This window comes from Cnephaeus nilssonii (genome assembly GCF_951640355.1).
Source record: "Cnephaeus nilssonii genome assembly, chromosome: 21".
NCBI classification, from domain to species: domain Eukaryota; kingdom Metazoa; phylum Chordata; class Mammalia; order Chiroptera; family Vespertilionidae; genus Cnephaeus; species Cnephaeus nilssonii.
The window spans coordinates 6,360,602-6,431,219 of record NC_137092.1 but is presented as its reverse complement, the minus strand read 5'-3'; the positions used below and the strand labels follow the sequence as shown (position 1 = coordinate 6,431,219).

The window sequence follows — 70,618 nt, the reverse complement described above, 5'->3', positions numbered from 1 at the left end:
TTGGCTTTGCCGTTGTTGACAGACACCTGCTCTTCCTCTACTTTCTTCTCCTTCACTCCACGCCATCACTTCTCCAGCTCCTTCCCCTCCTCGGTCTCCTCCAGGGACCCCCTGCCCCTCTCCATCCCTTAAACGAGGCCATTCCCCAGGGTTACACATCCAGTCGTCTCCTATCCCACCACACGCACCCAAATGAACCCCAGGCCACCTAAATGCTGATGACCCCAGATCTGTGCACCCCAGGCTCCCACAGGCTGATCCCCGCTGGCCCCTGCCATGCACATGCCCCTCCTCTACCCTCTTCTCTCCCTCCCCCTTAAACCCACTCAGACTGCCCTGGGTTCTTAGTTGCAAAACAGCAGAATCCAGTCTGGCCGGCCTACGCAGGAGAGGGACGAATGAAGACGATGACGCAGCTCGCTGAATTGTGTGGAGTCTTGAGAAACGGGATGGAGCGAAGGGCCCAACCACAGTGCCCGGAGCCTCACCGCGGAATTGCCCCACGAGGAGAGGGCTCCCCCGGCCGGATCTGAGGCTGCCGTCCAGGCCCCACGGGGAGCCCCTTTCTCCGTGCTGCTTCATCGCTGCGGAAGGCACACGCGGGCTGTCTGGTCGCAGGCCCGCCACGTCACACCTGCACCTGTCTGCGTGTCACACCTGCACCCACCTGCAAGGGCACTGGGTGAAGCTGACTCCAGCTGAATCCGGGAAGAGGCTCAGGTTTCTCAGGCAGCTACGGCGCGTGGGGTAGTGGCACTCAGGAGCCGAGCCTGGGAGCTTCCTGGATCCCTGAATGGCCTGCTTTCATTCGTCATTGAATCCTGTCACTTGGACACCCTCCTCCCCCGGGGCTCAGATTCACCCCCTTCCGTCTTCACCACCACGGCCGATCAGCATCTTCCTGGGTGGAAGATTGACAGGGCAATTTCCTATGCCACCTGCCCCCCACCAGCCCCCAGGTCCCACCTTGGGGACCCCTCAACCAGGGAGAAGGGAGCCAGTGCATGAATGCTGCAACCTGGAGGCCCGAGAGACCCGCTCCCTATTGGCATTCCCACCCCCTCTCCCCGCGCCCCCCTCCTGTTTGCGGGAATCGCCTCCCAAGTAGACCACCAGCGACCGAGACGTTGCCTCGGGCTGAGCTTCCGGAGACACCCAAGCCAAGATGTCACTCAGCGTCTTGGGGCTCCATCTCCCTCCTCTACAAAGTCAGAGCTTCCTGGCGCTGTGCCCCTGGGACTGACCTGCCGGAAGGGGACCTCCAGGGCCAGTGAGGCCCAGCCGAGGGCGCCGCACCTGTCTCGCCAGCAGAGGGCGCTGCACCTGTCCCACGGACAAGCCTGCCTCAGCTGTCACAGGCTGGCCTCACGGAGGTCACCTTTTCAGGACTTGTGCTGTGACTGGTTCCCGAAAGGAGAGCCAGTCCCCCGGGCTCACCTGCTCAGGGAGGGAGGCGGTGTGACGAGGCCTCCCCTTCAGGGACGCACAAGGAGCCTCCGTCCATCCGGTTATGGGATCGCGACGTAGAGAAGCCCAGGGTGCGTGCGTGCCCTTGGCTGGATATTCCCAGTGCATCTCGGGACCTTCCTGTCTGGGATGGATTCTTGTTTCCATAAGAGGATTCCCAGGCACCAGAAATCCCTCTGGTTCATTAACTCGCTGGTTCCCCGTGCATGTCAAAGCCGTCCCCTCCATGGGAGCCCAGCGATGTCTCTGAAGTGGCCGAGGCCATAACCGGGGCGGGCAGGGAGCTCCCAGACCAGAGGGAGTTTAAGGAGTCCGGGCTGAGCCGGAAGGCGTCAGGGTAGGAGGGCAAGGAGGCCCATTCGAATGGAGGTAGCGCATGGAGGGTTTCTTCACAAAGGTGTGGCATGGCGAAGGGTGGGCATGGCGAAGGGTGGGCATGGTGGCCCGCCGGTGCCATCCCTTAGGCAGCCTCCTGGGCACAGCGGGGCAGAGAGAGGGCGGGCCTGAGGGCACGGAGCAGCTGTGGAGGGTGCAGCAGCGCCAGAGACCCTCCTCTGCTGCTCCTTGCTGTGTGGCCTTGGCCAAGTCACTCCACCTCTCTGAGCCTCCGAGGGCGGTTGGCCTGAAGACGTAGGGGTCACAGCGGAAAGGAAGACACTGTGAGGGGGCTCCGTCGTTACTGTGACCTGCTTCTTCCCGGGCAGCTGGCCAACTTGCAAACAGGACCCAGACCCAGCGTGCCAAGTCGTGGGGCTAACCCAGGTCGCTGGGGGCAGGTCCCTCGGTCAGCTCACCCCCTGAGAGCCAGCCCAGCCCGGCATCTCAGGAAACGCAGCCGCTGTCTTCTCACCCGAGGAGCCTATCCTCGCGCCCTACACCCCCCACCCCCCCCCACCCCCCTACCCCCGGGAAAAGCTGTGTAAGCACGAGGCCTGGGCCGCCCTCCCGCGCCCTCGGGGCCCTGCTGTTACAAACCCCAGGATTTCCCCGGGGTCTGGCCTGTGAGCAGCCACCAGGAAGCAGGCGGTTGTTGGCGGGTCCCTGAGCCGCTGAGCTCCACAGTCCCTCGCGCAGGACGAACCTGGGGGACACGTGGGAAGAAATTTCAGGGTGGTCAGAGGGAAGGAGCTGCGGGAGCCGCCCCCACAGTCAGGCCCCCGAGCCAGGGCTCCCGCACGGGAAGGGGCGTATTCCCGGGGTGTGGGCTGAACCAGGCGATAATGGGAAGCCGCAGTGGGGATGCTCACAGCTGAGGACAACTCTGCAGCCCGGTTCCCACGGAATCCGGCGCTGCCTCCCGCCGGCCCGGAGCCCCGGCCTCCATCAGCGGCCCATCTCTCTGCTCATTAAGGGGCAATCCTTCCATTTCCGAGGCTGCAGAGGACGCGGTGGTGGCTTTAATGGGGTTCTTTAATCCGTGCACGTCTGTGCATTTGAAATATTTCATTAAAATAAATAAAAGCAACTAAATTAAAAACCAATAATTCTCTTGGTGGCAGATTGGCTAACTCAGTGAGCTAACCCGCCGGGCGTTGATGTCTCCAGCCTCGGGACACTTACTACTTCCTTCTCCACACCACCCCCCCCTCCCGGCCCCCCACGCAGGATTTAACGACTAAGCGGGTCTTTTCTTGGGGAACGAGGCCAGCAGGTTTGGAGCGGCAGCTGGATGCTGTAAGGCAGGGGGCCCCTGGGAAGCAGGGGGGCCAGGGGACACATGGCCGAGGGCACGGGCCAGCTGTGCGGCACAGCGACAGGGCTCTGCCCTCGCCCGCCCTCGGGAGGAAGGGCGCCCCAGGCCCCCTCCCAGCTGCCCGGCCGGAGGGGGAAGACCCAGGCCGGGTTCGGAACTGGCAGGAGTGGGGCTGCCTGTGACCGTGTGAGAGAGACACATCGAGTCTTAAACCAAAAACTGGCGGGGCCAGACAAAGACCCCTTGGCTCTCTCAGCCCACCTGCCTCCATCCGCCCCACCGGCCCAGCACACGTTCCACGCGGCGCCCAGTCCCTCCCGGTGATGCTGAGCTAACCCAGGGAAGACGAGGGCTTTCCTCCCCCAGGCCTCTGGGACCGACCGGCAGGGCCGCCCAGAGACCTGTGCTGCGTCTGAAAAGCCATCTCTGGGCTCCGTGGGAAAGGGCGCCAATGCTGACCGGAGTCTGCCACAGCCCAGGTGGGACGGGGTGGCCCTGGAGCCGTGTGTGTTGTAACCATCCGCTCCCACAGGAAACGTCAAGGAGACAATCACAGGCTCGGACCGGGGGAGTTCCACCTCCGGGGGAGGCCCCGGGCTGTTCCTGCCTCCACCACAGAAGTGAGCTGCCGGAAGCCGGTTCCAGCATGTCATAATTGCAAGAGTTTCATCGAAAGGTGGATGGAACTTGGGGACTCAACAAGGGCTGAGTCACCTATGTTATCGCCTGTTGGGAATGGCTAAAGGCATTTTCCCAAACCTGAAAGGGATGCATAAATGGATGGTTTACTACCAGACAGCTCAGGGCATCTTAATCTACATGGTATTGCCTCCTCCTGGCCAAGCACCTGAACAGCCAGTAGGTAATTCTTACATTCTGACAATGGATTCTGTACAGGAGCCCTACCCTTGGATGTGTGTATCTACCTCGCCTTAGGACAAATTGTGTTAATAAAAAGCAAGGGGTCCGGAGACGAGGAGAACTTAGTTCCTTTAGCCAAGTCTTCTCTGACTCCCTATAATGCCTTCCAAAATTATGTTTCGTCTCTGGACTCTTATTTAATTGACCCACAGCCCTTCTCCAGATTTCTGAACCCTTCTAGATGCTGGGTCAAGACCACCAGCGTTAGTGAACTCTAGCGATGACTCCTGCCTCGGGCCAGGCGGCCGGGTCACCCAGAGTCCTCCCTGCGAGAGCTCTGGTCGTGGGTGATGGGAACAGGGTCACAACCCGCCATGCTTCTCCATCCCTACTGTTCATGGAATTACCTGCTTTTTTTAAAAACCTTTTGGCAAAGAAGCCAGGGCTGAACCCCGGAGACCCTGCCTCCTGGGGTGCCATTCCTTTCTAGGGGGAGGAGGGGTCCCCGCGCCCGGCATCCTGGGCAGAGGCTGTGACACATCCACAGGCCGAGCACCTGAGGCCTCAAGGTCGCAAGGTCACTGGCTCCCACGAAACATCGCTTTGAAAATTGTTCCGCAAAGGCCACTCTGCCTTGGGGAGCATCCTCCTGGGGAGCATCTATCCTGGGTGAGCAGCCTCAACCCCTCCTTCCCCGTCCCTCTCTCTCGGGGATGAGCTGTGACCGAGCTAACAGGCCCGCCCTGAATAGCCTTCGGCACATTCACAGACAAAGGGGGTATGTGCCACGTACAAAGCCAGTCACTTGGGAACAAACCAGCTCCGTCCGTGGGCTGGAAAGGACGTCAGGGTCCCCAGAACGGAGGCCTGTGACTGACTCAAAAGAGAACAGAGCTGGGCAGAACCCACGGGGATGGGAGCGTGAAGGCGCCTGGGACTGGAGCTCGCGTTCTGCTGTGGGGAGATGTTAACATTCACTGCCAAGTGGGGGAAAGCTGGGAACAGAAGAGAATGGACAATGTGATTCCATTTCTCCATTCCGCACATGTGTGCGCACCCACTCAGAGAGAAAGGGATTGAAAAGAAAGGAGCTCAGACGCTCCCGTTTCATCCCGGCCAGGAGGAATTGCTCGTGGCCGTGGGTTTGGTGCTGTTTGTTTTGGTGGTTCATTTGTCTTCATACGTTGGTGCATTTTCGAAGCTTTCTCTTTGAGCCTGCATTCTTTTTGTCATAGGAAACGAAATAAATGTAACTTTTAAATACTTATAAAAAGGGTGGAGAAGGAAAAATCAGCAAAGAACTTGAGTCTGGGGATTACTTAGAATCATGCCCAGCCAGACCCTCCTCTCCTCTGACTGGTGCCCCTGGACAAGCGACTCCTCTCCCCCGGGCACCTGTCTCCTCTCCCTCCATCGCCGGGACATGCGTAGGCAAAAGCCAGGCCTTTGCTTGTGTGGTGGTTAGAGCATTTTCGGAGCGAGGGCGCTTAGCAGCCAGCAGCAGATGGTTGTGGTGCTAGGAAGAGGTTCTGCTGAAACTGGGGATGGAGAGGGGACATGAGATGGCACAGCTGGGAGGCGCCCACACTCGCCGCCCAAGTGCCCAGAAGCGCCTCCCACCCGGGCGCAAGGAGTGGGGGACACCCAGCACCTCCAGTACCTCCGGGACGCCAGTCAGCAAGATGCGCCCCACTGGTGGCCGGGACTAACATGGGAGGGGGCGGGGAGGTGGGTTCGCCTACAAGGTGGTGAGACCCACAGTGGAGGGACACAGAGGGACGCTGGGATGGGACTGAGCATGGATGGCTCCAAAGGCTTTGGGGGACATTGCACCCCGTGGGGAAAATAGTGGCAACATGCAGCGCCTGCAAAAGGGGCCACCCTGGCCCGGTCCTGCCGTGTAGATCTCGCTCCAAAGCACTGAGCTGATTCCAGCCACAGCTCCCAACAGGGAGCATCTGCCACCTTCCCCCGGGTCACCCGGAGCCTCCCCTCCGTCCTCAGGAACAGGAGAGGAGGGGCAGAGCTGTCAGGAAATTAATTGAAAGCAGCAACAAGAGCCTCGTGAAAGCATGAAAGCGTAATAAGACAGTGACTGGCTCCTCTCTCCAGGGCAGACTTGGCGTCTGCGAGCTTTCCCTCTGGGGCCGGCTGACCGCCCCCTCCCACCCGGTCCCGTCCCGGGAGGAGATGCTCTCGCCACCAGCGGACAACAGCTGTTCCCTCTCCAGTAAAGCTACAGTCAGTCCGTCCTCAGCCCCGAGCCGGGCCCACAGGGGTCACAAGGCATCGAGAGCGGCTCTTCCGAGAAAAGCCAGCAGCACGCTGCTTCTCTCTGTGCAATGGGCCTGCAAGAGGTTCTGCATTTCTTCGTCATGTGTCTGCACCAGTGAGTCTGAGGAACGCCTCTCTTGGGTGGCTGGTTAGACCAAACGGGAAGCCAAGCATTTGGAGCCGGAAGGAACCCCGATTAGACAGCACCCCCAGTGCCCAGCACAGAGCCCAGGGCCTGGGGGCAGGGTCCCCGTCGGAGGGGTGAGAACATTGGGAAATCCCAGGACTGGTCGTGGTCACAGGCACCATGGGAGCCTGGTCCGCTGCTCCTCCCTGGCCCTACCGCCTCGCCCTTCCTGCCCGTTCTATTCAACACACCAGACAAAGAGAGGCGGCAAAGACCAGCGAGACAGAGCCCCTGCCCACAAGGGACCAGTTGGAGAAAAAAGGACCTAAATGACTGTGATGTTAAAAAAGAATACCAACCATCCCAATCCTGGAAATAAGGCCAGGCGAGGGCTTTGACGTCAGTTGACCATTGTTTCCCAAGCCCACCCAAGGATCGCTTAGGGACCTGGGGGAGTGTGTACCATTCATTCAGACTCTGTGAAGTTACAGAGTGACATGGATAGGGATCAAGTCCCGTAAAGACACACACAATGTAAATCCAATAGACAAGGTAACACCGAAGATTGATTAGTTCATTGCCCTGTAGAACAATAACCAGTTTTGTTTCATTTTTCAATTGTGGTGAAATACACATACTATAACATTTTACTGCCGTAACCACTTCTAAGTGTCCAGTCCAGTGGCGTTAAGCACATTCACGCTGTTGTGCAACCGTCACCACACCCATCTTCGGAACGCTTTTCATCTCTACAATCCCTGTCCTCACCACCACGAACTCCCGTCCCTCCTGCCCCAGCCCCGGCCACCACCATTCCACTTCCTGTCCCTGAGAGCCTGGCTCTCCAGGTACCTCGTGTACATGGAATCACGCAGCCTTTGTCTTCGTGACTGATTCATTTCACTGAGCATGATGTCCTTACAGTTCATCCATGATGTAGCATGTGTCCGAATTCCTTCCCTTTTTTAAGGCTGAATAATATTCTGATGTGTGCATGTACCACATCTGGCTTAGCCATTCATCTACTGATGGACACTAGAGTTGCTGCCACCTCTTGGCTATTGGGAACAATGTCGCTATACATACAGGTGTACAAGTATCTCTGGAGACACTGATTTCCTTTCTTTTGGATGCATACCCGCAGGTGGAATTGCTGGGTTATATAATTCTGTTTAAGTTTTTGAGGAGTCACCATACCGTCTTCCACAGCAGCCTAACCATTTTACATCCCCACAATAGTGCACAAGGGTTCCAATTCCTCCATATCCTCTCTAACACTTGTTATTTTTTACTGTATTGATCATAACAGGGGGTGAGGTGGTATCTCATTGTGGTTTTCATTTGCATTTCTCTAAGACTAGTGACATTGAGCATCTTTTCATACGCTTACTGGCCATTTATATATCTTCTTTGGAGAAATGTATATTCAAGTTCTTTGCCCATTTTTTTTAAATCAGGTCGTTCAACATTTTTGTTGTTGACTTGTAGGAGTTATTTATATATTCTGAACATTAACCCTTTACCAGATACATGATTTGCAAAGGTTTTCTTCCATTTCGTGGGTTGTCTTTTCACTCTGTTGATAGTGTCCTGTGATTAAAGTTTTTAATTTTGATGTAGCCCAATGTATCTATTGTGCTTTTGGTGTCAAATGTAAGAAATCATTGCCAAAGCCTATGTGTGAAGATGTTTCTTTGTTTTCTTCTTAGAGTTCTATAGTTGTAGCTCTTACCTTTAGGTCTTTGATCCACTTGGAGTTAATTTTTTATATGGTCTAAGGTAGAGCCCAACTTCATTCTAATTCTAATTGAAAACGCTGTCTTTTCCTCATTAAATGATCTTGGCCCTCTTGTCAAAAATCATTTGCCCATACATATGAGGGCAACCAGTGCCAATGTTGTTTTTTAACCTAGAAATTTTACTCACACATTTCCCTTTAAATGTTTATCAATATCCAGTTCCTCAAAATGCTCCTGAACCAGCGTTACCCTCTTACCGGTTCTCTCATCCAGGAGTTACTAAATCGTTGACACCTGTCCAATCCACATGTTACGAAAGCCGTGTTTTGAAATGTTTGGACATCGTGCTTTCACAGTAACGTACAAAGTGCTGTAGGTGTCAGGGTGAAGACCACGTCCAGTTGGGGGATTCAAAAGCCTTTTCACCTTTGAGATCCGCCTTATGGCCAACGGGTGGACTTCTGGTAGGCAGAAAAGGTTTGGGGCACACATTTCGAACCCCAGAAATGGCAAGAAGAATGCTTGCTGGCTTTATTTGCTTCTTTCCCGTGTGTCTTAGTAAACCCTCAGTACACCGGGTGATGCTTTTACATGACGAAGCCCAGGGAGAAAACCTCCTGCCTCTCATCTGCTATTTCTCTTCTCTATTTCTCTTCTCGGCCCTTCACACGGGTCCCCCTGCAGCTCCAGGGAAGGCCAGCACCTCCATGCCCCCACCGGCCCCACACCCCCTCCTCTACCTCACGAGAGGCTAAGCAAACCCGGGCCTTTCCTTCAACACGCGCTTCATCTGATTCTGCCTTAACGAGGGAATCACACTTCCTGGCGGACTCCCTCCCGTCACGGGGGCCCCATGAGCTACCTCCCCGACAGGCTCGAGATGTTACCAGCATCCATCACCGGACACACCGCCCACAAGCCTGAGACGGAGCAGCCTCGGGCGGATCCAGCGTGGGACTCATTGGGAACATATTCCTGGCCACACCACACAGGGCGAAGCTGCAGCCTTCTGGCCACAAGGCCAGGGGCGAGCCTTCCCGTGGGGCTCGTGACTCCGGGGGGTGCTTCCGTCCCGGTTGAAGCAAAGAATCCGCACGCAACGCTGAGATGCGCTCTGAGGACCTCAGGCACGCACAGTCCTCCTGCGTGTTTGAAATCACGTTGCTGTGGTCTCCAGGCTTCCCCAATCTGAACTTCCTGACCCGTGGACATGACCTTTCTGGGGCTCTCCGTGGCCACAGCAGCCTGCACCACAGCTGGACAGTCCAGATGCCCCAGTTCTGACTGGCTGAGACTCGCTGCCCTCGCCGCTCCTCGGCGGGCCATCCAAGCACAGGAAGGAGTAACCAAGGGAGCCTCAGGGAGCCTGAGCCCTGGGCGCTGAGCCCCACCGCGCCCGCTGCCCACGCCTCCATCCCTCCTCCCGCCTCAGCGGCCCAGACGCCCCGGCTGAGGCTGCCTGGCGGTCCAGCCCCTCGGCCTGGCTCAGCCTCTACCATGTAGAGGCCACATCTCCTGGGGGCCAGCAGGGCTCCCTAAGAGCGACCGAGGAAGGAGTGAGCGGAGTGGAGACAGGCGCAGGGGTCTCAGAGCAGAGCCACCTGCTGCTTCTCAGGCTCGATGTGCACATACTGGGTGCGGTCGAGGGCAGGCAGGCTCAGGGTCAGCCAGGCCGCATCTCACTTCACCTGCAGAGCTGAGCAGCCCTGCGCAAGCCACTCAACACCTCTGAGCCCCAATTTGCACATCTGTAAAATGGTGCTAATAAGAACACCTCAGAAAGCTGCTGGATCCTATATAATAAAAGGCTAATATGCAAATCGACTGAACGGCAGAACGACCGGTCGCTATGATGTGCGCTGACCACCAGGGGGCAGACGCTCAACGCAGGAGCTGGCCCCTGGTGGTCAGTGTGCTCCCATCGGGGGAGTGCCGCTCAGCCAGAAGCCCGGCTCACGGCTGGCAAGTGCAGCGGCAGTGGCGGGAGCCTCTCCTGCCCCTGTGGCAGCGCTAAGGACCCCTCGGGGTCCCAGACTGCAAGAGGGCACCGAATGTCGTGCACCGGGCCTCTGGTATAACCATAAAACACTTAGTACAGCCCCTGGCCATCATCAATCCTCAGCAAATGTTTCTTGCTTGTGGGTGGAGGTGGACTTTGTCCTGTTTGTGTGGATGTGTGTCTCTATGAAAACAAAGTATTAGGGAAAGGACGGTAGCAAAGAAGCCGGAGAACTTGCTCGTTTCCCTAGATATTCTCTTTGCTGATGGATGTTTCTATCAACTCGGAGCGGAGGTTAGTCCCAATTTCATCTTCGCTTGTCCAGAGAGTGATAAACCGTTATCTGCTTAACGTCATCTGTGCTGCCTTCAGATCGCCCTTCCCTGTGACAGATGGGATTGGATTCCTCTTCCTACCCCTTTGGCAATTGAGAAGATCAATGAGACATTAGTCTCCGTGCCTGTGCCTCAGACTGTCTCCGGGTGGAGGGGGGCGGGGCAGGGGATGCTGAGGGTCCAGAATGAGTGTGGCAGTTGATTTACTAGTGCTGGTGTCTACAGGCAGGAGGCCCGGTCCTCCCACTGCTGGGAGGGGAGAGGAGAAGGCAGCCCTTGGGACCCTCATGGGGCCGACTCACAGGCCCGTGCTGCCAACCTGGGGGAGAGGCCAGCTGCAGCGGGGCTGGCTCATCCGGGACCTGCGCCCTGGAGACTGGCTCGCCTTGGTCTTGAAAGTCCCAAGACCATGGACACTTTCAAGTTCTGTGACCTTGACCAGAGAGTTGACCTCTCCAGACCTCAGTTACTGCATCCACAACGTGGGACAGAGATTCCTCAAAGGATGACTGTGCGATTCAAATGAGATGATTTGGCCCGGCCGGCGTGGCTCAGTGGTTGAGCCATGACCTATGAACCAGGAGGTCACCGTTTGATTCCCAGTCAGGGCACATGCCTGGGTTTGCAGGCTCCATCCCCAGGAGGGGACAGGAGGCAGCCGGTCAATAATTCTCTCTCATCATTGATGTTCCTATCTCTCTCCCTCTCTCCCTTCCTCTCTGAAATCAATAAAAAAAATTTTTTTTGTTGTTTAAAGAGATGATTTGTGTGAATGGATACAATTGGTAAAATTTTCATCTTTAAACTCAAGAGTAAGTCAATGGCCAAGTTTGCAGATATGAAAACGCAGGCCTACGGAGGTGACACCCTTAGCCCCCGCCCCGCTGCTGTTGACACGCGTGACGGCCCGATTCTCCCGGTTCCTTGGGAGCTGGAACGCCCGTAGAGGATGGGTGCAGAGGGTCAGTTTCCTGGCGGGTCCCACAGGGGCCTCCTCTAATAGGACAGCCCGGGAGAGAGCCCGTCGGGGAGCCAGAGGCCTTTCTGGGCGCCTTGCGGGGTACAGACAACACACTCACATTCTGAAGAGGCCTGGACCCCGAGGGTTTGGTGCTTCTCTTTTTATTCTCCTGCCCCTCCCTCTAGTCTCTCCCCAGAAGCAGCTCCCTCCCTAAAGGGCGTGGGGAGGGACCCTGCCAACCCAGCCCCTCCCCCACCCCACCGCCCCTCGTTAAAACCTGGGGCCGGAAAAGGCAGCGGCGCAGGCCCAGGCTGTGGGAGCGCCAAACAGACAGGCTGCTCCCGGCCAGGCCCTTCTCTGATCCAAAACAAACCTGGGTTTTTTCCATGACCTCTAGCTTAGTCACCTTTAAAACTCAGCGCTGGGACTGGGGGGGTCTGCCCCATTTACGGTGGCTCCTCGCCTAGGATCTGGGGAACCGGGAGGGAGAAGGAGGAAATGGCCCCGCGGAGCCAGCGAGGCCACCGCTCGAAGCTGGCGGACAAGCGGGCTCTGAGCAGCTCTCAAATGCCATATCTACCCTCGGGCAGAAAGAGGGCACTCCCCTCCCTCTGCCAGGGCGGGGCCGGTGTCCAGCGGCTCTAGGGCGGGGAAGGGGCTGGGGTACCGACCTCAGAGCATCTCCTCGAGCAAAGCCAAGCGAGCGAGAAGCTCCACCGAAGGCCTCTGCCACGTTCGGGGCGCTTTCCCAACAAACACACAGAAGCAGCGCCCGTCCTCCCGGGCTTGCTTGGCGACTAAAGCCTGGCACGTGACCCAGGCCCACTGCTGGCCCTTACCCGCGGGGCTCTGGGGAAATGCCACCTGCTGGCTCAGGCGCCGCCCAGCAGCGGGCAGGGTGGCAGGACTGGGTTCCTCTGCAGTAGCCACGCGGGCTGCAAGCTGTGTGGGCGCGCTCCAGCTGGTGGGAGCGGGGGCAGGGGTGTTTTCCTACCGGGGCTGGGGGATTTGTCACTGGAAACTTAGACTGAGTTCTCCAGACCCCCCTCCTGTGCCCCCCAACAATCTGGGTAACCACGAGCTCCCCAGTGTCTTTTTAAAACCCCCTTTCCTAGTCTATGGCAGAGGTGGCTTCCATTGTGTGCATTAAAAACCCTCAATGATAGTCTCGTTCAAGTTTGCCTGAGGGGTCATCTCTTGGAGTCCTGGCAGCAGCAACAACAGCTGCCCTTTGTCCGGGGCCCAGGGACAGGGAGGGTGCCAGGGGCCCAGGGACAGGGACGGTGCCAGGGGCGCTGTGTACAGTCTCATGGAATCCTCACCCCTCATTCACCGTAGGGAAAATGGAGCCATTAAGGGATTGGGGGACTTGTGGCTCAGTTGGCGACCTATGAGCCCAGGAGGGGGCGTGCAGGAGGCAGCCGATCAGTGATTCTCTCTCTTCACTGATGTTTCTCTCTCTCTCCCTTCCTCTCTGAAATCAATAAAAACATATTTTTAAAGATAATAAAATAAGCCCTAGCCGGTTTGGCTCAGTGGATAGAGCGTGGGCCTGCGGACTGAAGGGTCCCAGGTTCGATTCCGGTCAAGGGCATGTACCTTGGTTGCAGGCACATCCCCAGTAGGGGGTGTGCAGGAAGCAGCTGATGGGTGTTTCTCTATCGTCGATGTTCTAACTCTCTCTTCCTCTCCCTTCCTCTCTGTAAAAAATCAAAAAAAAATATTTTAAAAAAAAGATAATAAAATAAAATGAAAAGAGGGTAACTCAGTGTTGTGTGTAGACGCGCTCTTGAAGCTCAACCTGATTCCAAGAGAGACGGAGGCAGCAGGGGACAGGCCGGGCTGTGGGAGCCACCGTGAGGCATCTGTGGCAGGATGGGCAACCTGTGGCGGGTCCTGAGGGCCAGCGACGCCCTACCAGGTTCATAGCTGGTGAAGGAACAGAGAGATCTGACTGTCCGAGGGCTCCCCGGGACAATGGCGGAGGTGACTGACAGAGGAGGCACTGTCACTCCACAAGCGTCTTCTCTGGAGCCACCAGGCTGAGGGGACGGGCAGAGGCACACGGCACGGCACACGGCGCAGCAAGCACCTCAGGGCGCAGGCCTGCCTCGCCCACACATGCTAACACAGGAAATCCCTCTGCCTGCATTTCAAGCACTTATTTGATTTGCATAATTCCGAGGCCAATGGATCTTCGCATTAAGGCTGATGTGACGTGGGCTGCAGACAGCCTCATTAAGAATGAGGCATCTTATCAGCTCCTCTAAATTTTCTTGTCTCTGGGCTACAGTTTTCTCTGCTGGGTTGATCATTTTTTTTTTTATTCATAAGGGCTTCGTTCCGATTTGTCAAGGCTGCATTAACCGGGCAGCTAATGGAGACGTAGACATGGAAGTCTGATCGCATTTATCCTCGGCAGCAAAGTGAACGAAGCAGCAGGAAAAGGCCTCTCGCGCCGGAACCTCTCTAGCCAACCCTGCGCCGCCTCAGATACGCTTGGCTTGTGTCTCCCAGAACCAGGCCTGGCTGTAAGCTCTCGGAGACAGTGCCAACCTCGCTGCCATCGACGGACAGCCCAGCTCACGGCTTAGAGCGGCTCGGGTCAGAGAGGCCAGGGGTGTATTCCCCACTCACTCCCTCTCCACACACTCAGTGAGCACCTTACAGGCCAGGCTCCGGGGTATAAAACAGACTCAAGTCACAGTCACATGGATCATGCCACCACTGCTGGCCAATGCAAGAAACATAGCTTAGCCACGTGTCAAGGGTGGGAGCCTGCTGGAAAGATGATCTGCTCTATTCTCTTGCCTCTGGGAGGTTTTTCTATCACATAGGGGCTGCCAAATGCTGGGGGCATCTCAGACAGTGACTCTGACTGAAAGGATTTGTTAATATTCGTGTATATTGGCTTCTCAGGGCATTCATAACAACATACCATAAAGCGAGTGGCTTAAACAACAGAAATGTACTGCCTCACCGTTCTGGAGGCGGGAAGTCCACAATCACGGTGTTGGGGGGGGGGGGGGGTTTCCTTCTGTGGCTGTCAGGGACTCTCTCCTTGGCTTGTAGATGACCGGCTTCGTCCTCTGTTTTTTGGAGGAGGAGAGGAAGAAGATAAAGGCGGTTAAAGTTTGGTATTTAAAGGCTCTTTACCTTACACAGAGGCCACTCCCAAAAGACCCATCAAGATTCTTCAGTAAATATGGGCTGGGCTCCTACTGTGTCCCCCAATGCTCACATGAGGAAAGGGAGAAGATGCTCTTCCTGTCTTTGAAAAGAAAACATAAAAAATTACAGTGCGGTACCCTGGCCGGTGGGGCTCAGGGTTTGGGCGCCATCCCGTGCACTGGAAGCTTGCAGGTTCCATTCCCAGTCAGGGCACATACCCAGGTTTTGGGCTTGATTCCAGGGGGGCGGGGGGAGGGAGGGTGTTCAGGAGGCAGCCAATCAAGGGTTCACTCTCACATCGATGTTTCTCTTTCTCCCTCTCCCTTCCTCTCTCCCTAAAAATCAATAAAAATATATATATATTTTTAATTACAATGCAATGAGGTAAGACCTCCAATATGGCCGTCATGGGACTTTGCCTGTCATCCCAGAAACGGTTATCAGCACTCAAAATCGAGACTCAAGAATCATCAAATAGCCCTAGCTGGTTTGGCTCAGTGGTTAGAGCATCGGCCTGCAGATTGAAGGGTCCCAGGTTTGATTCCGGCCAAGGGCACATGCTCAGGTTGCAGGCTCGATCCCCAGTAGGGGGTGTGCAGGAGGCATCCAATTGATGATTCTCTCTCATCACTGATGTTTCTCTCTCCCTCTCCCTTCCTCTCTGAAATAAAAAATATATATATTTTAAAAACATAAAATCAAATCATAAAAGTGACTCACATATTTTTATTGGACGTCACTGCCCTGGAGGTTAAAAAGCCAATTGGGAAGCACTAGCCCAGCAAAGCGTTACCTGGGACCACAAGGGGGCAGTACTGCAGCGCTGAGCTGCCTGGAGCAGGAGGTTAGCAGGGAAACGGTCTGGCTCCTAACATTTATTCTACTGCTTTTAAGGGTAGTTTAAATTGCTTTTTCTAAAGTTTAAATGGTCCATATTATGTTTTCCCTGAGTTAAATAATAAAAATAAGAAGCATAAATAGTAATTTCTCTAGGAGTTCCTGAATTACAATATTCAAGACTGGAATTTTAAGGAAGCTGCAAGTTTCACTATCACAGCTAGGGAGGAACTACAGGCACAAACTATAAGCGACCCAACTGCACATTAAGGGGCTGGTGAAATGAATTAAGGTACAGCTATAATATGGAATATTTTCTAAGTATTACAAAGGATGTAAGTGAATTATTATTAACACGGAAATACATTTATGCAAAATTCTGTGAAAAAAGCCCAGCTACAGAATTGTATGCCCAGTATGTATGTCAATTGTAAAACTGAAAAGAAAAAAAAAACATAAAAAGCATGCATTGGCAGAGGATGGGCTGAAAGGACACTGTCCAAGACATTAACAATCATCCCTGGACAGACTACGGGTGGCCTTCCTTCCTTATTTTTGCAACTGCTTTATAATTAATTTTTAAAAGTTATTTTTAAGTTGTCCTACCCATTCTTCTTTTCTAATGCCACTGTCTTTCCCAATCTGTCCTGAGCCTTTGCTAAAGAAAGAACCAGTGTCTTCGTTAACATCCCGGCACTTCCCAACACCCAGCTGGGGTTTGCACCTTGGCACGCCTCGTCCTCTAGCGCCGTGTGCATGTCGTCTCCCCTCCAGGCCAGTGGAGCTCTGCACGGGGTCCTGCGTCTCCTCTGGGTCCTGACCCACTGCCTGGAGCTGACCTGCCTGACCACCGCGTTACGGTAAAACGAACACAGGTCTGGCCGACGTTCCGCAGTCGGCTGAATCAAAATCCCAAGGTTCCATCCCTGACACTAAGTGACCGGCCAGGAATCGACGCCCTGAGGACAGGCTCCGGACCTCTCTCCCGCGGGACAGCCGCGCCGCCCGCTGCCGAAGCACCTGCCACCGCTGCGGCGTCAGCAACTGGGCGGGGTGAGCGCTCCCTGTACGCAACGCGGAGGCGCCGCCGCGAAGTTTGTCCCTCCGGAGACGCCGTCCACGCCGCTCGTGTCACGTGACCCAGGAGCCTCCTGGAGGCGGAAGCGGCGCGCTGCGGGGCTTGGGTCGGGGTGGGCGGCCGGGCCAGCGGGATGGAGGCGACTTTGGAGCAGCACTTGGAGGACACGTGAGTGGCGCGGGCCCTCGATCGGGACACACTGCGCGAGCTGCGAGGGCCGGCCGCGTGGCTCGGGGACGCCGCGCGACCCCCGGGCGCGGGTCAGGCGGTGAGCTGGTCCCGGGCCCGCAGGCGGCCGGTGACCCGAATGAAAGTTCCCGCCCGCGGGGCCCCGCACACTCCCGAACGTTCTCCGCGGCCCGAGCCCTGAACCGCCCGTCCTGCCGAAATGGTCTCTGGACAGGGGCCGCCTTTTCGAGTTTCAGGAACTGGGTTAATTTGGGGGAAGGGCGTGCCACCATGTAGACGAGTCCTGCTATGTAAGACGCACACCCCCCACCCCCACCAGTTACTTGGTGATTAAAATGAAAGTCATCCCTTCGGTTTTCCAACGAGGAATATCTACGTAGAGTCCGAAGTAAGTGGACGGGGAAGCGCCTCCTTCGCACCGATGCCCCTCAGCTTCCCAGTTCCCCGCCGTCCCCTCCCCACCACCACCACCAGGAGGCGCCCGTGTTACTTGAGTTGTCAGTTTTAAGTTAGAACACTAAAGCACGCGTTTTTAACGAGGGACACAGAATCCTAGGTACTGCAATGTCTGTGGCCTTCCTAAGCTCCTGGACACAATCTTTTCGGTCATCAGAGAAACTCATCTATTGTTTTTATCGTGGGGGGGGGTGTGATAAAAAAAAAGTTGAGAAACAGTAATTTAAAGCACTTGCAACAGTGCCTGCCTGGTACGCATAATGCCTCTGTGTGGTGTTGTAATGTTTTAAGTTCCTCTTCTCACATCATCTGTTCCTGGAAATAGAATGAAGAATCCATCCATTGTTGGAGTCCTGTGCACAGACTCACAAGGACTTAACCTGGGCTGTAAGTACCTCCCACACCCCTTGGGTGGGTTGCACAGCATTTGAAGTTGACTGCGAGTCAGTGTGCTGTTACGATGCCACTTTCTAGCTACTTCCGTAAGCAGAGATTATCTCCCAATGAGATTAGAAGATTGAATTTTTCACTTGGTATTTATGACGGTAGAAACGTTCTTTGCACTACAGTTATTTCTACTGAAATAGTATTTGCCCCATTTTAAAAAGTGGATTGAGGAAAGCCTTCAGTTAACATTGAATGGGTGCCGTCTGCTTGGACTGCTAGGCTTCGCATACGGATCTTCTAATTTTCACATTATTCCTGCAAGATGCTATTTTTTAGTCTACACTTAACAGTGAGGAGGCAGTAACAATGAGGCTTCAGAGTTGGACACACCTGGGTTCAACTGCCTGCTCTTCTGTTTGCTTGGATCAAAAAGAACCTTTCTGAGCCTCTTTCTTTACTGGGTTGTTTAATAATTATTATTGAATTACATTTATTGAGTTTTTACTGTGTCCCAGGCACCATTCTAAGTGTTCTACATATACTAAGTCATTTAGTCCTCAAAACATTAGATAAAGAAATTAAGTGGTAGCCCTGGCCGGTGTGGCTCAGTTGGTGGGAGTGTTGTCCTGTGCACTGAAGGTTGGAGGTTTGATTCCCAGTTGGAGAGCTATGGGAGGCAACCAATCAGTGTTTCTCTCTCACATCGATGTTTCTCATCCTCCCTCTCCCTCCAAAATCAATAAAAACATATCCTCGGGTGAGGATTAAAGAATTAAGTGGTCTAGCTGGGATTTGAGTCTGGCTCCAAAGTCTCTTAATCACAATACTATAAGATGATATGTGCAAAACACAACACAAAACCCAGACATAATGCTCAATAAATGGTAACAATTACAGATGAAGAAATAAGTAACTGAAACATTTGGCTGATTAACATCAGCACCAATAAGCCCAGGACTCTTTACTGTGGGGCCTTTTAAAGCTCTGAACTTTTGCTGGGAAGTTACACACAAAGTGAATTGGAAGAGAAAAGGCCAAGGGAATGGGGACACTTGCCAGGCTCACTAATGGAAATTCAAGGAAATATAAAACAAAATGAGTTCCTAAACCTTCAAGGCCCACAAGACGGCACTGTCTGTGCAGTTAGTGTTCTGTATAACAATAGTCAACCCAACAGCTCTGTTGCAGTAGCATGTCTGTTACCTGATTTAGCAGATATGCTTGCATTGTCCTTACATGTGCAAAAATATTGTAAACTTAGTAATTACTTTTTTGCTTGCCACCCAAGATTTAATTATCTACAGGCCAAAACAAAAGCCAATTCTGTTGGTATTGGGAAACAGCCAGCTTATTGGAACGGGGTGAATTGCGCACAGAATGTCCACATATGCTGTCAAGGTGGACTTACAGCTGAGCTCCCGAAAAAACTTCCATACGCTTTGAGGTGGAGCTCAGTGAAGGAAATCAGATTTCCTCTGAGGAATAAGTTTCAGCAGGTCTCTTGTCCTTCCTGTCGATCTCACCTCCAAATTTCTTGTTGCTTTCAGCAAGGTTCCTGTGGAATGGATTTATGACTTTCAGAGTGACTTGAAATTACAGCTTCCTTGTATGCTTGAGCTGGTGTTTAAAGATGGTGATGGGAATGACTGAAAACTGAGTGTCTGTTATGGATTTATTGATTCAGGAACTGGTGTGTGGCGTTCTCACTGAGGCACCCAGCTGAGTACAGCAGAGCAAAACCATTTCATGTCAGTAACTAACCTAAGAGACCAGGAACTGAACTCTCATGAATAATTCATGAGGTACTACTACAGCTCTCCGCTCCTTTTTAAGACAGTCGGGCAACATGATATCATCTGTGTCTTCCAGGCCGTGGGACCCTGTCAGATGAGCACGCCGGCGTGATCTCTGTTCTGGCCCAGCAAGCGGCTAAGCTAACCTCAGACCCCACTGATACTCCTGTGGTGTGTCTGGAGTCAGATAATGGGTGAGTCGAAGGCAGCAGGTCCCTTCCTTCCCTTTTTATTTAGAAAGATTTAGGAGTGACTGGGGCCTGCCCTGTGTTCCTTGGTGGTTCTTCATTCAAAGGGCTTTAAGGGGGTTCTTCGCCCTTTGGACCGAAGTCGCAGAGACTGACCTCAAGCTCACGGGCTTTCAGACCACAGTGGCATTTAAACGAAGAGGAAGCATTGTCATGAACTATCAGTCTGTCAGGAAAAAGAAAGTCAAGTAGAGGAAGACCAATCAGAGAACAGAAACTGCTTCTGTAATAGAAGTACTAAAGGTCTTCCAAGGAGTGTCCTCAGAATAACGGACACAAGCAGAGGACAAACTACAGTATCATCACAGCGTGTAGAGAGGTGTCACAGGAGACCTGCACATAAAACCAGGGAAATAGTAACTGGTTGTCTGAGTGCTAGGGGGATAGGAGTCCTCTCATTTTTATAGTTAATACTTCTCTGTATTTCCCAGATGTTCTGTTGTGTTCATATATTGCTTATATATACATAGAAAAATGTTTTTTTCATTGTGTCCTAAACCATTAACGTCACACTGCCTCGCACGTGGAACGTTTTACTGAAGGTCTTCCGCTTTGCCTTCCAGGAACATTATGATCCAGAAACACGACAGCATCACAGTGGCCGTGCACAAGATGGCCTCCTGATGGCGCCCATGTTCTCCGGCAGCGTCTGCTCCTGGCCTTACACTGTTAGTGTCAGTGGCCAGGCCTTCATCCAGTGTGCTTTGGGCACTTTTGTATTAATTTAGGCTAAGCTGCTTTTGGACACTCTGTGGACTGACTTACCAAAATATTAGTAAGAAAGGACCTTGCTTTGCAGCAGCAGGTCTAGGTGACTTTGTATATAGAATTCTGTTGGGTTCAATAAATCTGGTTGGAGGAAAGTTTGATCTTTTCTGGATTCTTTAAACTCATCAGTCTATGGCCATCCCACCCTGGACACGCCCGACCTCATCCTAACTCTTACCAAATGTTCCTTTTTTCAATTACCAAACTGAAAATTGTTTCAAAGGTCTTTGTTCCAAATTATTCTCTTCTCTTTCAGAAGCTTCCTCAAATACATATATCCTCACAGAAGTATCCATGGGTATTAAATCAAGCATATTCCTACCCCATAATAAAAATATAATGGCTAATATCATTAAGCACTTACTAGTACTATATGCCAGGAACTCGTTTAATTCTCATTCATTGGAAAGTAGGGACATTCGTGTCTAGTCTTTACCACATACTCAGTGGAGTGGGGGTAATAGTGACTTAGGAGATACCAAGCTGCAATTCATTTCCCTCTACACCCCACAGCGCCCTCTATGAAGGCTGTGCCAGGGGTTCATCTCAGGCCTCTGCAGCCTCCCAGCCTGACGCTGCTGCCACACTGCAAGTCTGCCCCGGCCGAGGCCTCCGTCAGAGCTCTCCATCAGCATGAAGCCTGGCCTCGTCTCATCCTGCGATCAGAATCACAGGTCGCCCTGCTAAGAGCGACACGCTCCCACCAAAAACCAGTCCTATAGATGTTTACTAGACAACGCTTTCCGGGTATTTCATAAGGACAAACACTGAAGAGTACTCACCTTCTCTCTGGGAGGTTTGCCTTCTGCTGGAGGTTTGTTCGGTCCTTAGCACCAGCATCACGTAACTATTATCCTATCGCTACTCATAAGGCGTTTCCCAAACCACTGGGATCCTGCTAGCACGTTCATCTCAAAGTATTAGTTTGGTTTTTAAGAGCCTGAGAAGCCACTTACTTTTTAAAAAGGAACATGCGTAAATATGTGCAGATTTTCCAGCTAAAACAAGAAAAACACACATTAGCCTAACATACATTCTGGTTTGAAACCTGGGATGTTGGGGAGATGAAAGGCCATTTCCTGTTGACTGGGGGGTTTTTTTGAGGTGGAGGATGGAACAGAAAGGAAATGGAATAAGAAAGCTGGATCATCCCAGTAATTTTCTAGGAGATTCAGCCTTAACCATTTCCAAAATGCAAGAAGAAAAAAGTTGCATTAAAATTCAAGTGTACACCTTCTCTGGGAGGTGTTTGGTGGTAAGGTAATCAAGTATGAAAAACAGCAATTAAAATGGCGTCTGGAACCCCACGTTACTGCCCAGATTTAGTCAATACATGTAAGGTCACACACATGGGCTGAACTTCCTGAGCTTTGCCATCTGTAGCCCAGGAAATGGACCTCCCAACCCTGGGAGAGGGGGGTGTCTTCTGTAAAATAAGTCCCGAGGACCCCTGGAAGGAATGGCCGGGGCACGGCTCCCAGAGTCCTGGGGCCTCATTCTTTGCCTTGAGCATAGCGTTAAACGGGAAGCTGAGGCATATTAAAACAGTAAGATTTGAGCAAAAATCCATTTCAATCAGGCAGCACCGAACCCGAAGTAGGTAGGAGTGTTCCACCAACAGCAGCTTGGAGAGAGACTGGTAGAGAAAAGGCAAAAGCAAAGCAGGGAAACGGCTGGCTATCACTGAAGGCCTGATGGGCTGTTGGGGATGGTTGTCCTTGGGATTTCATTTCTTCACCCTGAGGCGTCCGCAGGCCTTGACTTGGGTTTGCTCATGTAGCCGCTGCAGCCCCAGAGCCACGTCTGGACTGACCTTGTTTAACTAATTCAGCGGCAGTTACCAAGAGGATTTTCTACTTGGTTTACTCAGATGCTTGCTGTTGCGCCTACGGTGAAACTCTCCCTTCAGAGCCAGGATGGGTGGTGTCAGATCATAGTCTGCCTCCGCTCCTCAGGAGGTAAAGTCCACTGGCCGGGAGCCCACATCGGCTCTGAGGTCCTCACTCTCACATGCTCACTTGTTCTCACAGCACAACGTTACAAACTCCCTTGGTAAAAGAGTAATATTCTAGAAAACTAGAGTTTATTTCTCTTCCCGGAGCACCTCATCTGTGGAGGATTCCTTTGCTGCACACCACGTCCAAGGTAAGACGAGAATAGGATTGTGCATCGGGGTTGGTTTCCTATAATGTTTTGAATGACCCACGGGCTTCTCTCCCAGCCCAGCTGCTCACCACCCGGCCATTGCGCATGCTTGGCCGTGGATTCTCCGTCCCAGTAAGGAACAGTCTGCCTGCAGACCCGACAGTGGGAAGTGAAGCATGCTGGATCCCTTCCCCGGGACACAGCCATTCTCTTTCTTGCTATTTCTCTTTGTACCATTTGGGAGGCGGTAGCAGTTATGACACTTCACTCCTGAATGCCATTCAGCGTGTTCTGCAGAATCACAAGACCACCGTCACACCCAAGAGGCATGACTTTGCTCACAGCCCACAATCCAGCTCCTCCAGCTGACCTCCCCAGCTCTTCACCGTTCCTGGCCCGGGGTCCACTCAAGGAACAGTTACTGCATTTCGTTGTCACGGATACTTAGCCCAGGGGTGGGGAGCATCAGGTCCTGCCAGGGCATTAGGGGTGAGTTTGACCAAATATAGCAGGCTCATTTTTAAGCTGATATTTTTGTGCGGCCTGCAAATGGTGTTATAAATATCCAAATGGCTTACGGCAGTTTTAAAAAGGTTCCCCAACCCCGATTAGCCCCTTAGAATATTCTCATTTTAGCGATGGCTTTGTAAATGGAATTCCTAGCCCAAGGCAACCCGCCCTTTTTTAAAATTTCTCTAAAGTCGAAAGCTCACCCAGGGGACCCGATGGCGGTGCACAGCTTCCCCTAGGATCTGGTGTGCAGAGCTGGGGGAAGACACGGAGGACAGTGCTAGGACCCGCCACCCCACAATCAGTAAGGTCGAGCTTTGCAGTTAACTCCTTCGAAATTCCTGCCTGAAATAAACTGAGTGGTCATCTTAGTGCCATTCAGACTGGTGACAAGAGATCTCTCTGCATTGCCTTCGAAATCCCTCAAATCACAGCCTGTCATTAGCTTTTCTTCCTTCTCCCATGATTCTGCCTGGATCGTGACTATAGGAAAAACAGGGACGGGGCATTAAAGTCAGGCAGCCTTTACACGTGACTCGGACACGCTTCAGGAGCTGTCTGGCCCTGTGAGCGGCCAGCGGGAGCCGGAAGCAGCCTGCAGGCCAGTCCCAAAGTTGTACGAAGTCCTGCTTGCGTTTGGAGGTGAAAATCAGTCTATAAACAGCTTCAGAAACAAGAGGAAATCATCCATTTTTAAAGAGTTGGGCTAAAAAAAAAAATTACAAGTGGTTTTACACCGCAGAGAAAAGTTTAAAAGTTTAGATCTGGCCCTAACCGGTTTGGCTCAGTGGATAGAGCATCAGCCTGCGGATTGAAAGGTCCCAGGTTCGATTCCGGTCAAGGGCATGTACCTTGGTCGAGGGCACATCCCCAGTAGGGGGTGTGCTGGAGGAGCTGGTCGATGTTCCTCTCTCATTGATGTTTCTAACTCTCTATCCCTCTCCCTTCCTCTCTGTAAAAAAAATCAACAAAATATATTTTTTAGAAAAGTTTAGATCTGTTTCTTGTCAATGTAATAAACTATGTCTTGGGTTTGTGCCAGGGACCTGCACCATGCGGAGGGCGGGGAAGGCCCCACCCTACACCCAGGCCCTGGATGGAGGCTGGGGATGGATGATTGTGCTTCACTTCTTCCTGGTAAGGATTTCCTTTCCCTCCTCCCGCCTGAGAGGCAGCCTCTGGAGGCCGAGATCCCTTATGAAACCCTTGGCATTAGAATGGGAAGGGGGCAGAGCCAGGCCAGAAACTGCCAGTGGTTGCTCAAGTCAGCGGCCCACAATGGACCCAGGTTGAAACCGTCCACCTTGAGCAAAAGCCAAAGCATTCCCCTCTGGTCTCGTCCTCCTCCTCCCTCCCATCCCTGCACCACAGAACACTCCAGTCACCATTAATAGTCCTGCCCTGGCTACACGACAGTTAGTTTGGGGGACAATCACACAATTAACCACCCCGGAAGTAGCACTGGTAAGGGCTAGAGCGTTTCTGGGTGGGGTCTGCACTCAGCCCAGCGTAGACATAATTGCTGGCAGCGACCTCCTTCACTCACAGGGGATGGGGACATTTCCTCCGTCCTGCCTGCTGCTGATTTCCAAGCCTTCCGCACCAGCCACACGTGAGCTAGAATCGGGCCCGTGTGTATTTCTGATGTCTGGAGAGGGGAGCCCGTTTTTTCTCCTTCATCCATAAGCAACTGGACTGGGCACTTCTTAATGATCTTCTCTCTCCCTCACCCTGATCTGAATGTCAGCATAGTCATTCTAGAATATCGGTGCATCCTATCACAGCTAAGCCCCAAACACCCCTACACATGGGCACTAGCTCCAAAGCTCCTCGTGTCCCCAGATCAGTTTACTCACAGACACCCCTTCCCTCTGACCCTCCCTCCTCCCACAGCCCGACAGCGCAGGCCTCCTCCCTGGTGGGAGAGAAGGGAAAGTAGGAGCAGAGGTCCTCGGCCAGGACTTGTGTAATACAAACTCCCCAACAGACAACCACTTGTGAAACATGGGCCTCGTTACCAAAGAACGTGGGATCTGTGTTCCTAGAAGTCACGCTAAGGTCTGAGAGCCCTTCCTGTGGCTGGGCCACCTCCCCAAACGCAGGCTTTGCAGGATGGCACTGTTGATGATCTGTCTGGTTCTCCCCCCTTTACCCCCAACAACCACCCTGCTTTGCCTACAGTATCCTCAGGATAGGAAGTTACTTAACCAATGTAGTTGCTGGTAAGAAAAACTGCCTCATAACCAGGTTAATAAACAATGTCCTGCCTTTGAGGGCAAGGGGCCGGGGGGGGGGGGGTGATGCTGCTTACAAAAGCGTAAGATATACTAGGTCCCAAAATGTTACCAAGGAACTCCGGCTCATCGCCTGCAGTGATGAGGCCAGTTAGAGCCTGCTTTGTGACTGCACGGGTCCAAGTGCTTTTCTACAACAGACGAGCCCCGGAAGAGGCGAGGGAAAAAGCCGCCCCGACATGTTCTCCGGGGGCTCCTGGCTTTTAAAAGGACTCATTCTAAGCTGCCACACTTTACATAGTGGCATGACTGCCAACATTCAGTCTGCCTCACGGGGCTGGTGTTCCATGAGGACAGAGACCATGTGTTTGCTCACTGCTGTAAGCCCAGACCCTAGAAACAGCCTGGAACATAGCAGGCATGTAAGAAATACCTGTTGGTGGGTGGATGTACCTACCGATGGGCAGATTTCTGACCAAACAAGAAGGTGGTAAATGCTGAAATTGTAGAGATGGGCAGGGGACTTGTATGACATGTTAAGAATCTTGGTTTTTATCTCGAGGCTCTGAGAGCTAGTTAAAAACAAAAACAAAAAGAAATGAAGCAGGAGTGATGGGATCAGAACTGCATGCCAGGAAAATAGCTCCGGCTGCAGGGTGGAGATGGATTGCTGGGGGCTAGGCCTGCACAGGGGCATCCATTGGAGGGATGTTGCAATGACCCAGGTGAAAACACAGTAAGGCCCTAAGTTCTGGCGCAGCAATGGGGATGGAGAGAATACAGATGTGAGCTATACTGAGGAGGTAGACCTGTAAGACTGGGAGAGTAACTGCAGTTCAGGGAGAGAGTCTGAGTCCTGGGTTGCCTCGGGCCACTTGGAGGCTGATATATGCCCCTCAGTGAGCTGGGGGACGAGGGAAGGGGGGAATCTGCGGATGGCTTGGATGGTTTGACTTTGGACAGTCTGAGGGGCGTGCGGCATAACCAATGTGGTCAGCAGCCTATGTGCATGTGGAGCACGGGGTCTGCACCCCGAAATTTCTGAGTCACCAGCATCCGCGGCGGTGGGAACAATGGGACGGGTGGGTCAAAACGCCAGGGAGAGGGAGGAGCAGCCAAGAGCAATTAGTCCTGGGGGAATGGAGACCTAGGGAGCGGGTGGAATTGCCCGCAGGGGCAACAGTCAGAGGTCAGTGGTCCAGACATGCAGCGCCCCCTAAGCGAAGGCAGACACGTCCAGGAGCACGTGAGGAGCAGAAGCTGCTGAGAAGTCAGATGTCACAGAAATGACATGGGCTGCTGGTGTAGCAACAGGGAGTCTCTGATAAGCTCGATACGAGCCTGTACAGCGGGTGCTGAGACAGAGGAAGTGCAGATAACCCAACAGACTCTTCTTTCTTTTGTCTGTGAAGGTCAGGAAGAGCAAGGGGATGCTGGAGGGGTATCTAAGGTAGAGGAAACTTGCTATTAAACAGTAATTTCTAACAAAGCCTGATGCTCTTTATTCAAAAGGGGCCACGGTGGCTGAACCAGCCCCAAGACAATGTTCTAATTAAAAGGATCTGGATGAGGAAGTTCTTATGGGGTAGGGTTGTGCCCTTAAAAGATAAAAAGGAAATGACGGTGCTGGATCAGCCACGGGAAGATTTCAAAGGCTTTTGTTTTGGGGTGAGCCCACTGACAATGTCTGAGGTGGACCCAGACAGGACTAAAACCCAGCCACCTTGGTCCAAAGCAGGGGATGAAATCCATTTGTCTAGTCCGCTTAACGAAGCGGAAATCAGGCTTGGGGAAAAGACTTCTAATATCTGAGTCCCAAGAAAAGCAGGCGTGCTCCCCCTCCAGGGAGCACACCCTCACCATTCCCTTCCTCTTCTTCCCCCACAGGCGTGCACCTCCTAAACTCCAAAGGGCCCCACGGGACTTGCCCAGCGAGCAGTGGGCAGCGGCAGCTCGTCCTGGGCAAACCCTCTGAACCTGTCCACAAGGCCCCTCTCCTCTGACCCCTTAGTGAGCCAAAGCAGCCCGGCAAGGCCCATTTCCCCGCCTAATCTCTCCTGGTGCTGCTGCTATCCTAGGCCCGTTGTTTCACTGTTCCCAGCTGTAATAAACATTCTCTGAGGGAGGGGGGGGGGGAGGAACAGAAACAAAGTTGGACGGTTACAAGTTAAGGAAGGGAGGCACAGTAGACGCAAAGGCTGGCCTTGGCCTTGTTGATATCCACAGGGGAAGACGCAAACTCAGTGATTAAATACAAGTCATAGTTACTCACTACTGCTTCTCCCAGACGTCAAAGACGGACCAGAGAGGCCAGGTTCCGAACTGGGAGACCAGTAGCTAGCCAAATTCAGGAGACAGAGGTCAGCATCCTTTAGATGCCAGCACAGGACCCACGTCCTTTAGATGCCAGCACAGAAAACATGGTTTAAGAGGAAGGATGTTTTCCAGTTTGATGCCTCCCTGTGTCCTTGCTCACGACAGGGCGCAATCACCACTCTGTATATTGAACCAAGAGAAACAAGTGTGGGTCGTTGGAGGTTCTTGCATGTTCTGTAGCCCCACTTCCTGATAAACCACCTCTGGGTACATTCTGATGGCAAATGAGGGCCTGATAAAATAGTTTTCACTTTTAAGTATAGAGCCATGGCGTCCATAGTATTGTTCACTGTAAATAATGAAAAATCAGTAGCTTCTATCAAGTCAAAATGGGAAAAACCTATTAAGGGACCTCCTCACCACCCCCAACTTTTGCAACCTCGGAGCACCACCACTGGTTTAGTCCCTTTCTCCAGACAGGAGAGACTTCTGAAATACGAGTCTAGCTTGATTCTCTAGCAGGTGGGGGCTAAGGGAACGAGGAGGCAGGCTCTGACTAGGCTGAGTGGGTAGATGGTAGCAATAAAAGGGAAATGAGAAGGAAAAGTGGGCATTGGACAAGGGAAAGACTTCCGTTTTGGATGAGTTGACGTGAGTTAGATATGGTAGACAGTTATATAAACAAGTTTGAAACTCTTATATCAACGGTTAAAGATAACAAAATCATATTTAATAATTTGAGTATTAAATGCTACTTAATGGCCCCTGAATTGATGGTTTGACTTAACGATTGTTCAACTTTTCAATGGTGCAAAAGTGATAAATTACATGAGATATTCAATGCTTTATTGTAAAATCATCTGTTGGATGACTCTGCACAACTTAGAAGGCTATTGTAAGTGTTCTGAGCATCTTTGAGGTAGGCTATGCAATAATGTTCAGTAGGTTAGGTGTATTAAATGCATTTTCAACTAAGAATATTTTCAACTCATGATGGGTTTATCGAGGTGTAACCCCAGCACAAGTTGAGAAACATCTGTATTAAGTACTTTACCAGAACTTTCTCAATCTTCACAGTCCTGTGAGCTAGCTAACATTGACTTCATCTCACTTTACAAAAGAGGAAGCTTAACTTCTGTGAAATATAAAATGTACAAAGCTTAACTCCACCCCCAGCTGGATTATTTCAGAAATAGTTTGCCCAAGCTCACACCCCTAGTAGGAAGCTGAGCCCGGACTCAGGCCAAGGAGGCTGACTGTGCAGACAGGCACTTAACTACTCACCATGAGTACGTGGGTGGCAACTAAAACTGGGAGAGTGACTATGGGCATACTAATATACACTAGCCACCACAGAAAGAAAACCTGACCTCAAAGGAGAGCGCCTCCTAGTGGCCATGTGACCCAACCAGGTGACCTGGCTTACTCTTGTCCTGGCACAATTAACAGTGCTCCCTTTTGCTCTCAAAAGTGTTTCAATTTGGATAAATTACTATATGGCCATCCTACTTATATATCAGGTGATGAATGGTACTCAGCTCAAGAGCAGAGTTAAAGCAAAGCTAACCCAGGAACTGATAGGAACAATTCATCTTTTGGACCAACGCGCATCTCTCACAAAGGTAACTGGACTCGGCTGTGCTTAACGGATGCTCATGTCATAGAACAGTAGAGTAGGGGTTGATCTGGGTTCAAATCTCAGCCCCAGCTCCCCCATCTTCAGCAACTTCTTTAAACCCCCATCTCCTGATCACTAGCACCATCGTGACACCTACTCCCCAGCCTTGTGATTCAAGGGGACACTCATGTCAAGTGCTTAGAGCAGCCCTTCAGGGATGACCACCCCATGAAACACAAAATGTATGAACGTAAGTGCTGGCGAGCTGGGGAACTGAACCCCGAGCAGCTGTAACCCCTTTGTTGCACCCTGACTTGGACTCTCTGCTTTCATTTAGGTCAACATGTTTGTGCTGGGGATGACCAAGACGTTTGCAATTTTCTTTGTGGTTTTTCAAGAAGAATTTGAAGGCACCTCAGAGCAAACTGGCTGGATTGGCTCCATCATGTCCTCCCTCAGCTTCTCCGCAGGTATGAAGCCCGGGATAAGCTCGCTGGCTGGCCACGGAGAAGGCCCAGAGGGCAACTAGGAAGAGCACAAAGCGCGGCCACCCTCAGGCCGTTTATCAATACAGGCAGCCTAGAGGAGGAAAAGCCTGCGGTGTAGCCTCCACCTGACTTGGTAAAACTGGAAAAACCACCCAGTTCAAACAGAGAGAGGGGGTCCAACACCTAACTGCGTGGCTCCGCGTGCCGTGCTTCCTTCCAGTACCTTTCCCTGGGTTCGGTGAGCCACCCTGGCCACTGGGAAGTCAGACCTCGGGGTTCTGACCTGGTCACCTAAGCACTCGCAGAACACGCTGGGAACCAATTCCTCTTCCCGCAGTTCTGGCTGGGGCCTAGCATGGTGCAGAGGTTAAGGAGCAAACTTGTTCTAGTCACAGGCCACCAGACGCACTCTCACTGTGTGGAGGTTTTGCAATGCTTTTTCAGTAAGCTTCACCTCCAAACCTTATTTAGAATTTTCTCCTTAAAAAACAAAGCAAATAGTGCGGACTGGGACTAGTAAAACCCAACACAGGTACCTTTGTGAAGGACACACAACACTCCCAAGTGTCTTCCTAAAGCCGCTCATTTCAACGGACGCCAGGATAAGGGACGCTGAGCACTCACCTAGCACCAGCTTTTCTTTCTCCCCAAGGGCCCCTGGTTGCCGTTATCTGTGACACATACGGAGAGAAGGCTGCCTCCGTGCTTGGGGCCTTCCTCGTTTCTGGTGGATATGTGATCAGCAGCTGGGCCACGAGCATCCCCTTTCTGTGTGTGACGATGGGAGTTTTACCTGGTGAGTCCACTGTAAAAAGGTTAGAAAATGGGAACTAGGCACCTTCCCTCTTATTGGCCACGTGTCCAAAAGGCCCAGTTTCATGATCTCGGTCCGGGAGAATATCTGGTCTGGTACAGGGCACCTCATGTAAGTGACTCCAACCTATTCTGGTTTTCTTTTTAGGTTTGGGTTCCGCTTTCTTGTACCAAGGAGCAATGGTGGTAATGAGCAAATACTTCAAAAAACGATTAGCACTTTCTACAGCTATTGCCCGGTCAGGGATGGGAATGACATTTCTCTTGGCACCTTTTGCAAAAGTCCTGATAGATCTATATGACTGGACAGGTGAGTCATTCTAAGTGTCTGACCTATCAACTCTGCAAGACTTCAAGAACTACTTGCAGGCTCTGCCAGCCACACCAGCAGCTCCGCGTTCAGCCCAGGGTCCTGTCTGGGGCAGAGCGCCTCTGTGGGCTGGAGACACCCTGCAGGGACAGCAATACCGCTCGGGAGACAAGGGCACCCTCTCCTTCCACCACCAAAGCATTCTTTCCAAATTCTCCCTTTAAGAAAAAAATCTGCATTAAAACATGCCTCCTCCATTACACTCACTAAACCAGAACCAAAAAAAGAAAAGAAAAAAAAAAACAGGTAAAAAGATTATGTTCCTTAATATTTTTACACAAATGAATGAAAATCATTCACTTCACCATTTTCTTTGTGCCTTACAGAAAATATCTGGATTAAATCATCTTACATTCCTGGGAACATGATATGCACATATGTATATATATGTCTACTTCTAGAGAAAAAAAACATAAATTCACAGAGCAGTTGTGCAGGAGTCTCACGAACAGGCCCAGCTGACAAATCCAGGACAGGATGGTGTGACCTGCGGCCAGCCTGTCTCTCTGAGCAACACACACCCCTCAGCTTAGTCAGGCCACGCAGAAATCAAGACCTACCTACTCGGCTTCAGAGGCGAAACTGGCACCTGCCTTCTTTCAAAATTTACACCCACTTCAGAACATCTCACGTCCCTCTTCAAAACACCATGGAATGTTCTAACATTTGAAATAGCTCCCCCGGCTCCTACAAGGAAATCCTTGTTCTCTTTTCCTTTAGCACAAATAACTCCCCTTCCAGGCCAGCTTTCTGGTATCCTATCTGCAAAAGGCCACCATTCCACAAGGCTATGGCAGTGTGTACGGCTCACATGGTGAAGTCATCAGATTCCAATACTTCCTGTTAAAATCAGGGGACAAAGTAGTATCTCAAGGAATTACCGCGCTATGAGTATTTAGCAACACTGTGAATGTTCTGAGCCCGAGAACAGAGCCCTGTGAAACAAGAGGGGTAATTTTTAACAACTTGGCGATTTCTCTCTCTGTAGGTGCCCTTATGTTATTTGGAGCGATCATCCTGAACTTGGTGCCTTCGAGTATGCTCTTGAGAGCCATCCACAGCACAGGCGGGAGCAACTCTGGCAGGAAAGATAAAAGTAGCCGTCTGTCTGCCAGTGGTCCAGAGGCAGGGCGCGGGACGGACACGTCACACTGCAGCGAGACACCAGAGCTCCCCACCAGGGACAGGACTATGCAGAAGGTTGGACAAGCCGGTGCAAGTTTCACAGACTCGCAACACCAAAACGAAGAGGTCAATGGGCCACGCGGGAACAGACTGTTCCTAACACCTAAAGACACACGTTTCCAGCAGAAGGACAATTCGTGGAGCTGTAAACAAAACCTCTGTGATATCTCTCTCTTAAAGAACCCTTTCTTCTGCATATTTACCTGGTCTCTTCTCTTCAGTCAGCTGGCATATTTGATCCCTACCTTCCACCTGGTAGCCAGAGCCAGAACACTGGGGATCGACATGATGGATGCCTCCTACCTCGTTTCTGTAGCTGGTAAGAAAGCCTACTGCAACCTCACACTCAGACAAGCAAACAGAAAGGTCTGGTTAGTTTTTCATTGGTGTCTGACACAGCAGACATTAGGTATTTGTTGGAAAATACAGTGTTTTTAAAAGCTGGTGCTTAGTGGCAACCACCACCCGAGGAGCAGAAGAAATCCCAGGTAGGCAGCATAGTGCACTGGTTGAAAGGTTTGATTCTAGAGCTAGACTTTCCGGGTTCAAGTTTGTGCTCTGTATTTCCGAGCTGTATGACCTTGGGCAAGTTATGTGCTTTCTCTGTGCCTCAATGTCCTCATCTGTAATATAGGGATAATAGTACCTACCTACCCTGATAAGGTTATGATTAAAAAAGTAATGTATGAGAGGTTTAGAATTGTGCTTGGCCCATTGTAAGCATGCAATCATGTTCTACTAATATTTGTAGCTAAGCATTTTCCACTTGAACTCATTAGTTAAGACATATATATGCCTGTGGAGGCTAGTCACTAATGGATTGACCAATATTTTTTTAAAAATGAGAAGGGATGAGCCGAAACCGGTTTGGCTCAGTGGATAGAGTGTTGGCCTGCGGACTCAAGGGTCCCAGGTTCGATTCCGGTCAAGGGCATGTACCTTGGTTGCGGGCACATCCCCAGTAGGGGGTGTGCAAGAGGCAGCTGATCAATGTTTCTCTCTCATGGATGTTTCTAACTCTCTATCCCTCTCTCTTCCTCTCTGTAAAAAATCAATAAAATATATTTTTTTTAAAAAATGAGAAGGGATGAAATGGAACTGGTTAGCTCTAGTTATCTGGAAAGTCTCGGAAGCTCACAGTGACTTTCCTCTTGCAAGACTATTTACCAAGCCTTACAAAACTGACTGCACTCCGCCTCCAACTGCAAAGGTACTCTCAGTCAAATAAAATGTATGTACACACACACAAAAGATACATAGCTCAACAGACGTTCTCACTAAAATGTCTAGTAGTATCAATTTAGATCAGATTAGGGCTATATAATGGAACAAAAGAACGTAACATAAACTCAGTATGTATCCTAGGAAATAATTAAAAATACAGAAATGGTAGTATTCTGTATTTTTATTTCCTTTTAATGTGTGTGTGTGGAGCAATTTATGTTTGAACTGTAGGAAGGATTTGAAACATAAAACCACCACAGCTCATGCTACTCTTGGGGAAAATCTCTTGGTATTTAACTGCTACATTAGCTTCTAATAGGATAAAGGTTAAGAATTTTTGTTATGAAATTGAGCGAAATTGTGGTTCTTACATTTTGTTCAAGTTACATCTTAGCTCCAGTGTTCAAAATATGATCTCCCATTTCCAGACTTCCTACATATTTTCAAGTTAAGCATAACAACCTTTGGAGAAGGACTTCATTTCCAAATCCTCATATGCAATTATAACAGACTCCCAACACCTCCTTTTTCTTTTTGTAAACATAAGGCTTTATTATTTATACTCACCATCCACCCTCTGACTTCCCCAGGACACAACCGGAAGGCCCACTAGTCTTTACAAACCCACACTTCCTTTTTGAGGAAGGCTCCCTGAGCCCGGGTCCTCTGTAACCAGGGACTCCCAGCTCAGTGGTATGAACTTTCTGGTAATTTATCAGATGTGTCTGGAGTACTTAAGTAAATGATATAATCTACTGATAGGCAAATGAAACCATTTTTTTCTCCTGTGTCCTAGCCTAAGGATGAAGTCATATTACTTAGGAAAAGATGCCTTAGGCATTTACATTCTTCAAAGGGGCTGGGAAAAATGGAATTAGGATTTCATAAGACCTTTCAAACTTCTTCCAGGTATCACTGAGGTAGTCAGTCAGATTCTCTCTGGATGGATTGCTGATCAAAACTGGACCAGCAAGTACCATTACCACAAGTCTTACCTCGCACTCTGCGGCGTTACTAACCTGCTTGCTCCGTTAGCCACCACCTTCCCACTACTGATGACCTACACTGTCATCTTTGCCATTTTCTCCGGTGGTTACCTGGCATTGATACTTCCTGTTCTGGTGAGTAGACACACTCATTAACATTGTTAAACCATTTAGTAAAGGCAAGGATGAATAATAATCTTGCCCAAAGAGAATACATATTTTGTATTAATTTTACAACTACAAAAAACATTACACACAGCCAAAGCCTCAGAAACCCTGTAGCTATATCCTAATCCAGGGGTCCTCAAACTTTTTAAACAGGGGCCAGTTCACTGTCCCTCAGACCGTTGGAGGGCCGGACTATAGTTAAAAAAAAAAACTATGAACAAATTCCTATGCACACTGCACATATCTTATTTTGAAGTAAAAAAAACAAAATGGCAAAAACACCCGCATGTGGCCCGCGGGCCGTAGTTTGAGGACGCCTGTCCTAATCCATTTACTCATCTTACCTCGGGGTTGGAATGATGGGAGGACTGTCCACAGGGAACAAGAAAGAAATGGAAACCAGTAAGGGACCAGCAGGATTCCATTTTGCTGACCAGTTTCCCAGGTCAGGCTTCTGTTCGCTTCTTTCCTTCAGCTCCGGAAACTTCCGTGGCTCCCTCTAAGACACAACCCTGAAGAGTTCCTGAGAGAAAAGGGCCTTCCTGACCAGTGTGGCTTCTCTCTTGTTGAGAGAGCTCTGTATTTCAACAGAGGCATTTAAAACAAAAACAACAACACTCTTCTCCATTTTTACCCCCAATCGACTTCAAGTCCTGGACCCAAGTGGAACTGACATACAAACTTCTGGGTTCTCCTTAGCACCAAGTCCCCAATGTGCCAGAACACAATCCCTGGGCGAGTTCTGGCCTCACGGCCATATTAGCTTACTAAGTGCTGCGGGAAATACACGAGGCTTAGGCAAAAGCCAAACTTTCTCAAGTTGAATCAACTCCGCATAATGTCTGATTGCTTACAAACCAATGGTTGGTACTCAGCCTCAGGTGGATTCAAGAATCCCACTGTCAGCTAGATTGTAAATGTTATTTCCTAACAGAGAAGAGCAGCGAGGTTCAGGGGAAAAGGTACCCCTGAGCCACCAAAAAGACTTAAGAAAGAAACAAAAACCAATGTTCCTTACTCATAAAAGGGAAACACTACCTGCCTAGCGAGACTTCTGGTCCCCATTTGCCTCAGCTCTTTCACAATTCGGAGCACAGGGCCACCCACATCACCCCAGAAGTCAACGGTTCAGTTTGAGATGACCAACAGTATGTGTCCCCTGGTAGGCACAGGTCTCCACAGAATCTCACCCTCTATCTGGCGAACAATGAATTCTAATCCCTACAGGTTGACCTGTCTGGGAATTCTGCAGTCCACAGGTTTATGGGACTTGCCAGTTTCTTCGCTGGGATAGCTGTCCTTTCTGGACCACCGATAGCAGGTAACGGTTTAGCCATGTTCTGAGCAAATGAAAGAAAATGCCGACCCGTGATTAACAGGAACATGTAATGACAACATCAGGCTAAAAGAAACTGATGGTATCTGTGCTGTTCCTGTACCAACCCTCACACTCCATCGCCAGTCCAGGAGAATCTGAGGGTTAATTCAGCAGATGTGCATTAAGCAGGTTCTTATAGCCTCTTGGGCGTCTTAGAGCAGAGACTGTAGGTATGTCTACTTATCTGGGAAGACAATACAGTTTTATCGAATTTTCAAAGACCTATGATGCTTAAAAGAAAAAGAACCACTACCATTTTTACCTAAAAAAGGAGTCACTTTTATAGAGCTTAAAACTGCAAGCCTGACCCTTTTGCTCTTCTCAACATCTTTTTTTTTTAATATATATTTTATTTCAGAGAGGAAGGGAGGAGAGATAGAAACATCGATGAGAGGGAATCACTAATTGGCTGCCTCCTGCACACCCCCTACTGAGGATTGAGCCCACAACCCGGGCATGTGCCCTTGACTGGGATCGAACCCAAGACCCTTCAGTTCCCAGGTCGACGCTCTATCCACTGAGCCAAACTGGCTAGGGCTCAACATCTCTGATGGTCAAAGAGGCATGGAGGCCCTTCACTTTGTGTCTGTACCAAAGGTGGGAGGATACTAGGCCTGAAGGCCACAATCTCTGTGGGACCGCTGGTGAACATTAAACACAAGTAGAGTAAAATCTGGGGGAGTTCTGATCATGTAAGTTAGCTTTAAAACTGAAGTGTGTTGGTTTTTTTACTCGCTTTCTACCTAACTGGACATTTAATCCAAGACTATTAAAAGTCTAACTACTTATAGGGAACAGACTTCAGTATTTTCCAAACTATAGTTCTCAATATATTGGAATGTAGAAATTACTACAGCATTTCCAAACACCCACAAAAAGGAATTCAACTGAAAACTTACTTTTGCCTCCTTTAGTCCTGAAGTGAGGCAGAAAAAGGATCTGATCTTGCCCACTATTATTCTTAAAATTGGTACAAATATACAACCAAATCCTTATTTGCACATATGAACACACATCTTCCCATGTTGTCCAACTCAGTCTATACTTCATACCTGGAGAGCAGGCTAGGATATAAGGGTCAAGCCAGAATTGTTCTCTAGGGACTAGTAAGAGAAAACCAAACACCAGAGACACCTGGCAGAACTACTTTATGGCCAGCGCCCAGGTCAGTGAGGTACAGAAAACAGCCCAAGTACAGTTTGCTCATGCATTTCTTTCCATCTTGATCCCTCTTCCCTGGGTCCAATGATGCCTGGAACTCTCAGCCTAGCAGGCCAAAAGCATAGGGCGGTAACCAATTCCAGTGCACAGAGCATCTCATGCAACTGAGAAAGGCAAGTAACTGAACTACATACGACATGTTTAGAGATTTTACATTCCAGTTTTTGAACACATCTTAAAATAAAATATTCAGAGGTCCGTATATGAGAAGACGAGGCATGTTTGGTGAGGACCACTACCTGAAAAGGAAAAGTTGCCGATGTGTGTGTGGGTCTTGAAATCAATGTCTTGGGTCATGATCTTTTCATTTATCTTTGAATGAAAAAGGATAGACTACAACAGAGCAGATTAGAAAACAGTGCATCACTTTATTGTGAAACTTTTATTTTACACACATACCTATGTATTTTAAGTATATGAGATGTAAAGTACATTTCTTCCTATCAGTGAATAAAAAAAAATTTACGAGCCTTTTATTACCCCAAGTCCACAATGCCCCAGCTGTGAGGAGAAAAGGAAGCTCATGGTGAAATTTCTACCTGCTAATTCTGAGCATGTTATTTAGGCAACTATAAATTTTATAAGTTCTGGAAAAAAAAAAAAAGTCAAAGAAAGTGTTAAGGCTGCTGCTGAAAGCTTATGTATAGATTTTTTGGTCTGAGAGTGGCTCGCAGTACCTTAACAAGATGACGATAATTGACATAGAAGTGGTTAAATGTCCTTCTCTAAACCAGGATCTCTCCCTGACCGCGACGCTGCACTGCGCACTCAGTGGGAGGGAGAAACTTCAGCAAGTCTTTGTCTCTGTAACTCATTCCTCTGTGAGATGACAGAGGACTTGACAAAGGCCATTAGGTTTGCTCCTAAATTCTGACTTCAACAGCAACTACCAAAGAAACATCAGAAATGCTGCCTTAAAGATTCACTCAGTTCTCAACAGGACTGGGCAGTTCCAATACTATCTTTAGCTTTAAATAAATCAACAGGCTTTCTGGTTACAAAATATTAAATTCTCAACCAAACTTAGATCTTCAAATTGTATGAGATTCTCATTTTTTTACTTACCTGTTAGATCTGTTATTACCAAATCGCAAAAGTTGAAATTCCTATAAAAGATTACAGGCATTTTAAATTAGGACTCTAGCAAACAGTAAAACTCCACAGAATCCTCAGTCAAACACTAGTTAATAATGGTTACATCGGTTATCTGAACAATATTTTTCTCTTTCCTGTGTGGAAATGAAAAAGAAAAGCAAGTTAGTCATATACAGCATATTTTAATAAAACACAGAAAGAAAACCCATACGAATCATAACGGAGTTTCTTAAAAACACACTTTTTTTCTTTTAAAAATGTAAATAGAGCATTTGGCAAAAAAATTATTTATACAACTTTAAAACCATGATTAGGACAATATAGTAGCAACAAAATTCTTTTATCAATAGGGACCGAAAAGGAGAGAAGTTTAAAATTACTCCCTAACAACACACCTCCTCCACAAGCCACGCCCCTGCCCACTGCACCCCACAGCCCGCCCCTCCTGTTCCTTTCCAATACTTAGTGACAAATTCCTAGTTAAGAATGTGGCCTGCGGCAGACTAGGCCAGCGTTAGGGGGTGTTCTGACCTAGGGTGCTCAGCAGACCTCCATATATGCCAATGTCCTAACTCAGCCAGGCCCAACTGCTGTTTTTGCTGGAAGCTGCATCCAGAGCTACATGCTGGCACCAAGATGGAAGCCTTGGAGAGTTGTGGGAAAATAAAAAGCACTGCTATTTTTAAGCATTATTATATTTCCAGTGCACCCTGTTAACAAAAGTAGGCCTTTAGAAGCAATATAAACACAAAAATGGTGCCTTGGGCAAAAATAAATAAATAAAGTATATAGTCATATTCTCCAACATACCAGTCAAATGTAAGCTGCTTATGTGAAATTCCTAATCTTCTATCCAAAGGCATTTGATGTGTGAGCTCAAAATGTTAAAGGCTCAGTTTCATGTAAAAATAAAACCAAGGGCCCCTATTGGCTGCCTATAAAACAGAACTGAATACAGTTTCCCTCTCTTCCATATACCCGCCCATTCCCAACTGATGAGTGTGCATACTATGCTAATATATATTTACATCAATCCCAATTATCTTCTGAAAACTCCCTTAAAATACCAGAAACAATTATTTGATAGCTCAGTATGCATTCAATAATTACCAAGCCCCTTATTAGCACAGCTCTCTGCTAGCTGTTCCGTGGGATACAGAGAAGACAATCTTTTCTTAATGCTCCTCCATTGTTCACTGAGTAATGGCACATACACGGACAGGACCCAATACTAAAACCAGCAATCTGGCCCTGGCTGGTTTGGCTCAGTGGATAGAGCATCGGCCTGGGGACTGAAGGGTCCCGGGTTTGATTCTGGTCAGGGGTACATGCCCGGGTTGTGGGCTCAATCCCCAGTAGGGGACGTGCAGGAGGCAGCCGATTGGTGATTCTCTCTCATCATTGATGTTTCTATCTCTCTCCCCCTCTTCCTTCCTCTCTGAAATCAATAAAAAAAATGTTTTTTAAAAAATTTAAAAATAAAAAATAAAACCAGCAATCTGGAACCTCTAACACTGAGAATTAATAGAATGTGCATTCTTCTTCCACTTCATGAACAGAAAATTTAGGTTAAGCCATGTCTCCATTTTCCTACCTTTAAATGAAGACTTTCTGAGCTGTGGTATAGAAAGAATGGCCATCACTCAATCCAGCGGGTACCTCACAAAAGTGTTTGTTGTTTTTTTCAACAAACTCAAAAAATTATTTCTAAGGCCAAATAATTATAAGTTGATTGTACGCCAGCACAAGTTCAAATTAACCAGTTCCTAAAGGAGAAGTACATCTCTCTCTCGTACTATTACAAAAAATACCATGGAGTGAAATTGGTAATTCTGCACTAACTCTTCATCTGTGTTTTATAAGAAAAGACAGTGGCTAGATGAAAATTCATCCAAGTTTGCCTCTGCCCCACTAACACAGATAAGTTCACCTCCTCATGAAATAATAGGTCATTTCCTATGTCTCTTCCTTCCTCACTTCAGATACAATATTAAGCAAATATTACGCCCAGTCCTCACTCCATCTGTTATCAAGCATTCGCTCCACATTTATAAGTCATCTTGGCCTATCAGTTGGGAATTTCTCCATGGCCTGAAACGGTATTTGAAAAACAAACAAACAAAACAACTCAACCTTTCGGTCTGCTATAAATCCCTGGAGGGTGGAGAAAGTGGGGGACAATGAGAAAGCAGAGCAAGGTTGTCTGTCCTCAAATCCGGAGGGATATATTATAACCTGAAGAGGCAAAGGAAAACCATGTAAATCATCTCTTTATCCAGGGATTTCCCCCACAAACAATGCCCATGGAAATTTTATTTTGATTCAGTATTTCCAGGATGGATGACTCCCTACAAAAACATTAAAAAAAAAAATCCCAAATAGTTCTTTAGTGTGGTTTAAAAAGAGGAGGAGGGTTAGTCCTTCCCTTGCAAATATATTCCTTTGCAAGGCCATGGATTCAAGCTTCAAAATCCTAACACAGACCACAATCATTTTAGTAAAACCCACAGCACAGAGCCAATGCCCAAAGCTCACCCAATAAATCTTACTGCAAGTTTCTATCATAAGGCGTTTGGAGAATTATGGTCTTAAAAGACAGTGAGGTTGAAATGTGGTGTTAAGCCACACTTCCCAAGATTATTGAAAATATCTATGTATTTTCCCATCATGGCACTTACAGAAAATACGTTATAGTATACCCGAATAAAATAAAGCTGCTGACCGCCAGCAAGCAGCTCCGGTGACCTGGGGATGAGAGATCACTGTCTCAGTACACCCTTGGAAGTTGGATGCTGTGCTGCAGCCCATCAGCTGCAAGTTCTGGTTCAACACCGGCTAGTCACTTAGAGAATTCTCAACCACTAACTTGAACTAGCATCAAGGAACTTTGGAATTAAGGACCTTCTGGGTATATTTCAAGTTTTCACAAGGTGACCAACAGTAAACCTCATAGTACTAATCCTAATAAAAAAGATGAATAACTGAGCTCAATCAAGTTCTAAGATATTACAGGTATGAATACTTTTTAGACAGGTTGTTAAACTCATCTTTAAACTGATAGATCCTCCCTTCCCCCAACTGATGGACGGAGTATGACGTAAACTCCACCTGCAGCCGGACATTCCTGAACACCTTATATGGACTGTACATTGAACCACCAATCAGCACCTGCCAAATACCCTAAGCCCCCAATTCCTAAATCCATAGGCCCCTAACCATGTGCCTTACATGAAACCACCAATCAGCGTGTGCTGAGTGCCCTAAGCCCCGTCCCCTCTTTTCCTCCCCTTAAAAGGCACTCTCACCCTGGCAAGCTCTCGTGCGCGCGCTCTCTCTCTCTCTCTCTCTCTCTCTCTCTCTCTCTCTCTCTTTCTCTCTGTCTCTCTCTCTCTTTCCCCTCTGGAAGGCGGCCAGCAGGGTGATCTCCAATAAAGCCTGTGTCCTGGTATCCCACGGTCTCCGGCCCTCTGTTTCATCTTTCATAAACATGTATGGCTTAACCCATAACATTAAATAGTTTTAAAACATTGACATTTTATTAAATGAATTTAAAACCCTAGATTACAAATCAAACTTGACATATTATTCTAATCCCTTCTGTGTTCACTGTTAAGAAACTGGTTTGCAAAACTAATGAAGGAAGCTGAGCCCTATCTTCTTAGTTGTTTTAAATGATCATAGGAAACATTAGACATTCCTGCCCCAAACATGAGTTATAGAGCTACAGATAAAGGAAGTGATTTGGAGAACAAGTTTTTGTGCCTAAGAATCAACGGGGCACCAGCCAGGATGTACCCTTGCGGGGAACCAATGAGCGATTAACATGCATCTGGGGTGTCTGGAGACACTGGGGACGTGCTCACGGGGGACAGCGGCTTAGGAAGTTGCTGGCGTACCTCAGGGGTGGCCTCACATGGAGTGGACAGGCAGACATACACACACTTTCCTGAATTGTGGCTGGTATCTATTCACGACTTTCTCTGCCATTCACATGCTTTTGCTACAGCCACAAAGGAACCCAGACTTTTGAATGTCAACCATGTGTGTGTTTCCATTTAAAACAGAGTGGCTTTTGAACTACCAACAATAATTTCTTTTAAAAGTATATATTTAGAAGCATTAAACTGTGTAGAGTTGAAAGTGCACTCTTATACAGATTTTTCATACTATTCTTTAAAAAGTACAGAGATCTGATAAAATCTGACCAATTATACAGCGTTCTTTTATTTTTCAGTGGTGGGGAAAGGCTACTTATTCCAACCAAATAAAGCAAATATTTCAATTTTAACCAAGTTCTGAATTTAACTTACCTAGCAGCCACGTAAAGCTAAGCTGATTATGACAACTAATACTTTCATAGTCAATCAATAATGCAACCTACATTTCACCTCATATTTGCTATTATAAATAGACTCCTAAAACTAAATACTCAACTGTACCTTATAATCCTACTGAATGGCAACTGGGTCATAGAGATAGGATAAAAAAACATTTATACTAACATCTCAATTATCAAGTATAAAGACGAAAAACAGATTTAAAACCAACTATTTCATTAATCTTTAATGTTTCTAAAGCAACATTCTGACTTTCAATGTGTGTATGTGGGTGAAATTAAAGGCTTATAAGCATTTTCTCTGAAAATGTTTTAGGATCTCTGGGATTTCTTAAAAAAACAACTCATTTCACTACTTTTAGCTGTGCTCTCCTGACCTTTAGCAACACTGTTTATCTCCATACCCAAGAATTTCTAGTCTTTTCCCATAGTATTATTTCTAATACTGCTGTCTCATAATTCACAGGTTATATATATACTGGTAAATTTGCTGTACTGGTGGGACTAAGGCAGTGGTCGGCAAACAGCGGCTCACGAGCCACCTGCAGCTCTTTGGCCCCTTGAGTGTGGCTCTTCCACAAAATAACACGGCCTGGGCGAGTCTATTTTGAAGAAGTGGCGTTAGAAGAAGTTTAAGTTTAAAAAATTTGGCTCTCAAAAGCAATTTCAATCGTTGTACTGTTGACATTTGGCTCTGTGGATGAATGAGTTTGCCGACCACTGGACTAAGGCAACAATGACAAGGGATAAAAGGGAGTGTGGTTGCTTTTCACACTCCCTCCTTCCTAGAAATTTCTAGAAGTTGAGAGATTGGTCACCTATTTTTCAGGTATATAAAGGTCAATCACAATCATCAAGGACTTGTCCTAGTAGGTTTCACCCACTCTTTTGCTTAACTCCAAGAAGCACTTGTGGTCAATGATCAAAAGGAGTCAATAGGTAAAAAGCAACTTAAAGTTAGCTGAATTTAAGAGGCGATAAAACATTCCATTCATTCATTACATTACGAACAAGAAACATATAGCGAATGAAAAATAACTAAAAACATGAAGTCTATTTCAGAGCCAAATAAGAGAACAAAGAGGACAGGGCATACTCTACCCTTCCAGTGAGAAATCATGTTCCAAGATATAAACAAAAATCAAAAGACACAACGTAAGTTCCCCGAGGGCAGACTTCCATCTATTTTGTTCATGGGAATATCCCCAGTACCCAGAACTGTGCCAGCGTACAGCACCAAAAATTTTTTAAATAAATGATCAGAATGACAGCTTTAACTCTCTAAGTTTTTTGGATTTTAAATATAAAAGCCATAATGTAAGTTTGCATTTACAAACATAAAATGCATACACTCTCTAGAAAAGGGGCTGTCAAGTGTGGTCAGTGGACTCCCCAGAGGTCCTGAGACCTTTTTAGGGAGTCTGTGAGGTCAAAACTGTTTTGTTTTTTAAAAGGAGTTTCACTTAAGTTCTAGTATGTGCCACTAGCCTACGGATTTCGAGGACCCCTCCCCATTGATGCTTTGAAAGAGCACGTCAGGGAGAATTACAGCCACCATTAACTCACTTGACCAAACAGTTCCTTTTCATATGCTCTCAGGGTGTCCTGAACCTTCCCTTCAAAGCCCTTATCACTTGCAATTTATGTGGTTAACACCTAACCCCCGACTAAACTGTACAGTCTGCGAGAGCCGGGACCGTGTCTCTTTTAGGTCATTATTGTATCCTCAACCTCTAGCACATTGCTGGGAACATAGTAAATACTCAAACATTTGTTCAGTGAGCGGGGGGAAATAAGTTCTTTTAATTTTTTTCTTTGGAAAACATTAGGAATTTACAATTATTTTCTTTGTTAAGAATGGTGCCTTCTAATAAAATTCATCAGAAAATGAAATGGTAGGTGTCCCTCATTTTCCCCAACTTGTATTCTAAGACCGGAGATGAGTTCTGGGTCCACAATGACTGTCTCCATGGGTTGAGTCCCTACACCAAGTGAAACTGAGGTAAGTAACTCCGTCACTAGAAATAAGACAGGTAAGGAGCTGGACTAACTTTCTAAGAGGTCACAACACAGACTGGTTAGGTTCATGGCTGAGAATGACTATCGGGAAGGTTTGCTTGGCTAACAGAAACCATTCCTTCCTTCCAGGCTGGTTATATGATTACACCCAGACATACGCAGGCTCCTTCTACTTCTCTGGCACATGCTACCTCCTCTCTTCAGTTTCCCTTTTCTTTGTACCACTGGCTGAACGATGGAAAAGCAGAGTCTGACTGGAAGGAGAGAGGACTGCAATCAAGTACAAGCTTAACAAAAGAAAAGCTAAATTAGTAAGTCATTAGAAACAAAAGAAAACCTACAGGAATAAGTTACCACCACAAAAACTCAGAAGAACAGTTTCCTCATTTGGAAAATAAGAAGGCAAACCAAATAGTTTTTAAGGTTCCCTTTTCCTTTGCCATTCCGAAGAATGAATTGGTGGTAAGAAAGGGGTAGTAGCCATTGAAAGCATGCCATTTGTTAGTACTTAATAGGTTATCATTTTAATCAGTTAAAGCAGCCACCTTAGTTATTAAATGAAAATCAGAATGTACTGTAATAATAACCAAACTCTCAACTGTGCATTGTAATTCAGTCAATAAAGTAAGTGAAGGCAGAAACCATTTTCCTTAATTTAAGGTATTAAATATATCCATTGGTTGACTAGAAGTCTGGAATCTGAATATTTAGTGAGTATAATATTATATACCCCAAAAAGTTTATCTTTGCTTATTGATTAGAGGTATTTTTGATTTCTTTGCATTATTTTGTTTCTTAAATTTTCTTTGATAAACATGTGTTGCTATGTAATAAAAAAATTTTGTTAAAAAAAACCCTTTATTTCAAGTTCATTTAAATAGTATTCCTGCCCATCCAAACAATATTACTTTTTCCCTACATCTAATTATCTGAAATATTCAAGCTAATTATCTAAATGGTTCTTGAGACCTACAAGTTTTACATGAAAATTGAATAGGTGGCTTTTAATGGGAGATATCCTTAAACGAAAAGATTCTTCTTACATATGGAAAAATTATGTTAACTAATTAACAATGCCACTTAGACTAAGAAATTACATGTCAATAGAGAGCCCTTCATTACTTGGTGATTTTAAGAAGGAAAAAAACACCTAGAGTTCTCACTAACACCAACCTCCTTTAGCATCTCCTTCAGAATGCTCCTTTAACTATTACTGTTGTCATTGTTATTATTATTACATCTTTCCATCCTTTTCTGCTTTAAAATAGCTATTGATCCCCTACAGAGAAAAATCCTAAACTGAAAGCCTGGTTTTAGCTCCAAAGTGTCACACCCTCTCACTCCCCGTGGACATCTTTGTGCAAGGTGCTACCAGCTACAATCCTACAGGCTCAGGTATCCTTCCCAATCTGATTCACTCAAAGGCCACTCCTCTGAAAAACTTTCTTGGCATGAAAGCGTTCTCTCACCTGGAACCCCATCTAAATTTTAACTGAGTGCCATGTGAGCTTGCATGTCAACCATCGCAGTCAGTCTGAAAGATCAACCAGGTGGATAATGTTTTATTCATCTTTGCATTCCCCAAGGCCCAGCAGAAACTTTGGACCAAATTAATCTGGGTTGGAATCTCAGTTATCTTAAAAATAGTAGTTGGCCCTATTTAAAATGTTTAGGGTTTACCTTTAAATGTAAATATCTAACTTCTTTTTTTAATTTTAGATATATATTCTTAAAAACCCACCAGAAACCCCACTCCTCTCACACACACAAACAGCAAACATAGTTAATATTCAATCCAAGCTCTGCCACTTGTTACCAGGTGACCTGATATGTTTCTCCACCTCTAAGTCCCAATTTCCTCCTCTGTAAACCAGGATGTCACCAACCTACCTCACAGGTATATTGTGTGGATTAAGGGAAAATATACTGGTACCAAGCCCCCCCCCAAAAAAGCCCTCATATACAGGACCTTCTAATTTCCTTTCTTTGCTTTATATATCAAAAGAGAAGATAAAATAAATCAATAAATTATTACAAATCCTCTTTTCCTCCATGCCCCTTCCCTTTTGAACAATAACTGTTTTCAAAAGAGCCTCTAACTACCCAAGGTAACTCTGCTTTCCTCCTATGACAGCAGACTATACATTTTAAGCAGAACCAACTAAAGAACTCCTAGTTGAATTCTGATTTATGAATCTTATGCAACAGATCTGTTTTTCATCCTACTCAATGGGAATAGTCCCCCTAAATCTGGGTGGTGTGGACTAAGAAAAATCTGAATAATGTGTAGACTATAGGACTATAGCTAATACAGACATTATAATTAACTGATCATGTTCCTGTTCATTTACTACTTTTCTTGGGCAATATTATAAGATGTCGACACACTTCTAATCCACAATCTAGAAACACTACCCCAGATCTGTTTCAAGAAAAGCAAAATAATAAACTGATTTCCAGTCTTGCCCCTCAAGAGATCCCTAGGGGACAAAGAGGAAAACAAATATTAGACTTTGGTTACAACAGTGTGTTTGGAGTGGTAGACTGGTGAATAACTTTATTTCAACATCTAATACATACTAATCACTGAGATAGGCACATTTTATATATTATCTTATTTAACCTTCAGCAGACACTGAAATGCCCATTTTACAAATGAATAAATGGACAAGAAAGTAAACACCCAGTAAGTGATGGAGTCACAATTCAAACACACTGACACAAAACCCTATGCTTTTGTTAGAGGCAGAAATAGAATAGTGGGGACTAGCTATAGTTATAAGAAATATTAATCAAGCTCCCTTAATTGTGATCGCTCTGTTCTGATTAAAGAAAGCACATTCTAATCTGGCTGGGAGCTGTACGCCCCGGGCCCTGGGAGTCAACCTTTCAATTCTGTCCATCCTCCTCCTCCTCCAAGAACTGCCTGTCCTCTTGGAAAGGTTAATTGTTGCCGAGAAACAATGCCCTTGCAACCTCCAGCATTGCTGTAATCTGTAACCATTTTACCCATTCTTATTCCTTTTGCCTACTTTCCCATGCCTGTAATACCCATTTATTCCTTTTGCATACATTCTTATTCCGCTTACCTACTTCGCCATGTAATCTTTGTCCTTTTACCCAATATAAGCAACTGGTTCATGGGGGGAGGGGGAGGGCAGAGCAGATTTTCATGGATGACCTGCTGTTCTCCCAAACTGCCAGCAGGATTGGAATAAACACTCACATACGATTCAACGCTGTCTCTGCTTAACCGGCTCAAGTAGTGATAGGCAGCCGGGACCCATTTCTTGTCCGGTTTCACTTTCTTTCCTCTCTAGATCACCCTGGCTTCTTGGCATTACCTTGAGTTTATGAAGCTAATTTAATTGAAAGCAGTTATCTTTCAATAAATTTGTTCTAACTCAAATTGTTAGGGGCAAAAACAGAATACTGGGGACTAGCTATGGTTATGGGAAATATTAACCTCGCTAGTATTGGTTAAAGAAAGGGCATTCTGACCTGGCTGGAAGTTGTATGCCCCCAGGACCTGGGAGTCAACCTTTGAACCATTCTCTTTCGGGAACTAACTGCCTATTGTCATGGCAAGATTAACAACCTTGTTGCCCAAACAATGGAGTCCACCCTAGCCTCCTACTTCCCCATGCCTGTGGACCCTACTCCCCCTTGTAACCCTGGTCCCACCCTCTATTAGGAGCTGGCTTATGGGGGCTTGCAGAGCAGATTTTGTGAATGACCTACTTGCTCTCCCACACTGCGGGCAGTCAACATTCATACATGATTCAACCCTGTCTCTGCTTAACTGGCTCACTGCCATCCATCACTGTTGAAGAATTTTCTATATAGGTCTTTAAATACTATTTCTAATACTAACCTACCTTACAGTACTTTTAAATTTAAGTTCTTTCCCACCTATCACCTCATTATCATCATGCCAATCCTGTGAGGAAGCTGGAAATGTATCATTATTTCTATTTTATAAATAAGGAACAAAAGCAAATGAAAACCAAGTCATTTGCCAAAATCCTGGACAGAGCCAATTCTGAAACCTGATTACCAGTGTTCGTTAGACCACGGCCCTTGGTTTCTTCTTTAATGATTCTCTCGTTTAAAATTCAATAAAAGCAACAATTATACTTACATGGACTAGTGGTAATTTTGTGATCTTTTCAAATAATCTAGGCATATTAATATACGATGCTTTCTTTACACAAAGTTAGCTCCTTGCCCTAGCTGGTTTGTCTCAGTGGATAGAGCGTCGGCCTGCAGACTGAAGGTTCCCAGGTTCGATTCCGGTCAAAAGCACATGCCCGGGTTTCAGGCTCAATCCCCATTTGAGGGCGTGCAGGAGGCAGCCGTTCAATGATTTTCTCTCATCATTGATGTTTTTCTCTCTCTCCCTTCCTCTCTGAAATCAATAAAAATATATTTTAAAAAAGAAAATCGATGTCTAAATCTGAATGACACCATTTAAAAAAAAAAAAAATTAGCTCCTTAGTGAATAAATATGCCTAACTGTAAAATCAGCTTTTTCCATAGGAGAAAAAACACAGTCTATTAATATTGGATTTTAACTGTTTTTAAGAGAGACACAATACAAAACGTGGACAGTGGTTTCTCTACTACCTCAATATAAAACCAAAGCTCAATATTTTTTAAAAACCTTGAGTAGTTTTGAAATGGCATGACTAGTGGGTCCGGATGCCTGTCACTGCTTGAGCCAATTAAGCAGATAGGGCTGAGTCGATTATCAGCGTTAATCGCAATAATGCTGGCAGTATGGGAGAGCGGCAGGTCATCCACAAAAATCTACTCTACCCTCCGCCTCTCCGCCCCATAAACCAGCTGCTCATTTCGGGTAGAAGGACAAAGATGGCATGGGGTAGGCAAAGGGAGTAAGAATGGATATAATGGTTACACGTCACAGGCAGTGTGGGCAAGGGGGTTGCAAAGGGCAGGCACCTCTTTCCGAGATAAAAGGCAGTTCTCAGATAAGGAGAATAGACCCATTCCAGGTTCACTCCCAAGTCCCCAGGCAGGTACAACTCTCAGCCAGGTTAGCATGTACTTTCTCTAATCAGAACACAACAATTGTGGTTAACATAGCATGATTAATATTTCTACCCCTAACCATTTTCTAAGCCAGAACTAACTTCTATGAGGCTTTCTGTCTACTTATTTGCCTCACTTGGCTACATTTGCCACAAATACCTACCCAGTTGTCTTCACACTGATCACTTACTAGAGGCCCGGTAAACAAAATTTGTCCCTAGGCCTGGCTGGCAATCAGGGCCCATCAGGTTCCCCGCCTCCCAGCCTCCTCTTTCCCTCACCATCCTCACGGTTCCTCCCCCTCCCCCTGCCCCTGCCTCCCCACCTCTTCGTTCCCTCAGTGCCCTGCCGCTGGTCCGAGCAGCCCCCTGGTGGTCAGCGCATGTCACAGTGAGCAACTGAACTCCCGGTCGAACTCCCAAGGGGACACTTTGCATATTAGCCTTCTATATATATAGATGGTCTTAACATATACAAACAAATTTAAAAAATAATGAAAGTCCTCAGAATCCACTTTTAAATAAATCAGTTTAAAATGTATGTCTTATTTCTATGAGAGGTAAGCTGGCATTACCTAGTATTACTGAAACAAATATGACAATAATTTCTAAAAAAGAACCTAATCCCTGGTACATTCTGATGGAAGCCAGTATATGGTGGAATCACCAAAATGATCAATAACACCTAGAGAGGCCTTTTCAGGGACGCAGAGAATAAACTAAGATCGGGTGACCAAGGTCTGGGTTTGGCTGATGATGAGGGAGCTCCTGGAACTCTGACTCCCAGTTTTAAAACCAGGATGAGCTAGCCACCCTGACACCACGGACCAAAGAACCCCTTCTAGATACTTGACAGCATACAGACAAAAACTGAATTTTTCCTAATCACCTTCCTTTCAAAAATCACAAATTCAATTCTATTTTTGCCTCATTCAAGCCACAGTGAGCAAAGAGAAATGAACAGGATACACAGTAGTTAAGGAAGAGAGGTGTACATTTTTTTGTGAGAATCTATTTTCAGGCATTAACTGATGAAGTGAAATTTTAAAAAGTGAATTCACTTTCCCACTGAAAAACGTCCAACTTTCACTTCTTATGCTGTTTTTACATAACTGACTATTTGAGTTGAAATAAAGCCAAGATGTCCCATTCTGTGGTTTGTGTCAACCAACATTAATGCTCATTTAGCAGGGAAAAGAGAAGTCTATGACAATATACTTGAGAGCAGCATGTCAGGATCAAGGAAATGAGACAGTATGTTTTAAAGGACATGAGCTAACACTATCTTCCAATATCTCAAAACTAGTCAGTTTAGTGTAAATCACTATATACACCAACCTGTAGATCAGTTTTCACACTTGATTAAACAATTTCAAGCCTACATGCCCCAGCTATGCACACAGCCCTCTGAAGCCACAGCTATAAGATGACTCACCAACTGGCAGCTGTCTTAGGTTCTACGAATAATGGAAGCCTGCCTGGATGAGAACAAATGTTTGTGCCCAGCAGATGACCCCTTCCTGCTTGGATAAGAGAGAGAGAGAGGCTGAAAAACTGGTCAGCAGTACAGTACTTGTTATATATGTAAAGAATCAGACTTTGGCCCTAGCTGGTTTGGCTCAGTGGATAGAGCTTCGGCCTGCGGACTCAGAGTCCCAGGTGCGATTCCGGTCAAGGGCACATTCCCGGGTTTTGGGCTTGATCCCCAGTGGGAGGCGTGCAAAAGGCAGCCAATCAATTCTCTCTCATCATTGATGTTTCTATCTCTCCCTCTCCCTTACTCTCTGAAATCAATAAAAATATATTAAAAAATAAGTCTGTTCCAAAGAAGAGACTTATAATTCATGTGGACCTTTCAAATGTCCTCTGTACATTTTATATTCCAATGTTCACTTACTGAAAAGTACAACAGGATTAGATCTAAAAGGATAAAAATCAATTTTATGACCCCCTAAATTAGAAATAACGGAACATGCAAATTATACTGAGTTAACTGCTTCAAGAAACTTGAAGTCTGAGTCACGAGAAAAATAAATCCATATTTAAACCCTCTTGATATTTAATGACTTGATGTCAGTTTCCACTCAAGTGAAAATTAGTAGTTCATATTTAAGTTCTAGTTCCTTGATGGGTATCTTTATGTGGAAGCTGACACCATGCCACAGTCAATAACATATGGGTTTATAAATATGGAGTTTAAAAGACACTTACCCTTTCCCTTGTGCAGCTCTGACTTCCAACCGTTTCTATAGAAACAGGAGGACAAGTGCCCATGCCAGAAGTCTGCCAATTAGAACTCATCTTTTAGTTGCTGAGTAATAAAGCCATATCCCCAAACCGGCTATAGGTTTCTGATTCTCAGTAGTTCCTAAAAAAGAAACCCAGGAGGAAAAAAAGACATTTAACCAATTACTGTACTTAGAAATGCTCCCTCCTTTAAACTTGGCTATTAAAGTAGAGGAGGTAGATCCAATACTATATGTATTTTAAAAAATTATATTAGACCTTCAGATATCTCTAAACTTCAGAAGGAGCAAACAGAAGCAAAAGTGTCTTTGAAGGTTCAAAATACCTTTAAACCAACACATTAAAGCAAAACCCACTCATGTATCACAGAAGTATTTTCAATCACCAAACTTTAAAGTTCAGATGAATTCATTCCTTTTGTAAAATGAATTTTCAGTGAGATTGTAACACTGCAGAGGGTAAATTTCACAAATGAAATTTCTCAGGAGAAACAGGTAAGTCTCCCCTAAAAACGAACCTTTCAGGTCTCAGGAGAAATCTGTAAGTCACAAATAAACCCTAGAAAAGGTTTCTAGAGATGCTGACAGTGCTGTGCTTGACAAAAAAAAATCTCTGCTTGACAAAAAAAAACCCACATACGTCAATTTAAAAACTGTGGGACGTGAGAATAGTCTAGCTGCAGTTTTTCATTTGGTATCGACATGGTTGCTTGGCAAACGTTATTTCAGTATCTTTAATCGTAAAAACGAACACATTAAAAATATCATTCCTGTGTCTAAACTGATACGTTGCAATTTATTCTTCGAACATTCATACTGGACCACTCCTGTTAGCATATGTGAATTTTAAATTTAACATTTGTTACATTATTTGTTATTGTGAACTTTAAGATGAATTGAATATAAATTAGATGTTTTATTCTTATTGCTATGTGAGAAAAATCAGTTCACTTATGAAGTTACTATGTTAAAATTAAAACAGAAAGGCCCTTAGGAACCACTCCCCAGTCCTGTCCATATCCATCGCCCCACTGAAAGCTCAACCTACCTCGACCAAATTTTCTAAATTAGGGGACACCTATCATCAAACAGTCTCAAATAACCTCATCTGTCTCTATAAAAAGTAACATGTTCTACCTCATAATGAGAAGAGTGGACTAGAACACACCAGGAAAGACAGAAAAAAGACATAAACATAAAATAACCAAGAACCAAGTAGGAGAGGCATGGTAAGCCCTTCCCCGTCTTGGTGGCAGAGACCACTGGTCTCTGGTCGCCAGAAGCTCACTAAGAACTCTTTTGTGCCTACTTTTCTGGTTGAAAAATCTTTTTAAAGTTCTTTAAAGTAAATGTCACTGACTAATGCACAAATCTGAGAATCTTACTCATAAGGGATAAGAGTTTAATCGTCTATTTTTATGACACAGAATATTTATGTATCTACATCTTAAGCAGTGCTTCTCAATCTTTCAGGTACGATACATACCAACTGCCTGGAGATCTGGGTCCATTCAACAGGTTTGGGGTGAGGCTCTGCAATTCTGTATTTCTAACAAACTTTCAAGTGATGCTAATGCTGCTGGACCACACTCTTAATAGCAAGGATTGTAGAAGACTAAGCAATATACCTGCTGTACTGAACCCATATGTTTAACATTTGTTTCTGGAGCAGTGGTTTTCAACCCTGGCTACAAAGTAGTCACCTGGGGCACTGAAAACAAAACAAATACTGGGAACTTGGCAGAGTCCCACTTGACCTAAGATCAATTTTTATGAAGCTCTGAGCAACTGTCCCAGCCACTGGTATTAAAAAGTTGACTCTAATGTGGAGCCAGGTTTAAGACCTCTGCTATACAGAACTCAGAAAAATTCTAATTAAGGTACCTAATTTATTGAGGTGTTTCTGTATATAAAGAATATACACACACTAGATGCTTATCTTGAGAGCAAAGTAAAACTGTTGTCAGTTTCTATATGCTGAAATAAAAATTATATGGAACAATTTTCCCAAGATGCCTTAAAATATGTATGTATGTAGCACCTCAAAGTGTTAATTTTGCCTGTGATCGCAGTTCTAATCTGAACATAAATGTATGAAGTCCTTTTCCTGGGTAAAAGGAAATCTGTTGGTCATCTGGGAAAGATCAGATACCAATTCAGCACTTAAAAATTGTATAAACAGCCGAAACCGGTTTGGCTCAGTGGATAGAGCGTCGGCCTGCGGACTGAAGGGTCCCAGGTTCGATTCCAGTCAAGGGCATGTACCTTGGTTGCGGGCACATCCCCAGTAGGGGGTGTGCAAGAGGCAGCTGATTGATGTTTCTCTCTCATCGATGTTTCTAACTCTCTATCCCTCTCTCTTCCTCTCTGTAAAAAATCAATAAAATATTTAAAAAAAATTGTATAAACACATGTATCTGGTTTGCATAGGATGACAGCCATTCTACAGAAAGACCCTCTAAACTGACTTTTAGTAAGGAAGTTTGGTTTGATACTGCTGGAGAAATGGCAAGTTATGAAATATAGAAAGCATGGTCCATGTGTTATAGCAGAAATTACATATGATGACTACGTATGCCTATGGCTGAAACTGTCATGAGTCTGATGAAAGCAGATAGAGTAAGAAATAACATGATGAGAAAATGAGGTATGAGAAGAAAGATGGCTCTGAAACCTCGAGGTGGCCAACAATTATGAACCTGAAGAAGAAATAAAATCTCTATTATGGTATTTAAATATGGAACACTGCGGATCTCTGAAGAACATAGTCTTACAGAAAATCTGAAATGCTAATTTATCTTTGAAGGAAATTTGACTTGTAAATGTTTTAAGGAGTTCCTATTTTGAATTACTTATACTGGTTTATCTTCAATTTGTGTAGCTAGTTAATTAATTCTTCAAGTATTTGGCCACCTATTATGTGTCAGGCGTTATTCTTGATCTTGGAAATAATATAAGGAAATTTGCATTACTTTCCTGAGACAGGTAGTCAAATCTTGATCAAATCACATCACTCCTGCTTAAAACCTCCAATAACTTTCCATTGCACTCAGCCCTTAGACTAAAATAATCCAAACCCTTTGTCCTTGGCAACAAGGCCCTAACATGGTTTACTATCTCCCTTCTTCCATCAGAAAGTAAGTTCCATGAGAAAAGAGAAACTTGTCTGTTTTCTTTATCAATATACTCCCCCACCCCAAGATCTAGAATAACGCCTGCTTTAAATTGGTAACTAAATATTTGAAGAATTAGCTACATTAATTGAAGACAACCCAATATACATAATTCAAAATAGGAAATCTTTCAACTATTTACAAGTCAAAGATACACTCAACTTTACCTATAATTCCATTGTCTCCATCCTATTGGTAACCTAGTTAGAAGGTAGTTGACAGATGATGTTCATTCATGGAAAATAACTTACATGTGTACATACACATGCAATCCTAGAATCACCTGCAATTTTAATTTAAATTACTAGACTATAGTCACGTTATTTTTAGATTAACATCTGAAAACTCAAGGATAGCTCAATCCTTTCCTGGCTGTTTATCCCTTAGCCAAGTCACAACCTTTTCTGGTATCCCTTTAGCATATCATAAACTAAACAGTGGCCCTTCTTCACAGACTGTTATAAGGCAAATTTAAACACTAAGCAAGATTGAATTCCTTGGAGAAATAATTATGTGACTATAAGACTGTTATTTAAGTGACACTTTTAGTGATAAATTCCATGGCATTTGTCGTTTCATTCTGCTTGTCTCTGCAACACTTTAATTCATCATCTGGAAGCGCCTCGTCTCAGCTTCAGAGACAGAACAGTAGATTCTGGCTCTCCTACCGGGCTTCTTTCCCAGCACTATGCTCCCTTCCCATGTCTTAAATATGTACACACTTCAGCACTCCACTCTGTGGGACAGTGCTGCTCAACACGTGGCCACTGACCACAGACTACAGCAGAATTTACCCGGGGAGCTTGTGAAAGAACAGACTCCTGGGCCATGCTGGCCCTAACAAATCCCTGAATGTCTGGGATTGGAGTCAAGGGCCTGCATGTTTCCCAAGAACTACGAATGTTGATACACTCCATAGCTTGAAATCTATTGCCCATATGCTTAGGTTTATAGCTTCAATCCCATCCCAGCCCGCAGAGAGCAGCCAAGTGTGACAGTACAGTGACAATGAAGGCCTGGTTAGAATCCTGGTTCTATCACTTACTAGCTATCAGATTATGGCCTGTGGTGAGACATGAGACAATGTGTAACAGAACTTGGCAGAATGTTGGCCTGAAGGGGGTATTTGATAAGTGATTGCTATTATTAATACTGTTACTTTTTATCAACGTTTCAACTGGTTATGCATCCTCACTCCCTGCCTTCCTCAAACTGGCTTACCCTCAGGATTCTGTTTTTGTTGACCCAACCATTTTACTCCTTTTCCAAGCTTCCGCCTGCATCTTTTCCATCAATCAACAGGCTGCTAGATTGTGATTCATGCTTGACTGCCTGATATCTCAATCCCAACCTCCCTCCCCCATTCCACATCCTTCTCCAACTAACAAATTCTTTTGTAAAGCTTATGACCATTCTAGCTTAAAGTAACCTTAAACTTCATCTACTCATTCATATACCCATATCACCTGTGAAAATTCATTAGTAAACCAACTCAAATATCGTGACATCTCTCCTATAGTTGTTTTAAACTGTGAACTTTTCCCCTGATATTTAACTATTTACCTGGTTATGGTTATGTCATTTTACTTCAAGGTCAAAATCTCTTCTTACTTGCTAAGAACAATCTTGTCTGAGGTTTTAAGGAATTTTATTATTCAATAAATTCCTCTGCTAACAATTTAAAACTAGGTTATAATTCCAGTTATTAAGTAAAAGGGCCTTTTAACCAGGGAAGCTTAAAGAGAGTAAGATGGGAGATAAAGGTGGTGGTCTGACAAGCCATAATCAGATATCTTATTGCACAAAGAAAATAGATGCTATACAAGTCATAAGTACTAAATTTATTGCCTAAGATAAACAATTTGGAAACAACAATATAACTTAACCTACAGAAGTGGCAATTTATAAAATCAAGGTTGATTTACCAAAGTCAGGGTAATCCCTATTTTCAATTTTAACACTCACAGCCAGGCTTCCCAACATGAGCACAAATCAATTCAGAGATGGTCATGGAACTATTTCCTTTAGAGTAGAACCCTAAATTTAGATCATATGAAAGACATTGAGAAACCACACCAATATTTCAAAAGGGTGGTTTCCAATTTATAAAACCAGAACCCTAGATCTAACAGTCGACCTAATTAATTTTTCTTTCCCAGTGTAGCTGGCAATAAAACTTGTTAACTAATTTCAAAATTGCCATACTGTGTACCTTTCCATTTTGCATATAGTTTCATATACAAATAAGCAAATGCCTTGGTGCAACATTTCTTCTTATTCCTGAGAAAGAAACCCTGAGATCTTAGAAAGATACCAAATATGCAGAAATATGTAGAGTGTACCATAATCTTCCTCAAATCGCTATACTAATTTAAAATACTTGTTTAATAACTGGAAAAATTACTTAATGGGCTTTCAGTATGAACTAGCCAGAGAAAGAAAATGCACTGGAAATTGACATTCCTAACAGGTTTAAAAACCTTTAAACATGTAGGTAAGCAATCATTTAGCAAAGCTTTAGATGGCAGCCAACTCATAAGCAGATGTTTAAACAACTCTTGTAAGGCACCCTGAAAAAAAACAAAAAAAACCACCTTTCCCCTTTGTAAGAGATAAACAAAAATTTCATTTAAAAAATGCTCAAAATTTTTATCCCATTTTAAATAAATCAAGAAAACCTAAATTGTATTATACATTCAACTATTGTGCTTGTGGTAAGTTGCCAAAATCCCACACTTGATTAATGTTGGGGGGAGGAGCTGGAAGGGTTCAGAAGGCTGGGAAGACTAAGTGGACCATGAAAATGATGTAATGGCCTTGTCAACATTGTCTATTCACTCCCCTAAAGTTGTAGTGGCCAAATTTTATAATCAATCTCTTTGTAGGACAAGAAAAGAAAAAAGAAAAAAACTAACCATTTTGGCTAAATTATCTATCATTCCTAGTCTGATGGTACACATTTCTTTGTTGTTGTTGCTACATACTATAACTTTGTTAACTTGGAGGTTTACAGCAGGAAATTCTTCCAGCACCAGTAAATCACCACTAAGGGTGAAGGTCATGGCTAATGGAAAATGTCAAAATTTTAAAGGATATCAAGGCTGTAGGCCCCAAATCCATAACCAAGATTTCAATGGTTTGGCTCCCACCATAATTTCTTTTTTTTAAATAAAAATACCAGTAGAACAAAAGTTCTGGCCTGGAATTTTACAAACACAATACTTTGGTGACGGGGAGGTAGTGCCTGAAGATTTCCAGAGAAGCATACCCCCAACATTAAAATCCCTCACCCTATTAATTATAATGCATTTTGACCTCTAAAAACCCTCTTACCTGTTTACAAGAGTCTATACAGCTGTTTGCCACTGGAACACCACCTTGCAGAGTATAAGCGTGGCATCCTTTGTTGGTAATCACCTGTTGCCTAAGTAATCATCATCCCGCATGGAGACAGACAGCACTAGGCTCTTCCATCCGAGGTTAAAATTCAAAACAAGCCCAGCAAGCCTGCATTTCAAGGTGGTCTTCGTCTGCAACTAGTTAAGTTTACAACTGGCAAACAACAATGGTGTCTGAAGCCAATGGTGCAGCATTGCTGGCTTCCTCTTGAGCTCCAGCGTTGTCACTGTGCACCGAAGTCTCCTGCTGCAAAGAGGGGAGTTGTTCTCCTGTACTGGGAACAGCTTCCAAAGCTCAGGACCCCCTGTGCAGGATACTGCAGGAACTAAAGGCAAACACTTTTTCCTCCTTAAGGATGCCTCCATTTTTTCCTCACAATCTGTACTACCAACCGAGGTGTCTGGGCCTGAGTGTGCGTTCGTACCTATGAAACCGTCACGGTGCATGCACATCCAAGGCATGTGGAACCACAGGTCAAGTAAGGCACAGATACCAAGTAACGGTTCTAATTACAAACGCTAGCTCTCAGGAACTCTTCATCCATTCAGAACTAAACCCATCACTGCATACCTTTGGTGAGAAGCCCCTGGAGACGAAGGAGCTCCTCAAATGTGTCAGGAAAGGCTTTATTAACATCATCATTAACATTTAAAAAGCAAACGGAGCATTCTCCTTCTTTTGGCAATTTGGTGCAAATGTTAAGTGCAAGATAAAGCAATTGCAAACTTCTCTTCAAATTAAAAATGAAACTAAGGCCAAACGTGACAGGTGAACAAAATAAATCAAAACTTAAATTTCAGCAACTCCGGCTCTTCAAACCAGCAAAGCCCCCGACTCGTGCACTGTGGTGAGGCTCACGGTGCTTGCCCCGGCTTCTTTCGTGCCAGCCAACAGCACCATTTCCTCATCAAGTTGAGGACCGAGAAGCAAACGATCCCCTTCGCTGCAAACAAAGGGGGTCACAGTAACACTAGTGATCCTTCAGAATTGACACACCGCGATAAGTCAAAATGATGGTCTCCCTGCTTCTTGCTCAAGACATACAAGATCTGAGCAGCAGCAAGTAACGCCTCAGCTGCAAACAAAGGGGTCAAAGGTTTGCCGTCAATTCACTTCCAGGCAGAAAAACATTTTCCTCAAAAGAAACAATTTATTTAGAATAAAACAAAAGCAGCTCAACTGTGAGCGCACGTTTGAGTGACAGCTACTTTTAAGCTGTGTGAGCCATAAAAAGGGTTTTTCTTTACTTTTCCAGAAATCTTGTGTACACAGCACAAAGCAAGAGGTCATTTTTTTTTCCACTTAAAACACCGGCATTGGCATCACAATAGCAGATACACAACTTTAAGCTGCCATTTTAGTAAAATGCACAAATACTAAACAGATTAGCTTTCTTCCATCAAGAGGCCCATGTAAACTCCACACAAGCCACAACTTCTCTTCGAAAAGGTCCATTAGAGCTTTGATTTCCGTATCTTCATCCACTGTTCACCAGCTTTGCTTGCAGGAGGGAAAAAAAGGTTATTCAGTAAAAATGTTTACAATATTAAAAATATATATATTTTCCCTATGCCATCATAGATGAACACATCGTTAACAAGCCCTTCCTGGATAGTCCACCTTGACCTCAAAAAGCACCAATAATACCCATTGGCACAAACCTTGAAACGAATTTACTGTATGAACAGACAAATAACAAGTAGAATAGGGTGGATTTTTTTTTAAAGACTGCAATTAAGTGAGGATTATAGGACTGAAAGTATCCTTTATACTCATGTAACTGAGTAAAACATACTGAAAAAAAATTTCAGAAGACAGCAAGTTTATAATCAACCTATAATCAATATATTCTACATATAACTTAAAAAATGAAACTGTAAAACGGTAAAGTTTAAACTTTTACCCCCTCTATTTTCATTCTGTAATTTATAGGGAGCAATACAGAACTGCTCCGTTATTATAGAAAGGGGTCAAGATACAAAACCGTTTAAAAATCCACCTTCATCTGTGTTACCAAAGACAGCAGCTGTTACTTTAAGAAAAACACTCACATAAACCCATTGCTAAACAGCCAAGAACATTTTAGGACTTTTACTTTTCAGTGCTGTTTAAATCACACATAAAACTTTTTATTAAGATGGACAGCTCACTGTGGTTACCTGAATCATTTTCTCCCCTCCCTTAGCGACATCACTACAACCAGAATGTTAACAGGATCACATCCACGTCTCCTCTGCTTGTTCTAATACTTAACTTATATCTATCTCAAAACCATGCATTGTGGCAGAGACAGAAAAACATGTCCAGAAATTCTCTCCAAAATTTTTTTTCACATGAAAAGTCATAAAGGCCCTCTTCTCAAGAGGATTTCCTAATTCTGTTACCACAGAGTATTGGTGAAATGGTTCCAAACTGCAATTCAAGCTACACCTATATAATGAGCAGTTTCACTGTCTAAAAACAGTGGATTTAAAATTTAAAAAAAAAAAAAAAAAGGTAATGTCAGTGAAAACCTGCTCATAAGTTTTAAAATAAACCTAAACCGTGTTTGACTCTGAAAGCAACGAACACACACCTTACTTTTACTACTGTACCTCAAATGATCTAGTTAAGAGAAGGGCCAGAACATATTACCTTCAAAATGTGTCAAAAACTTATACAAGCCAGAGGATGGACATTTTAAGATGTAATCTTTAAAGGGAAGTCTATCTATGCTCAGTTAAAAGTCAAAGTATACATCTTAAACCAGGAATTTAATTTTTTGTGTGGAAAACTCTAAGAATCCCAGTTACAACCAACAAAATAATATTAAAAAACTGGCTAGGAGCTGAATGCTTAATTTTCCATAAACTTTGAAGTGGTGATCCAAAAGTCTTAATTAGCTTGATGTTTTCACCAGTAATACTTAATAAGTCATTAAATGATACACTGAAGAAATTTTCTTTCCATTCATTTGAACCGAATTCCAGAAACATCAACTAAACAAGTATTTTTGTTTAAAGTATAAGAAATAGAAAAAAATTGGTTGTTACAAAGAACACCCAATGCTGAGATAATGAAATTCTGACCAATCAGCATCAGACCAGACAGTTTTAGACTTTTGCTTTCATTCCATTCTGAAGATTTAAGTCAATAGTTCACCAATATTATAAAACTGCACGAGAATGGGCATCACAAATAAGAGATTCATCTGAATGATGGCACTCTGTAGGTAAGCACCGAACAAAACATAATTAGGTATTTACAATACATACGTTTAGAAATGATATCAAGCCATTGCTCCTAAAACATTGAAGCACAAATTTCCCAGATTTAACAAAAGCTGCAATGTCAAATAAAAATTCACACAAACATGGAGCAAGCACGAGAGAGAGAAAGAGAGAGAGAGAGAGAGAGAGAGAGAGAGAGAGAGAGAGAGAGACACACACTTTGGATTATCATAAAATTAGATGTCATGGACTTCACTCCCTAAAGGAGCAAAATTATTTGTCCAGCCATCTTATCACAAGATATCCAAAAGTTAATGGTTAGTGAGATTTAAACTGGAAAAATGTATCTAGCCAAACTGTACTTTGACCCCATGTATGCACAGACTGCACACTTGCATTAGTTTCTGAACAGGTGTCTATGCCATATTACCATGCCACACTCGGCCTTTTAAAAGCAAAAAGCAGCCCAGCAGGCACGGCTCAGTGGTTGAGCGCCAACCTCCTATGAACTTAGGAGGTTGCGTTTGATTCCCCTATCAGGGCATGTTCCTGGTCAGGGTGCATGCCCAGAGTAGCAGGCTGGGTCTCCGGTGGGGGGCATGCAAAAGGCAGGCAATCAATGATTCTCTCTCATCATTGATGTTTTTCTTTCTCTCTCTCTCTCCCTCCCCCTCTGAAATCAATAAGAATATTTAAAAAAAAAGGGGGGGGGGGGCAAAAATCACCCAAAGCTTGAATTGTAGGACTTTAGGTATTTTCCCTACAGGCTAACCAAGGATGTTTGTGTTCATAGCCTAGTACTTTCCTTTCCTCAAAATGACTAGTTTTTCCAGTTTAAAAACAAACAAACAAAAAAATCTCTAAACCTAAAAAGAATATTTATGAATGCATAATGAAAACCAAACCAAACAAAAAAGACACAGCAGTGGTGAGGCTTTCATGCTGACATGCATTAGAGACCTGTCATAATGAAAAACAAAAAATTACATGACACTTCCCTGGGTTATTATTGGTGCTATTTTAAACTACCAGCTTTGATAACAGAAAGAAAACAGTTGGGTTCTGCCAGGCTTTCAATAAGTCACTTTCACAGAATAGAAGCATGACCATGAACCAAAAGGTCCTAAAGTTTCTAATCACAGTTAAATATCAAGGGCCTTAGCCAAAGTTCTCAGTATTTAAATTGGGGGCCTGGGGGAAGGGGGACAGGGGGAGGAGTGGATATACTAATGACCTGAGAAACTAGAATTGGGGGCTAAGGAATAGATTGAAAAAAAAAAAAGACCCCAAAAATCATCCATTACTGCTAAGCAGCAAAAGCCCTTGTTAAGAACCAGAAGTCAATATAATCTTCAACTTTAAAAAAAAACCCGTGAGGGTGGGTTATTTTGAATTAATTCCAGATGTCTGGGAAAATAAAACAATAAAGTTTTTCTTACACTGACATTTTAATTCTCTGTGGTTGGACACCAGTGCAAATATTAAGCCCAAGATTTCAAAGACAGTCCAAACATTTTCCATAATGTAATGTCATCGCTACTGTTTAAATATGAAAATAAGAATACAAGCAAAATTTTAAGAGCATGTCAAAGGCATTTCACGATGACTAAAAAATTCTGCAATCTAGACATGGCTGATTAATGCCCATAGAAACAAAAGATGACTTATGAGCCTGCAGACAACTAACTCTTCTTTCTATTATTGAAATCAGGAATTTGAATGAATACAAAAACTCATCTTTGATGAAAAACACTTGAGTTTTGAAATATGCACAATTAGAAATGTACCTGCTACACCTCTCTAAAAAAATCAGTAAAAACAACCCACACACCAATAACTGACCAAAGAATTCTGAGTTTAAAAGCACCTACTCACTTGCATACTAGTGTAAGCATAAGACATATGGTTTGTAACATACTCCTCAATTTTTACTGAACAGTTACAGCTACAAACCAAAAGTGCATATACGGGATACAGAACTCAAGAATTAATGATAAAGATGCATTATGTTAAAGCAAACTCTCTGGGAATAAACCGTGTATTTTAAGAGAAATACTCAAATACCTGATTAAAATAATTACATAGCTATACAATTTACCAGCTTATACTTTTTGAGGTCCCTGATCAAAATTTTTCATACAAATATTTCTGGTACAGAAATTATTTACCTACATACCAATCAAGCCATATTTCGGTGTATATCTTTATATAACCAATGGGCTTTTTCCTCCAGCTTTTGACTTCAAAATTTTGGTTTTGTAACTTTGAGGATTTTTTTTTTAAGCTCAAGGTTAAAAAAGAAAAAAAACCAAAGAGGAGGAAAAAAGTTCCTCATAAGAGTGGGAACTGCTAATTAAAGTAAATCCATCTTGCCTGCTACCTTCAGGGCATCCCTTTCACTTAATAACTAAACTATCCTGACTTCTATAAGGTTTATAAAAATATAAAAAAGAAAAAGGCTACAACTAAACAACTAATTAAAAAGCAAATTTCACCTAATGCTGTATCCCATTATACATCACAAAACAGGAACCATGTCAAAGTAGTAAATACAAGTTACACATGGACTTTAGGACGCACCACGGACAATGATCATGACCAGGTAATCTTCTTCAGATTTGGCCAGTGCCTTGGCAGGAGAATCCAGGAACTGCTGGGAGAACTCACAGGGTGGGAAGGCATGAAGGACCCCGGTGTTTTCCTTGTCTTTGTTGCCCCCCACGGGGAGGCTGATCACCCCAGCAGCCTGCTTTTGCTTTAAATAGGACACCAGGTTCCTAAGTGGCCTCTGCGTAGAGGTGGCAGTATCTGATGTGGCGGAGGAAGAGGATCTGCCGTCGGAACTTCCAGGCACAGCCAGAAGAATGGCATAACCATTGGGCCCTGCCACTTTGATGCGTCGAGTTACTTCATCCAACTTGGGCTGGTCCAAACGAAGACGCTGAGTGATCTTGAGCTGGGCAACTTTGCCTCCACTGGAGCCCTCCACGAGAAGACTGCTAGCCACTTGGAGGTCGCCCTGCAACAGATGCATGTTGGAAGGAAAGTTGCTGTTCTTCAACAGAAGCATGCCCTGCCAGGCCAAACAGAGCTTGGAAGAGGCTGCTGCAGCAGGGGCTGTCCCACCGTCCTGTTTCTGGGAAGGGGACTTCAGCTTTGAAGAAACAGTGCTGGTGCTGGCTGCATTCCCATCAGACCGGTCTTCTTTTTTCAGAGGGCTTTTGCCCTCAGTGGGAGCAGCAGTCCGATGCTTCCTATCACGTTCAACCGATGCAGAGTTTTTGCGGTCTCGCTTGTCACCCTGGCTTTTCTCCAAACTACCTCGTCTGTCTTTGATTGGAGAGGGCCTTTCCAAGAGAAGAAGACGAGAAGATCGATCATTGTCACTGTTGTAGCGATCCCGGCTACTGCTCAAGTCTGGACTGCGATCAGGAGAGGGAACGCAGTGACGTTTCCGAGGTCGGTCACTCTCGGGGGACCTATCCAGATGCCGACCCCCACTGTCCTCAGGCAGCCTTCGCTTCCTAGGCTGGTCTCTGCTGCTGGGCAGATCTCGATCACCTCTGTCCCGGTCCAAGGACCAGCCATCCCGCCTGCGATCCAGGCTATCCAGTGGCTCATAAGCAGACACAGAAGTAGGGGCAGTCCGAGTGCTGCGTTCCCGGACTGGGGGTGGGGGTGGCACCCAATCAGAGTCAGCATAAAGGTCCCGATCACGATCTCTGTATAGTAAGGGTGGTGTCCTATCCCTCGCACCCCTCAAAGGGTCGGGTGCCCGATGTCCAAAAGCATCTGTCACCAGGTCATAATGAGTTAAGGGCAGAGGCTGCAGATACTGCTGGTGGTACCGGTGTTCTGTGTCTGCAAAGTCTACTCTAAGGCGACGATCTGGACCACCAAGTGGAAAGCCCCGCATATGGGTCCAGGCAGCATGAGCGGCATCTAGGCTTTCATACTGGATATAGGCCCAACTATCACCTTTGCGGTAGTCTATGGTGCGTATGGTGCCAAATCGGTCAAATTCTCGTGCCAGGGCAGCAAGAGGCACCCAAGGTCCTAGGCCACCTACCCAGAGGCGGGTGGTGGGTGTAGCTTTACCATAACCAATTTTGATAGGATTCCGAATTATAATCTTGCCAGACATTGCAAGTTTGGCTCGGTGAGACATGTCTAGGTTCTCAAATTTGAGAAAACCATAGGTACTGGTCTGGCCCCGAGAAGGCCTCTTGATGTCCACTTCTGTGATGACTCCAAAGCGATCAAAAGCCCTTCTTAGATCGCTCTCGGTCACAGTGATGTCTAGGTTGCCCAAGAAAAGCGTCCTGTTAGCTCGCTGATCATCCTCCGGTGAGATCTCATCCACTTCTCGGAAAGGAGCAGCACCTGCTCCAGCTCCCACCCGGGGCTCCAGATTGTATGCTGGGCGCACCCTCTCGTAGAACGGGTAGTCTCGCTCTCTCTCCAGGTCCCGGGGCAATGGTGGCGGCGGGGGAGGGGGCAGGCGGCCCAGAGCCAACTGCTGCAATCGGTAGTCTCTGTATCCCAAGGCCGCCCCACCAGGGGAAAGTGATCTCTGGCCTCCGCCTCCTCCAGGAGCGTGCCGGTGCCCGCCTACAGAGGCCCCGACCACGCTGGATGACGGAGGGTAAGAATCCTTGTCTAAAGGGGAGCGGCTGCGGCGCCGGCTCACATACACGGCTTCTATCTTCAGCGGCCGGTCATAGAGCACCAGGCGGCCTCTGGCATGCTTGGCCGCCCGCGCGTCCTCTGACCGCCGGAAGTTCACAAAGGCTACGCGCTCATCCCCGCCGCCAGAGCCCGAGAGGTGGCTGATTTTGACACTTACATCCCCGAAGCGCTTGAACTCGTGAAACAGTCCGTCCTCCACCGCTTCGTCACTCAGCTGGGACCCCAACTCGCTTATCTTCAGCGTCTTGTACTCCCCGCCGTCAGCAGCGGAGGAGGCGGCCCCCGAGGAACGTGACTCCCCGCCTCCACCTCGGGAGCTGCTGCGCGACTCGCCCCCGCCCGAGGAATTTTTAGCGCTCGGGGAGCTGTAACTGTGCAAGCGGCTACTGGAGCTGCCCCCGCCGGTGTCATACTCGCGGCTGCCGCCTCGGCTGCTGGACTTGTCGAGGTGGAGGCTGCGCCGCGACCCGCCGCCGCCGTCCGTCTTAGCGCTGCTGCTCCCATTGCTGCCGCCAGAGCCCCCTAACTTCTTGCTCCGCTCCCCACGAGAAGTCGAATCCTCACCACCGCGGGAGCGTTTGGATTTGACGGGAGAGCGCTCTTTCCCCTTCATTGTTGCGGGTCGTCGGAGGTCGTCTCCGCGGAGCTGATGAACCCGCCGCCCCGCGCTGGTTTCACACAGCGGAACCGCATGCCGCCATCTTGGGCTCCGCCGCTGCAAAGGATCCCGCCCCGCAGCCTCCATTGGTCAAGTAGCTCCCCTCTTCTACAGTCTCATTGGGAAAACTACTTGTCTGTCTTTACATCTCCCCGCGCTCCGGGAAGGCGCCCGCCCGACCGCTGTTATTGGGTTCCCAACGCCTCAGTCCGAGTACCTCATTGGTTACATTCGTTGTCCATCTTAACGGTTCCTCGCGCCAGGCTGTAGCTCCGCCCCGCGCACTCTATGGTCACCTGAGCCAAAGTCTGGAGGCGTTGATTGGACAAAAAGTGTGCCCTGTAACGGTACTTCTGGCTACGGAAAGCAATGATCCCACCTCCTCATCCCTTTTATTGGTTTTCGACCCCGTCCTTTAACCCACTACTTGGAAGGTCGGGCCATCTTTTCTGGCGTTTTTTTCCCCTCAGAGGCCGCCTCACAGCGATCTCGCGCGAGAGAGCTCTCCCTCTTTCGACCCCCTTTTTCCAACTCCTTTGGCGGCTGAGAGAAATTTAAATCTGATTGGATGGTGATGGGGGCGTTGAATGGCTGAAATAACTGCCAATCACTCGCTTAAAGGGGTAGGCCCACGTACTGAGGGAGTGGACTGAAGGTGAAAGAGTGGAACACGCGAGTGCTGTGCGACGTCACTGAGACGTCGCGAGATGGTGATCAGAATCCCGCTCCGCCTCTCCGAGCTCCGGGCGTTCTGCCCGCACACATTTGTTCCGTCGGGCAGCGCACGCCGCTGTGCTTCGGCCGTGGGAGCGCGGAACCTCTGGGCTCCCCCACTTCCTACCTCCGGCTGTCGGGGCCCACACATCCTCCTGGCGGCCGCTCCCGGGGCGCCCAGCGGACACCATCTTAGTCCCTCTGGCCTCTTTGTGAACAGCCAGAGAAAGCCACACTCGCCATGCGCGAGAGAGCGCTGCCTCCGGAGCCCGCGGGCCCGGCCGCCGGGAGTTCACAGGTCACCCGCCCCGGGTCACGTTAACGCCCGGGCGGGGCAGAGGTCGGCGCGGCTCCGGGCCCCGCCGCCGAGAAGCTGCGCTGCAGGGACGGGTCCTCGCCCGGAGCCCGGCTCGCCTCGGCGCGCCCCGTTCCCGCCCCGGTGCCCGGGTAACCGCGGGGAGTGGCGGACGCTCTCCGCGGGCGTGGCTGTGGGCTTCCGGTTTTATGTTAGGAGTTCACGTGGACTTGGGGTTTTGTCGGCCCGTAATAGAGCTGTTTGTTTTGTTGTTCTCCCCCTCCCGCTAAATAATCGAGTGAGTGAAATGGACGCCCCATGTGGCTGGGTCACCTATTTTTTTTCCCGGGGCTTCGTGCACATCCCGCCCACCCCGCTACCATTGTTGAGAATCCTGTGGCATCATCTCCTTGCTGTCTGTAAAGGCACCTCTTGGGGCTCCCTGGATCCTTATGCGCTTCAAACCCCAACTTTCATTCTTTGCAGAGACCTTGATTGTGTTACCAGTGGTCGGCAAACTCATTAGTCAACAGAGCCAAATATCAACAGTACAATGATTGAAATTTCTTTTGAGAGCCAAATTTTTTAAACTTAAACTTCTTCTAACGCCACTTCTTCAAAATAGACTCGCCCAGGCCGTGGTATTTTGTGGAAGAGCCACACTCAAGGGGCCAAAGAGCCGCATGTGGTTCGCGAGCCGCAGTTTGCCCACCACGGGGTTAGACAGTAGAGCGCCTGTGCGAAGTGCTGGAGAGCCGAGATCCTGTCCTGCCGCTCCCCCTCCTGCGGGGCGAAGGGTGGTGGCCCTGAGGTCATCCCAGCCATTGGGCTTTCTGCAATCCTTTCAGGTGTCCGCCTGCGGGCACGACATGAGGATGCTTGTCTTGATCTCTCCAGCCACATCTCTCAGGGTCCGATAGGGAGTAAAGAATGTCAGATGTTTTTAAACACGACCTTCTCTTCAAGGTAGCAATAATGTCCCCCAGACTGAAACCTCAACTTGAAAACGCTAAGGATTAGGGACTGCAGGCCCTCCTTAGCCATGCTTCTCTTTCTAAATGATTTTGAGGAAGGTGAAGATGGGGGCCTTTTGTCTTCATTAGCTCAAAGAAGCTTGAAAGAAGCCCAGTATATAAGCATAAAAATTCATGGTATTGTATATAGTACATACACATACTCGTTGTAGTAAAAGTAGCTGTTAAAACTTTATAAGGCATAGAACAAAGTATAGTATGCTACCATTTGCATATGTGTGCATATATTTTTATATATTCATAGAAACTTCATTGAGAATCTTGGGAAATTGTTGCAAGGCCATGCTGAAGAGGGGGCACCTCCGGTCTGGGTGGGAGAGAGACTCAACTTTTCATTATATACCTCTATGTATTATTAAAATGAAACTTGTTTTACCATGTACATGCTGTTATTGTTTCATCTTTTTAATAGAAATTAATTTTAGCTTTCCTTAAAAAAGTTTTTATGGAAAAAGTAAAAAATATACAAATGTAGAATACTATAAAGAACTACGGGCCACCCAATTTCAACATTATCTCGTCAGCCTTGATTCATCTATACTCTCTTCCCAGTCTTGCCCCTCTTCATTATTTTGGTCCAGGTTTATCTGATATATTTTCTGCCCCAGATATGGAATCAGTCATTTTTCCAAGGAGTTCTGGTTTCTTTTAGCAGGAAATGATATTTAAAGATAAAAATCTAGATGCTAGGGGATAAAAAACCAACAACGACCAATATATTATTTCTAAAAGCACAAAACATTCAGAATAAAAACTACCTAGGAGGTTTTAATCTATTTCAACATTATATTAATACAACATGAAACTGAACTTAAGCCATTATCTGATTAGTTAAGGTTAATAGCCAATGCAAATAAGCCAGGCTCCAGAGTGACTACTTTTGGCCTAAATGACCTGCTTAGATGACTCACTGATCGAAGAAAAAGATAATGGCCAGATCAGTACACATTCCCAAATCTCCTGATAGGAGTGAGGGAGCAAAGGAGGGAATTCAGGGAGCAGCTACCAGGATGTGTGGCGCTGCCTTCGTGCCTGCTAGGCTTAGTGGCTTGCCGTTTGAAATTCCAGTGAGCTTGACGGGCTACTACCCATGCCTGGCTGCACCAGGAAGGCTTGCCTAAGGAGACTGGTGTCAAGAGGACTGGTAAGTTCAATGGGTCAATAGGAAAGGCCTGGATGCCAATATTAGTAACAGAGCTGAAATACAGCCTGTGCCATGTGTGTGTCCATGACAGAACTGAATAATGGCATAATATGTTGATGCATACTGTCGTCAGAATAGTAAAAAATTTTTTCAGTTCCTTTGTGTTCTTTAAAGTACAAAGCTCCCTAGTAAGGTTGAATCAACCTATTTTCACACATGTGCATTAGAGCTGAGAGCAGGAAAGTGACCCATGGTTTAGGGGGCCAGGACTTTGAACCCCTTTACTGGTGTTGGTGATGGAGTTATTGAGATCCAGTCCAAATTTTCATATGATCTTGTGAATCTATGCCAGATTTGTGATGGCAGCTGACCCAGTGAAGGAAGATCTTTTAGCGGCCATGAAACCAGAGTTAAGCTACCAACAGATTCTCTGAGCATCAGAGCAGCGTTTTGATGGCCTCCTAGTGCCTTGTCAAAAACCAAGTGTGTTGAGGAAAAGCTGCTATCACTCATTTTG

At 46.3% G+C, this 70,618-nt stretch overlaps 3 protein-coding genes across 5 annotated transcripts; 2 read left to right on the top strand and 1 right to left on the bottom strand.

The window, feature by feature from the left end:
- Positions 1–16,611: 16,611 nt before the first annotated feature.
- LAMTOR5 (late endosomal/lysosomal adaptor, MAPK and MTOR activator 5) lies at positions 16,612–20,611 on the top strand. Of its 2 annotated transcripts, none has more exons than XM_079761472.1 (4): positions 16,612–16,710; positions 17,513–17,574; positions 19,444–19,561; positions 20,179–20,599. In XM_079761472.1, exons 1-4 carry the CDS (start codon positions 16,676–16,678, stop codon positions 20,237–20,239), a joined length of 276 nt encoding a protein of 91 aa, XP_079617598.1. In that variant the 5' UTR covers positions 16,612–16,675; the 3' UTR covers positions 20,240–20,599. The 2 variants fall into 2 exon arrangements, with proteins under 2 accessions (XP_079617598.1, XP_079617599.1); XM_079761473.1 differs by lacking the exon at positions 16,612–16,710 and adding an exon at positions 16,718–17,119 and having other exon boundaries at positions 20,179–20,611.
- Positions 20,612–24,001: 3,390 nt separating this feature from the next.
- Positions 24,002–48,059, top strand: SLC16A4 (solute carrier family 16 member 4). Its single transcript, XM_079761476.1, has 8 exons — positions 24,002–24,175; positions 29,544–29,676; positions 30,347–30,490; positions 30,656–30,817; positions 31,866–32,381; positions 34,196–34,407; positions 35,668–35,761; positions 44,619–48,059. The coding sequence occupies exons 1-8, from the start codon at positions 24,092–24,094 to the stop codon at positions 44,741–44,743; spliced, it is 1,470 nt and encodes a 489-aa protein (XP_079617602.1). The 5' UTR covers positions 24,002–24,091; the 3' UTR covers positions 44,744–48,059.
- Positions 48,060–54,180: 6,121 nt separating this feature from the next.
- Positions 54,181–68,458, bottom strand: RBM15 (RNA binding motif protein 15). 2 transcript variants are annotated; one of them, XM_079761453.1, is made up of 2 exons: positions 64,148–68,458; positions 54,181–59,853 (listed from the first exon to the last, which is right to left on the bottom strand). In XM_079761453.1, exons 1-2 carry the CDS (start codon positions 66,999–67,001, stop codon positions 59,813–59,815), a joined length of 2,895 nt encoding a protein of 964 aa, XP_079617579.1. In that variant the 5' UTR covers positions 67,002–68,458; the 3' UTR covers positions 54,181–59,812. The 2 variants fall into 2 exon arrangements, with proteins under 2 accessions (XP_079617579.1, XP_079617580.1); XM_079761454.1 differs by having other exon boundaries at positions 59,489–59,858.
- Between the last annotated feature and the right edge of the window lie 2,160 nt (positions 68,459–70,618).

Coding starts and splice junctions, on each gene's coding strand:
- SLC16A4 (XM_079761476.1), top strand. CDS start 24,092: ATGCGGAGGGCGGGGAAGGCCCCACCCTACACCCAGGCCCTGGATGGA. Junction 24,176..29,543: donor TTGTGCTTCACTTCTTCCTG/GTAAGGATTTCC, acceptor GCTTTCATTTAG/GTCAACATGTTTGTGCTGGG. Junction 35,762..44,618: donor TTCTGGACCACCGATAGCAG/GTAACGGTTTAG, acceptor CCTTCCTTCCAG/GCTGGTTATATGATTACACC.
- LAMTOR5 (XM_079761472.1), top strand. CDS start 16,676: ATGGAGGCGACTTTGGAGCAGCACTTGGAGGACAC. Junction 16,711..17,512: donor GAGCAGCACTTGGAGGACAC/GTGAGTGGCGCG, acceptor TCCTGGAAATAG/AATGAAGAATCCATCCATTG. Junction 19,562..20,178: donor TGTCTGGAGTCAGATAATGG/GTGAGTCGAAGG, acceptor TTTGCCTTCCAG/GAACATTATGATCCAGAAAC.
- RBM15 (XM_079761453.1), bottom strand. CDS start 67,001: ATGGAGGCTGCGGGGCGGGATCCTTTGCAGCGGCGGAGCCCAAGATGG. Junction 59,854..64,147: donor GGTCATGATCATTGTCCGTG/GTGCGTCCTAAA, acceptor CTGCAAGCAAAG/CTGGTGAACAGTGGATGAAG.